Raw genomic sequence first — 72,089 nt, 5'->3', positions numbered from 1 at the left:
TAAATAATTAGCAAATAAAACTGAACCACAACCTTAATAAGACAAGTACGGACAACCTTTTCTTCAAGTTTCAAATAGAAGAACATAGTACTGATGATTGGAAACAGGAAGAACTCTAGTTGTTTTATATTACTTTCATTACCCAAAATACCCACTCACCACCTAACCATGCCCCCACCCATGTAGGTATATATGTGTATAAAATTAAAATACATGTATTGTGTAAGTTTACATGTATGTATATATTTATTTATGAGCATAGCATATTATTTGTACATTCAGTTTATTCTTATATGAAATTCTGTCAGTGTGAGCTTTTGCTCATATTGCCAAGCCTAAATAAAGGAGAAGGATTGTAGTAGGTTGGCAGCTGGCATAAAACTTGTTAAATCATGATGAATCCTCTTGATGATAACGTGAGTTGAGCGTAAATGAAATAGCGAGGATTTATATAGTCAATCTCAACTTATTTGAGACTGAACCGTTATTGTTTATTTTATTGTTATACGAGTCTTAATCTATTCATATTCATCAAGTTGATGAAACTACCGTAAAACCCTCTGTTGAGTGAATATACTCTCTATGTCACATTGTTAGAATGTCTAGCTCTGACGGAGAAAATGAATTTATCATCTTATTACATGATTTTAAACAATATTCACTTCATGAGCTATTTTGTTGCGGTTAAGTTAGGCCCTACATTCATTTTCTTAACCTATATAGTATCAAAACTAGACCCGTCTTTATTTTCTGTTTATCCAATATTAAGCCCATGTTATATTTCCCGTGCCCATTTGTCAAGGAATGTTATGATTGTGCATTGAAAATGAACTTCAGTATTAAGTTTATAATTGGAGACAATTGCACTTTTTTTTTTTTTTTTAATATTTGACGGGTACTCGTATAGGAGAATAATACTACATCTTGTTTTGAGCGGATGTGGTAAAACATAAGAGTAGCTTCAGAATTTAGATGCTGTGGGCTATAAATGAGTCAATTTATATATATATATATATATATATATATATATATATATATATATATATATATATATATTTGACGAGTACTCGTATAGGAGAATAAAAATAATACTACATCTTGTTTTGAGTGGGTGTGGTAAAACATAAGAGTAGCTTCAGAATTTAGATGTTGTGGGCTATGAATGAGTCAATTTTATTAGTATTTACTAAGCTTGTCTGTCGTAAATATATACTATTTTCTATCTCAAAACGTTGAATTCTGTTGAACTAGCGAATCCATTGTTTGATCCGCTCTGGCATCGACGTGTGGAGGAGGGAGAAAAAGTTTAAAGCGAATGTATGGTTTGGAAGGACTCCAGGAGGACTTGTCATGTATCATGACAACAAAGTAAAAATGAATATACAATGACCAACTGACTGACTGACACTACCCTTACATATAGTGATTGAAAGCGAATTTTCATACACAAATGAGAATGATATGGGTTGGTATAAATAAAGAATTGATGTAATAGGAATTGTTTCTTAAGTGGACTTTTTGAAGTGCACGTATGCTTCTATATACAGTGCCAACAGGGTGATGTCTGATAAAATAACAAAGTGACCATACAATTAATAGACTCTATATAGAGGCGGTGTTTGGATTTACAGATTACGGGTTCTAAACTTGTCACCGAAATTATAATTCATTTTAGTTATCGGATTCACAATTAAATATTTATATATATTTAATAAATTTTCTAATATAAATACAGAATCTATGTCAAAAGTTACCTAGCAAGTTTGGCCTTACCTAATATTATAGCTTCATCCCTGACCACACGAGGAGTACTTCAATAATTATTCAACATATGACCAAAATGATAAGGGAACAGTTCTCCCATTTGGGACAAGAGCTGGTTGATTATGCGATATTTTCTAATAGGCTGACATTAACATCCATAGACCATGTTTAAAAAGAATTTGAAATAGGAATAAACATAAGACAAATAAAGCCATTAGTAATCATAAAGAACAGATGGGAAAAAAATCTAAGATGATAGTAAGTGGATTGATGCAGTGTATTGAAACTCAAGAACAACTTGCCTAGGACATATGGCTACAATAAGAATATTCTCCTATAATCATTTTAATTTGCTTTATGGGTCACAGGAAAAATAGTTTTCTATTCATGGATTTCATCATCCAATATGAGGCAAATGACTCTTGATTTGCACTTAAGCAAATTCATGTGTAAATGTGAACATCTAATCATATTTAGTGACTTTCATATGGAATATGTTCCCTTTCTCTCTTCAAAAATTGTTAAAGATGGTATAGAAAAGAAGAAAAAGAAAGGGAAAAAAGACCACCAAGAGATGTTTTGAATGGCGAAGGATAAAAAAAAGCCCCAAAGGCTTTGGTTCAGTGGTAAGAGCCAACTCATGAAGTGTAGCTTAGGTGTACATCATGAGTTCAAACTTTGTCAAAAATAAAAAAAAAACTAATATTTCGAGAAGGATAGAGAGGTAGCCCACTAATCACTTATTTTTAACCGTGCACCAGGCCTTCGGGTTTTCTCGGTTATAAAAGAAAGAGGGTGTACAAAACAAACCGATAAACCGCACCAAACCGATAATTCGAACTAAACCGAGAAAAAAATTTGACTAGTGATTTGGTTTGACTTGGTTTGGTTTTAAAAAGAAAAACCCGAACACTATTGGTTTGGTTTGGTTTTAACTAAAAAAAATCAAACCGAATCAAACCAACCTGATATTACATTTATAAAATTTCAAACACATTTTATACAAAGAAATATTTATTTATAATGTAATTTATAAATGTTTCTTTAACTTTTTCATAATTTTTTGTCTTTTAACATATTATTTCAAGCTTGGAATTAGACTTTTGAATGGTTTAATAAGTTTTATAGCCCAATGATATTAGTAACTCAAATAAAACTCAACAAAAATCAAATTAATACTAATGCTAACAAAAGAAATTCATATCTAGCACTGGAATGACAATAATTTTGATATCTATTCTTTAGTTTTATATTAGTTTAGAAAGTGAAAATGCATAACTTAATTTTATTTTTTTCTTTAATATTTAGTCATGTAATTAATACTTAGTAGTCGTACTTATTTTAGCATGACTTAGTACTTTTAGATTATGATCATTTTTTACATGCCTTATAAATTAGTTGTATTTATTGTAGCATGACTTAGTACTTTTAGATTATGATAATTTTATTTTATGCAATTTCATTAATTTTTTTCGTTGAATATTTTAGTACAATGTCATCTCTCATCACGTTTTGTGTTATTTTCTTAATAAATATCTTAATTAGATCGTTGTATCTTACTAGGACTAAAGAAATATTTGAAGTATAGTTATATGTTTTGTATGAAGGCTTTACCGGAAAAAACCCGAAAAACCCGAACAACCCGAAAAAACAGAGAAAACCCGAGATTGAAAAACCCAACTTTTGTTGGTTTGGTTTGGTTTATAGATTTAAAAACCCGATGCAATTGGTTTGGTTTGGTCTTTAAAAACCCCAGCCAACCCGGTCCATGTACACCCCTAATTGTAGTGTTAGAGTGGGTTAGAGTTTCACATTGGTTGGGAAATAAACGAATGATCTGCTTGTATGGACATGGACAATACTCCCCTTATGAGCTAGTTTTTGCGGTTCAATTAAGCCCAGGTGCCATTTCTTTACATGTACAAACACAACAAACAAGATTCCTACAGAAGGAAAAAAAATTAAGAAGATTATAGTGTGTTGAGATGCTTCAGTTCTTGAAAGGACCCTTTTGGTAAAAGAACAAACTTTGAGGTACAATATGATACTTTAAAGAGGTCATTTATATATGTAATCTATACTCTATAGCATTCAGCTAGTGTAAGTTCATCTCTTTTTTTTTTTTTTTTAAATTATGATGTCCGAGCTATTTTGCGCACATTTTAACTAAATACCTGCTATTTCCATCAACATGGCTACCATCAGGGGCGGAGCCACGTTAGCTCCAGGGGATTCATCCTAGGCGAAAAATTACAGTGCATTTTCAAAGTTAAAGTTATTTTATTATGTATATATAGTAAATGTTGAACCCCCTGACTTCTTCGTGTATTTACTTTTTAGAATTTTTAAACCCCCTAAATAAAAATTCTGACTTCGCCACTGACTACTTCCATTTTTGATAGCTTTTTGCTTATGAACAATAAATAATGATGACTTAGTTACAAAATCAATGAGAAAACAAGCCAAAAGTAAATACTAGAAAAGTTCACTGAATCTGTTAAACCAGTTGTCTTGTGGCAATTACTCAGCTAATGGCCAATTGATAAAAAAAAAAAAAAAAAAAAAAAAAAAAAGGTAAGACGCCATCATTTAGGTAGTAAGATGTTAAAAGTAAACAATATGGACAATTACAATTTGCTCTTATGGGACCCTTCAACCTCAATTCAAGTGGATTTTGACTCATCATTATTTAAAATAATCATAAATTAACATGCTTTTAAATAATTTCCAACTTTACAATTGACCTAGATTTCGTCATCCACCACTAGATTATTGTTCTAAAATTGGATAGCTTCTTCTAATATTGACTTTCAACTTATGTTGTTCGGGTTTTTCAGAAATGTTATCGGGTGCATTTTGGATTTTTCAAAAATAGTGCATTACAGGATAATTCAAGACGGATGAAGCAATATTTTTAAAGAGTCGTAACAACAATATAGCTTTCTTTCATATACCATATATGCATCACAAACTTATCTTCTTTATTAAACATTATTACATGTACCATTCAGCAATTATCCAAAACTGGATCATGTTAACGATTTCATGACATGCATGTACAAAATGGGAAACATTCACATATACATACATATATATATATATATATGCACTACCATGGAACCAATCAAATATACTGTATGACCACAAAGAAATAAAAAGCACATTATGTGGTATTCGTAATTTATGTTGCTCGGATCCTTTAAAACTGTAAGTAGTAGATTAATCCTTAGTCCCGCCTATCAGAATGGCCCCCAACCCATCTCTCTGACTTCAAGGCCTCAAAATAATGAGGTTCGGTGCACTCTTGGGTCGTGTCAGATTCTCCAAAGTGCAGACTTTTGGAGGATCAAACACAATGCACCAAACCTCATTATTGGAGGATCCGACACACACTCAGCGTTAATTTTGGAGGATCCGAGCAAAATAGTAGTAACACATGCCACTCATTGCGCATGCATACAAGACATTTTTTTTTTTTTTTTGGGATGTGCTTCCTAATTTGATGTTCTGATTTCTGCTTATGTAAGCTCCCCTGCTACAGTTTTTTGTTGTTGAATCTGGCCCACTCTCCTCCTATAAAACCCCCTGATTACCCAACTGCTCTCCCACAATCTCATCTTTACCTCCAAACTGAAGTTTCTTCAAAGTAATACATATTCTAATATCACTTATCACCTTTCATATACAATTAGTTAACTATGATTCCATCAGAGGCTGTAGCAACTCACTACTTTGCGTCTGAAAATCCTTCACCTCTTCCTCTTGATTTTAACTTCATGCAAAACAGTTTACCATCGCCCCAGTTCAGCAGATATTTAACCAATATTCAACCAAATTATCCAACCTCTCTTCCTGTTCATGACTTCAATAATCTGCCACCATCTTACATCAGTGGTAACTCACCATCTTACATCAGTGGTAACTCTACCTCTGATGAAGCGGACGAGCAGCAAATTAAGGTCATCGACGAGAGAAAGCAGAGAAGAATGATATCTAACCGGGAATCAGCTAGAAGATCAAGGATGAGGAAACAAAAACACCTTGATGAACTATGGTCCCAAGTTCTTCGTCTTAGGACTGAAAATCACAATTTGATCGATAAATTGAACCATGTCTCGGAATGTCATGAAAAAGTCCTTCAAGAAAACTCACAGTTAAAGGAAGAGGCTTCCAACCTTCGTCACATGCTTACTGATCTACAATTTAATTGTTCTTTTCCTGATTTATGCGACCTCGAAGATTTTCCATGCACCACTGCTCATCTCAAAGCTGAATCATCCAACCTATCGATCACTTCTTCCGCAAATCTGCTTCACTGAAAATAGAGAGAGATGTATTTTCAGTTTACTTTTTCTTCATGTTGTTTAATTTACATGAATGTCAAATGAGTCTTTATTTCATGTCTGAATGTCCAGTAACATCTTGAGTTAAGCCATTAATGTTTTGATGCGTCGTTTAATCCTCGCATAATTCTATAGCTATGTTAGGATAAGATTATTTACATATGAAATCAACAGTAGTCCATGATGAAACAAAATCAGAGTTTCCATGATTGTTTCACTTCAGTGACCAGTTTGAGAACCCCACTAGGATCAGCATTAGAACAATCACACCTGATGTGATCAGCAAAGTCTTAACAGGAAGGGAAACTAGAAATAATTGAGTGGGGGAGGGAGGAGAGAAAATAAAAGTACCACTATGAACATTTACTTTTTTTATCATTTCCACATTAAAGAAAAAAGTATATGCAGCGAGTGGCCTCAGTAAATTGAGCTCAGCAAAAGGCAGGCCCCATGAACAGACCTGTTTTGCACAAATTACCACAATATATGAGACAAATAGAAGTGGAGGGTGCTGGTGATAGTGGTTTATTACTATAAGAAGCAAAAACACTGGAAAAGGAAACCCCACTATGACAAACTTACTGTTTTTAACTTTTCTGAGGACACAGGTTAGATTACTACCTGCTTCTACAGAAGAGGTTTACTTTGTGCCGATAGATCTATCCAAACGTGCAGTTCATACAGGGCGTTTTTGACTTTTATATTGACATACATATGCATTTGCAACTAATATATTCCAGTCATATGTTTCATAAACGCCCTCACTATCTCTGTCTCTCTATTCCCGTTTTCATGTGTGGAAAAAACAAAAGGACTCCCCTTTCTATTACATCATCTCCAAGAATTCTACGGATTAAGGTCCTCTCACGTAGATTTCTAGAAAATTAAAAGTGCCTCGCAGATTTATTGATCCTTTCTAGCATCAATATAACAAGTAATACTAGCAGTTATAATCCTTGTCTTACCATGACAGTTTAGATAATTCATTTCCTTATCCGAAAGCCAGTGGAAAGAAAAAATCTCTGATTTATCCCCCTTGTGTTTACTAAGGTTTCAGAAGCCAGAGAAAATATAAGTTTCAACTCATTATACCTCCATTTTGAGTAGGTTCATCAGTAAAGGATGATCACATCATCAAAAATGACACATCAGAAATCTTTAACAAGCCAAGGTTACATATTATTTACTGACCTTGTCTCATTAATTGTATGTATGACATGATACCAATAAACCAGCATATCACAGCATATTCCTACCAAATACCTTCTTTTATCACAGCAAAGGCCTTGAGAAGGATTACAATACTCAAAGGAGAAGCTAAACACAAACCTTTTTGAAGCAACAATAAAAATACTAATGAAGTGGCTGAGAAAATGCATGGTTCAGAGGTACCTGATCCTCCAAAAATTGTGCATTTTTTGAGGATCCGCACACGAGGGCGGCAGCAACATAGGTCCTGAGTGAGTGTATCTCCCCTTGACCTTGATAATCCAGCGATCAGCTGGCGGTATTAGGTACATCTCCCAATAGTGGATTCAAAATTACATTTCAATTCTTACATCTTACCCAGTTAAACTAACAATAGTTCTGTCATTTTAAGTCAAAATTGTAACTTTCACAACCCTAACGAACGTCAGGATCATCACAAAATGTTCACACGGCTTAGCCTCACTGTTACTTTATTTTACAAGCTGACTGTGCTTATGTACATTCCAGAAAAATGATTTTCTTCATAAAGCCTCCCTTTTTAACCATGAAACTCCAAGATTCCCCCCTTGTGAGTACCCCTTAGGATCTAAGTTGCTTTCATGCTACCATAGATTGTGCTCGAGTCTGCTTGCACGCACTATTATTAATCCATCAGGCTACATATTCAGGCCATATGCAACAATTCTAAGGTAATATTCCCAACCAAGGCTGAAACAGATGACACTTTTTCTTGTTTAGTCGGTCTAAGAGAAAAAAAAAAAAAAGGACACGTTTCTATGTTTCGTTACAATTTAACTTTAAACTTCTCATTTTTACCTTAATGAGATAATTTATAGCCACACAAATATCTAAAACTTATTTTAGACCAAAAACTTCAAAAGTCTTCCTTTCATTCTTAAACTATGCGTCCGGTCAAACATCATTGCATAAATTGAAACAAAAGGAGTAGCTGAGATTTGAACCTGAGGTCTCCTAACAGTCACTCCCATGACTCAACTATTAGGTCATCCCCTTGGGACTTGTACCTACTTCTCCCCTTATGTGTTTAGCATCTAATATTTGTTTTTGGCATAAATTTGTACTTCACTCCATGTTGGTCGGACTCTTCAAAAGTGTCTATGAGTGCATGTTGGATCCTTCAAAAGCAATGTCTTTTTGGAGAATCTAACACGGTTTCGGCAGCATTTTTGAAAAATCCGAACAAGATAGACTTTACTGAATTGCAATTCTTTATATATTCGTTGCATTACAAATTCAATAACAACGTCTGGATCTCAAACTAATTTGTTCTATCCTGTTCCAAGGGTGCATCATATCTACACTATTTTTATATTGATTGTCAATGCAAGGCAATCCTCCATTACACAGCCATGCGATGAGCACAAAGCGAATTATTCTTTAGCCTTTTACTAAAGAATACCGTGTGCGCATTGCAAATAGTGGCATACTAAAAAAAAAAGAAGGCAATCCTCCATTATCCAAAAGGAAAAAAAAAAAAAAAAAAAGACAAAAGTCCAAATAATACAGCTTTAGCTCTATATATCTGTTCATTCTTTGACATAAAAACAAATCAACTTAAAAAGCACAATTAAGACCAAGTAAAATAAAATGAAACACTAAAAAGAACTGGAGAAAAGAAAAAAGAAAAAAAGAAGTTATCTTATCTTACATTGAAAAATGAAGGTATCTTACACGTAGATGAGAATATATGATAGAATGAAGATTGAAGAAGAAAACTACAATTAGAAGGAACCCCAAACGGGCCTTTTAACTTTCTTTATTTTGGGCCACAACATTACAGGCCCAATATTCCATTTTTCTGCTCATAATTTGAAGCTTCTAAAGGTGAATAGAGCCAGAAAAAAAAAAAAAAAACAGATTTTTTATTTGTGACAGATATTTTTCAGTTAATCTCTTTTCTTATCCCTGTAGTACTAGCCTTAAGCATAATTGAAACTTCAGCCACCAAAAAAAAAAAATGAGTTGTTCTTTGAATCCTTTACATGCAATTACTTTGAAAAATGGCTCAGTACACAGAATTTCTAAAAGAGTTTCTTGTTCTATGTTGAATACAAGAGCTATGGCTAAAGAATTGTACTTTAACCATGATGGTTCTACCACAAAGAAACTTTTGGTCATTATGGATTTCTTTTTTCTTTATTTTCTTGAACTATTACTCTCTCTGTTTCATTTTATGGTATGTTGCTCGGATTCTTTAAAAATATCGACGGTGTGTGTCGGATACTTTAAAAGTAGTGCATTTTTAGAGAATACGACACAGGTGCCGCAATAATTTCGGAGAGTTCGAGTAACATAGATTTTATGTCAGGGTGTTACTGTTTGGGGAGGCAAAAAGTTGTTTGTTTCTTTTATTACGATATTCTCAAACTTATAAAATATTTTGAATGAATTAGCTATGTTGATTTGTAGTACTTTTTTGTGTAGTGTCCAAATATGTGGATTTTATTTTAAATAATGTACTCGTAAAAATTAAGTATTTTGACCGTCGTAGTGTGAACCCATTCACATAAATTGGGACAGAGGGAGTACTATATTTTGTTGATTTTCAAGATTTTAACTTAGGTGATATTTTGTCCAGGCAGGTGTGGATTTGGTGGCAGAGCTTGTAGGTGTAACTTTGGGTCCAAAAGGAAGGAATGTAGTTCTTGCAAATAAGTATGGTCCTCCCAAGATTGTTAATGATGGTGAAACTGTTCTTAAAGAGGTACATTTACAAGCATTAACAGCATTTGTTATATGTTAAAAATTGAAGGGGGCTTCTAGTACTTGATGTTTCACAAAGAAAAATGGTTGGAAATTCATGTAACTTGGTAATTGGGATATGTAAATGAAAAGCAATTCCAAATGTTATCAAATTAGAGAAAGCCAAAAACGCTATGTGATTTCTTTCCATCTGTCTAAGTCTCGGTGGACAGAGTTATCCGGTGCTTGTGCTGGTAGGATGTATTTGGCAAATACCATGTAGAATAAGTAAGGTGCGTGCAAGTTGGCTCAGACGCTAGTTATAAAAAGAAGATGTTATCAAATTACAGATTTAAAGAACTTGAAAGAGATGACGTTTAGAGTGTCACCATTAAAGGAGAGCTTATGTTGAAAATGACAAGGAAACTAGAATAACATAGATACTCATTGGTGCCTGGAATCTTTTGACTATGTCCTTCTTCCATTATTCCAATTCTTGCGGTGATAAGGTGTGAGGTAAAGAGCAATAAAGAGAATGGGAGAAGTGGTTGGTAGGAGATGGAGTTCGCCGGAACGGTGGGCTTGAGAGTCCAGTTGGTGGAGGAGAAAATATGAGAGAGAAGGAAGATTTGGGTTATTTTAAGAAGCGGGTTGGGGCGCGTAGAATAGGAGAGTGGGTTATTTTTTGTGAAATCGCGTTATTTGAATCAATTTGAGATTTCCATCAAATGAAGGGTATCTTTGTTAACTTTCTTAACGGCGGGGGCATAAATGACCCAAAATTGTAACACAAGATAGTTTTGACCCTTTTCCCTCATTCTATTATGATTCTTTCTCAAAGTAGTTTAATTGTCGTTAATTTTATTTATTTCTTTAATTGTCGTTAATTTTATTTATTTCTTTCTTCTATTTTCTGGACAAAGGGTTACTTTTGATTTCTGAGGATAGAGAAGAAATAATAGGATTGTCCATATTCAGGGTTTCAATTGTCTCCAGATTTATGGAAATATAGAAGGTGTGCCACCTAAAAATCCACTTCATTCTGCATAGTGGAAGTTACTAGTGTTGTTACTTTTGTCATTTCTGGAACTTATTAGGGAAATTCTTAGTTATTTGTCCTCTTCTTTTACATTTTTTTTAATTAATATGATTCATACTTTAAACCTAATTGGATTACTATATAATCCAGGTATGTAAGCAAAAAATTGTAAACAGATTGTACCAAGTATATCCGTGTAGTAATTGTACATAGGTAGTATTAAAAGCTGATGGAAGATAGCTAAAGTGTTTTCATTTTTTCAATAGTAATGATATATCCTTCATGGACATGCTTCTTATCAAATTTAGCCTGTCAGATAATGTCGGGTTTTTGAGCTTCTCTAGTTCAACTTATTTTCGAGTTCAATGGACTAGTTGTGCTTCATTTTTCACTTTTCCACCTTACTATCATGCACTGAATATATGCATTGTTTTCAGCACAGATTCAGCTGGACGATCCCCTTGAACATGTCGGAGTAAAATTGGTTAGGGAAGCCGGTGCCAAGACTAATAATCTTGCTGGCGATGGTTGCACAACATCTATAGTGCTTGCTCGAGGTCTGATTGCTGAAGGTGTCAAGGTTTGAATAGAATTTAATACCCTAGACTGCTTTCATGTTTCAGTTATTTCTGGTATAAATGGTGATTCTTATTATCTTTCTCTAGGTTACTGCAATGGGTGCAAATGTTGTCCAAGTGTCTCGTGGAATTGAGAAAACTGCTAAAGCCCTCATTTCTGAGCTCAAGTTGATGTCCAGAGAGGTATAAGGAAGGACTAATTACTTTCCCTTTTTTCTGTAAACACACCTTGTTTGGTCAGGTATATGCTTAAAATCAGCTTTCTTATTCAAGATGTATGAGGCTGTACTCTCTTCATTTTGCAAGTTTCATACCTAAACTATTGGGTGTTCTTGTTACCCCTGAACTATAACTCCCTTTGGGATAACTTGCTGAGAGGGCGCGTGGGAGATGAAACTCGCAAAACAGTGATCGTTTAGGGGCTCACCTATTCACTCGTTGACAATCTGTTTGCAGGTTGAGGATCACGAGCTGGAAGATGTTGCTGCTGTTAGTGCTGGCAATGATTATGCCATCGGGAAGATGATTTCAGAAGCTCTTAGGCGGGTCGGGAAAAAAGGTGTTGTCACAATTGAGAAAGGGAACTATACTGAAACCAATCTAGAAGTTGTAGAAGGAATGCAGTTTGATCGTGGCTATTTGTCACCTTATTTTGTAACTGATCGACGAAAGAGGATTGTGGAGCTTCACGATTGTAAGGTAGTGACTTCTTCTGTTAATCACTAGTGCCTGTTGTATATCAGGTACTTATAGGGGCATAAAATTTTCTATGTTGCAGTTGCTATTGGTTGATAAAAAAATTTCAAACCCGAAGGAGTTGGTAAAAATTTTGGACAATGCAGTAAAGGAGAAATACCCGGTTTTGATAATCGCAGAGGGCATTGAGCAGGATGCGCTGGCTCCAGTAATTAGGAACAAACTCAGGGGTGTCCTAAAGGTAGCTGCAATAAAAGCTCCATCTTTCGGGGAGCGCAAGAGCCATTGCTTAGATGACATTGCTATCTTGACTGGAGGTAGTGATACATGCATAGTGAACAGAAATTGTTAGTTTCTTATATCTGCTACCTTGTTTCTTCTAGTCTCTCTAGAACCATCGGTCATTGAAGGCGGTGTAATGGTTTTCGAAAAGATGTTGTCACTCAAAGCTTCAGGCTTCTTCATGGATGAATCAACAGGACTATAAGCAAGGAGGATTTAGAAGCCCGATTACGGGTTCACATGAACCCAGTAGCTTTTGCCCACACTCTGTATATATGTTAAGAAATCTACTAAACATTTAAAAATATTTGACTGTGAACCCAGTTATTATTATAGTATTAACTTGAGGTCGTTGTAGGAACCCTTATACTTCAAATCCTGAATCCCCCTTGAAGCTGCTACTAATATGAATCTTTTGAATAATACTCATCTGTAAATTTCGACAACTCTATTCTTGAAATGGGGTACAATTCTGAAACCTTATTTATACCAGTCATAGCTATAATCATGTATAGTATTTTAGCCCTTTCTATGAGGAGTAGCCGCATTGTCAGTCTTATCCATAAACTAGAAATTCCCAAATGATACAGTGTCTAATTGAAATGATACAGTGTCTAATTGAAGTAATACACATAACAGCGGAAAATATAAAAAGAAAAGTATACATTTGAGAATCGAGGAACAGTTTCTTAAGCTTATGATTGCATAATTATGAATTTTACATTTTTTTTACTATCCCCATATTTAATTCGCCATGTCGCTGCAGGAACTGTGATCAGAGATGATATGGGCTTGACTCTTGAAAATGCTCACAAGGCCTTGTTGGGCAGTGCTTCAAAGGTGGTAATTACTAAGGACTCCACATTGATAGTTACTGATGGAAATACTCGAGCGGATGTTATGAAGAGGGTTTCTCTGATACAGAATCTTGTTGAGGTGTGTCATCTATGGTTATATCTACTAGACTCACAGGTTTTAAGGAAGATACAGAATCTTGTTGAGGTTTTATGGTTATATCTACTAGATTCACAAGTTTTAAGGACGGAGTTAGGAGTAGTGTCGGAGCTAATTCACACACATAAATATTAAATACCTCATCAATTTGCAAATATACAGTTTAATATGTTCTAGAAATTGAAACCATGCAAAACTTGCAGAATTTAGTAGAGTTAAACAGCTATTTTGTTGACTGTCATTTGATAATGCAGAACACAGAAGAAAATTTCCAAAAGAAAATCTTGAACGAAAGAATTGCAAGATTATCTGGTGGTATTGCCATCATTCAGGTAACAAAAGATCTATCTGCCTCAGCATCTTGTCAATCTATATTATAAAATATTTTAGAAACCCAAAGTATATTTGATTGTATTAGTTGAAATGTAGGTGGGGGCACAAACACAGGTTGAGTTGAAAGACAAACAATTAAGGATTGAGGATGCCCTTAATGCTGCAAGGGTAATTACATCTTCTCCCAATGATCTAAGGATTGATGTGATTTTTGCTTAAAACGCTTAAGATAAGATAGGATGTTGCCAAAAGTTTTTTTCCTATGATTTGTTCCACTCGAGTATCTCGGAAACAGCCATCCTATCTTGGTAGGAGTAAGGTCTGCGTACATTATACCCTCCCCAGACCCCAAGATGTGGGATTTCACTGGGTTGTTGTTGTTGTTGTTGTTGTTGAGTAGGATAAATTAAAAAAGTTTATTTTATATCTGATTCTGTTCTTGGGGGTGATATCAAATCACTCTTAAAGAGATAATTCTTCGAAGCAGTAAGTTTCTCTACTTTGCCTGTTCAGGCTGCTACAGAGGAAGGAGTAGTTGTGGGTGGTGGCTGTTGTCTTCTGAGACTATCATTAAAAGTGGATGCTATCAAAGAAAAGCTAGATAATGAAGATCAGAAGGTTCATAATCTAGATGGTTCTTATTCAGTTCCATGTTCTGAAAGCAATTTATTTCATTAAACTATCTGACTTCTCAGTTTCTTGAACTGCTTGCTTTTCATCAGGAGGATTAGATATTTATGTCTTCTCCAACTGCTGCTGCTTTTGCTAACCTGATCCCTAGACTGACATTTTCCTCGAATTATTCGCAGATAGGAGCTGATATTTTCAAAAGAGCACTATCCTATCCTGCAAAACAGATAGCAAAGAATGCTGGTGTAAATGGAAATATCATTGTAGAGAAGGTAGCTTTGAATCTTGTGTCATTTTTGTACAGTTTGCTTCAGCCAATAAAGTTAATAGACTCAAAATAGGAATACATTATCTGGCAGTTAACTTGAATTTTCCAACATATGTGCAGATTTTGTCAGTCGATAACATGAAATATGGATATAATGCTGCAAGAGACAGATATGAAGATCTGATGGCTGCCAAAATTTTGGATCCTACAAAGGTAAGATAATCAATTTTTGTCTGATGTGAAGGGGAAGAGTCCTTCACTTCCGCCTTCCTAGAAAACTATATCTCATAGTATGGTAGGTGAAGAAATGCTGAAAATAGGAACCGGTATTGAACTCTATCTGTGAGCTCACCTGCAGTCTGAGTCTTTTCCAATGAAGACCATTTCAGTTCTATAAAACTTAAGGAATCAAACATCGTAACTGATAATATAAAACACAACTCCGTTCATCAACACAATCCAGGACTCCTCTATTTATCAGTTTTAATAGATGGTAAACAAGCTTGATACTGTTAGTGCACTGTAGATTTCTTTAAAATCTTACTGACTAACGGAAACGGAGCTAGAATTTTGAGTTTATGGTTTCTTAACTCTATAAACTACAGCTTACTGGGTTCATAAACTAATTATACATACTAAGTGCTTAACAGAAATACATGATTCTGACCAAAGCTATTGGGTTCTACCGAACCCGTGGATTTTTCTCTAGCTCCGTCCCTGCTGACTAATGTGTGAAACAGGTTGTTAGATGTTGCCTAGAACATGCAGCAGCAGTTGCCAAGACCTTCCTGAAATCAGATGCCGTTGTTATTGACATCCCGGAACCAGTATCCAGAATAAGACGACCACCACCAATGCCAACTCCAGGTACTCCTAGTCCCACCAACAACTATAATAGGTATATTGTCTAAAACCCTCTCTCTGTGTCTCTCTGTGTGGTCTGATTTCAATATTTAACTCCCAAATTCAATGTTTTTAAAACATAAATGGCTTGTAGGTCCAAGGCTCACTGGTCTCACAGGTCTAGGGGCAAGTGGTCTTTCGTCCAGACATAAATGAGATATGACTAATTATTTTGCCAGTAGCAGAAGAAGGTACTAGCTTATCGTAATGATGCCAACTTCAAACAATTTCTGCCATGCTGACAAAAATTTCAGATGTGAAGGAAAAAATTGATGGTTTTTCCATCAAATGACACATTATATTCCAATTTCCGAAATCTCTAAAGAACACGTCACATCATCAGACAGGATTATGCCCGAGTAGCAATATGTACATGTTAGATGTCTTGCTTAAGCTCATTGCATGAAAAGGAAATGCATTTTGAGCAAATGCTTGCAAGTATCTTATATGTCTAACAATCAAAATTCTGAAAGAACTGATGGAAGAGCGATCCATGAAAGCAAATGTGGATTGTGTACGAGCAATTAGTTCTATAGCCGGATTAAAGTATATTTTTTTTCCCCACATATGTAGTTCTGCTCATATCACGAGAAACACATATTTTGTCACCAAACAAATTCAATATAGCATCACCAAGATCTGTTCTCCTGTCGAATTTGATATGCAAAAATGTACACTTTTTTTTGTTAATTTCATACGCAAAAGTATACAGAGTATTTGGAAATGATGATGCTTTTAAGTAATTTAGTCACATGAACAAGGCAAAAGCCATTTGGATTTTATATAGTACAAGTTATAGTATATGTTCTGCCACCTTATCACTAGGCATAATTAAGAATTTTGGCCATATTCCTGAAGTATAAGGCCCTTGTGAATATATTAGCCTATTGCTTTCCTGTTTTTATATACATTGCCAATGGCGATCAAATTCTCTTGAATCTTCTTACCGATGATATAATAGTCAGTCTTAATATGTTTAGTCCTTTCATGGTACATTAGATTTGAGGCAATTTGTAGAGTTACACGATCATCACACCAAATATTTTGCTAGTGACAAAGGTTTCAAACCAATTTTAGCTAAAAGGAAATACATCCACAGACCACAAGTAACGAAGTTGAAAGTTCAAATATATCTGCATTGATCACTCAAATATGTTTATTTTCAAACCAGTTAGAATAACTTTTATTGACAATAACTCTTTTGAATAATCTTTTTCGGCTGGCCTTAGCATTTTTATAATAAGAAAAGAGCTATTATTATATTATATTTTTAAAAAAAATATGGTGCGAATAAATATTTATCATGTGACAAATATAACCCTATGTAATGAAACATATGTACGCATTTGTAGAATTGGAGTTGAAATATCATTATATTCTTTACTCCATTGATACAAAATGTACAATTAATCATATTACTGATAAATTCATAAAATACAAAAACAAACAAAAAAAAAAATTATCCTTGTCACCTATTTTTTTTTCTTTTTTCTAGAATACACCATTCCTCGGATCCCATCTGGATCCGCAACAAAACCCAAGGGCCTATAAAACCCAAGAACTCGGGGCTCCGAATAAAGTGCAATATTCGTTATCCCTTTACGTAACAGCTCGGTGACTAATCTTTCCATCACAGCTTTACCTAAACCAATCCCTTGAAAATTTGGGTCCACCACAACATCCCAAATAATAGCATTAAAAACACCATCACCTGTAGCTCTAGCAAACGCTACTGGCCTTTTTGTTTTCTCGTATTCTATCCACATAAGTGTGTCCGTGTTCTCTAAGGCTACCTGAATTTTCGCCTTGTCACGTCTAGGGAATCCAACAGCTACGAAGACGGAGTTAAGGTGGTCGAGGTTGAGGTTTGTGATCGAACGATGGAGATTGAATCCTTTTGATTGGAGCGATTCATCGGAGATTGTGATGGGGATATTGGGTTGGAGTTGAGAGAAAACGGCGACGTTACGTTGGTGGTGGTGAGGGGTGGTGTGTTTGAGGGTGAGGGGGGTGTGGGTAGGGGGTAGGTGGGTGGAGATGGGGTTAAAGAGAAGCATTGTTCATGATGGAAGGAAGAAGGAAAAAGAGAGGTATAGTAGAACAAGTGAAGTGTGAGTGAGTATACGTAGATAGGCTTTTGTGGTTTTTGAAGTATGTGGTTCTCATGCAACGTTGTCTTTTTCATATTTACGTTTACTTTTCTTTTTCTTTTGAATATCAAGGCTCATGCAACGTCATCACTTTAGGCATTTATGTTTTTTCCTTCCAAATTATCAAAAACTCAGGCAATTGTGTTTCTTCCATTCTTAATTAGATATTCCAATTTTTAAGTTCGAGTTCTGAAAATAAAATCTCTTTTAGTAGCGAGTGCCGAAACAAGTGCATAGATATGAGCTTGAAGGACTGGTATTTAGGACATAGCCGAAAATTAACGTTTAGCCGTCTCAAAAACTTCAGACATTCAGGTGTGAAGTTAAGCTTGTAATGTACTTAATTCAGACCTGAATATATGAAGTTGGCATATCTCAAGTCTTAAGTTGGCATAACCATTGAAAATAAATGATTAATTTCTTACTTATTTTTTAGTATTGTTCGATAAGTAAGCTGAGAAAATTATGTTAAGAGTTTATATATAATTTAAGCAAGATCAAGAGGCCGGGGTACGTAGGGGTGGTACGGTTGAGGGGGTTGGGGTAGTGTTCAAGGGGTGAAGGGGTGAGAGTAGGGAGGTGGGTATAGGGGACGTGAGGTGACGATCATCATGAAATCACTACTAGAAACATGAAATTAGCTATGGAATATTGTCCGTCGCTAATTCTCTATTTTCTAGTAGTGACTGTTACTTGTAAAATTTGTTTTTCCTACCTTGATAGTCGAGAAAGTTATATCCTAATTTGCAAGAAACTTATCATGAAATTTCCAGAAAACTAATTATATTTGAATATGAATAGGAAGAAAAAAGTTTTGATTTGAACTTTTAAGTATTAAATTAAGCTAATCTTACGTATCAAAATCAATTAGAGACTTGGAACAAATCAGATGGTGTATTGAGGATTGAATTTCAACAAAATTACACAAGTACAGCCCGTGAAACCTTGAGATAACTTCCAAGACTATTTTTTCTTTCTTTTTCATTATCTAAGACTGCTTGAGAAAACAAAACTTTACTCATCATATACGTGAATAAAATTAAACACCAAAATTTTACATAAAAAAAATTAAAAAAAGAACCACAAATAAAAGATCTAGAGTGAAAGAAGAACATGAATATTTTTATTTAACTTAAGAAATTTTCATGAGTTAACCTTCTAATTTTCCACAATATACAAGTGGTTATGTGTAACACCTCGTACATCCGGGTTAAGATTTGTCTTATAAGATGGGGGTATAATGAACCCAATTTGAGTAGTGTATAAATGGTGTTTGAAACCCAATCAAGACATGAGAAGAGTCTTTGGGCAAAACAAAGTTGAAAACCACTCTACGGGGCATGTTTGCAAGTGAGTTTATAAAAGGTCTTACTTCCAACGACCATAACCCCATTATTAATTTGGAATTTGGAAAAACTTCCTTGATTAAAGTTGTAGCCCTTTGAAATATATTTCCAACGGTATATTATGGGGGTCAAACGGACATCTGTGCAAAGAGTTATGCCCATTTTACTGAAGACTGTTCGCTGGAAGTTCTGCCAGCGTAACGGTGACGTTACGGACCGTAACACGTGTTACGGACCGTAACAGTGGACCGTAACACACCAAAAATTTCCAGAACCTCACTGGAAATTTTCACCAAGGTACGGTACCAAGTTACGGTCCGTACTTCGTGTTACGGGACCGTAACAGTGACCGTATCTTGGTCCGTAAGTACGTTTCGGGTCACCTGACTTCGGGAGGCCATAAACCTATCATAAATTGGGAATTTGGGAAAACTCAAAGAACGAAAGTTGTAGATAATTGAAATACCTTTCCAACCATAGGTTGTGGATTCACAGGTGACATCGGGATAGGGAGATATGGACGTTTTAAGACAGAAAGGTCCCAACCCGTTTTCAAGTTGGGTCAAACCCATTTCCCCTTGGTATTTAAGGGAAATGCTAACCCTAGCAGCCCATTTTTCCCATAATTTCAGATCTTAGAGAGAGAAAGTGAGAGAGAGGAGAGTTAGAGAGATAAAGTAGAGAATCAACCAAGTTTAAGGCCCCGAATCCCGAGGCTCGTGAAGGATAAAGTGTAGTACAAGTTGTTGCCGTCATTCTAAGCTAAAGATCGAACTTGGGGATGTTGATTTCGTGGTGACTACTCATAAAAGGTAATGTTTCTACTCCCTAATCATTTATAGTTGTGAATTGATGAATTCTTGGAAGAAAAATAAATGGGTTTGATAGAGAGAATTATATGAACTATGCTAGAGTTGTTGGATTGTTGACTTGGGATTGTTGTATTCATATGGGTGATGAAGAATGATGTTAATTACATCTAATTGAGATTGTAGAAGTAGTTAGAAGTAATAGAATGGGGATTGGGTGAAGAAAACACCATTAATGAGGGTTATAGAGCTTCATACCCACCAAGTGTTTGATAAAATGCTTAGATGAACAAAGCATGGATATTGTTGCTAATATAGAATCCCTATGACCTGTATTGCTATAGATTGAAGTTGAAGGGATTGAAGGACATTGTGATACGCTCAAAAGCGGGAAGTTAAGGTATGTATAACTTTCATCCACATGTGGGAATCTCTACGTTCTTCCCCATGATCCGTTTCGTAAAATCCATGAAGTTCGAATCCTAGGGCATTAAACCCAACATATTGGTAGCCCGAAATTATGTATGTATGTACGTGAATTTTGTATCTATGTTCGTTATTGTATTCCTACTCTTCCATTACGGTTATTAGGAATTCTAGCTTAATCCATGAATCATGAATTCTTCCTCATGTGTTCTCATTATGTTCATATGAAACTTATGATTTTATTTTGCAAGTTACAACCATGTTTTCAAGTCAATTACACATATATGATTATGAACTATTGTTATTACTCATGAATCAAGAATATGTTTACAAGCTATTTCATGAAACCATGTTTATAAGTTATTTCGTGAAATCATTATTACAAGATAAGTACAAGTTAATTCACGAAAATCATGGGCTTCTTAGCCAACTATATTATGTTAATGTTTTTGGGAGTTGCACGAATTACCTAGAAGGCTCAGATAGCCTGAAACTATGTAGCCACCATAGGACAAGGATCGCTCCGCCTAGTTAGGACGATACCTTAATTTTACACTGAATGGATCCATCAGGTACGTTACCACCTTATACCCTGGCAAGGTATAGGGGCTCTGCTGGTCCGGCGAGGTACCAGACTCCACGTATCCACGTGGTGATATCATGTGTCGGTTTATAAAATGCTCTCCCTACTTATCATGTTTTTACTTATGTTATATATATACGTATGTACACATGCTCATGTTCATGTCCAGGTTTTCAGTTTCAGTTCTTATCATGTTATTCCATGTTCCATGTTGTTTCTTTCGGTTACTTTACCTACCAGTACATTCAATGTGCTGACGTCCCCTTTTATTGCCCGGGGGCCTGCATTTCACGATGCAGGTACGGATTTACAGGACGACGCTTCTGCTCATTAAGATTTGCACGTACCAGCTTATTGGTGAGCCCCATCTCATTCGGGGTTTAGACATTGTATTTCTTTATTTAGTTTTGCATGTAAAGGTATGCTGGGGGCCTTGTCCCAGTAAGTATGTTTTCCAGTCAGACTCATGATAGAGGTTTCATAGACTAGACAAGTCAGTTATGTCATGTCAGACATTTGGAGTCGTATAGCCATTTTGGCTCTCTCATGTTTAAACGAGTATTTTATTAAGTATTATGACTTACCATGTTTTATAAAGGCTCATCATGCATTCACGTTATATTCCGCTTATGTTATGTATCATGATGATTTAGCAAGCCATGTGGTTCGCTCGGTCACATGCAGTCAGGCACCGAATGCCGTGTTACGTCCAGGCCATGGTTCGGGGCGTGACATTATGTCTAGACAAAATTAACTTGAGAATTGACTATCCTTTAAAAGAAAAAATAATATTTTTTGGTCACCCAACCTTGTGGATGTTAAAATTGACCGTTTGAGTATTTTCTGACTAACCTACCCAACCACAAGCAATGAAGGGTCCGTTTCTGAGGGTCCGGGACCAAAATGCCCCCAAAAAAATCATTTTGAACCAAAATACTCCAACAAAAAAAAAGTTACAAAAGTACCTTTAACGCAGTAAAATATTGCGCTAAAGCACTTAACCGTAACGGCCCCGTTAAGTGCTTTTAGCGCAGTATTTTACCGCGCTATAGGAATTTTTCTCTCACCTATAGCGCAATAAAATACTGCGCTATAGGACTCAACTTAAACCCATCGGTTCCACCACTGGTCCCTCCAGTGGCAAAAAAAAAAATGAAAACGCCATTGGAGGCGAAACCGAGGTGGTCCCCACATCCAAAAATGTTATTTTCTATTAAATTTCATCCGGAAAGTTTAGATTCTCGGTATATTCAAGTCAAGGAGCAAGATTCTAAGTTCTAATTTTGGGAAAAAGCGGCGTACAACTCGATTAAAATAACTCTACAAAAAATCTTCGATTAAGGTTTTCTACTATGAACTTTTGTTATATACATTATATTCTAAGCATGCTTAACATTTAATCCTTGCTATTTTCCATAAAAAAAAATCAATGTTTTTTTTTGTTCTTGTTCGGACTGGGCAATGGCTTTTGCCATTGTTCCGATTTTTTTTTTGTTTAATTCATTTTTTTATTAAATGTTTATGAATTGTTAATTTGTTAAATGTTTATGAATTGTTAATTTGTTATATGTTTATGAGTTGTTAATTTGTTAATTATTTATGAATTGTTAATGAATTATTATTTTGTTAATTGATTATTTGTTAAATATTGATTATGATTTTATTAGTTGTTAAATATTGTTTATGAATTGAAAGAAGTTGATTGGTAATGAATTATTATTTTGTTAACACTTTGTTTGGATGATTGTTATGTATTGTTTCATAATGTATCGTATTGTGTTGTATTGTATAGGACCAAATCAGTGGTTACATAAAATAGGACCTTCCGTCGTTACATAACAATAAAATTAAAGTAACAATCAAAGCAAACATTGTATTTAAACTAACAACATAATATAATACAATAGGTAACAACCATCCAAACAAGTTGTAAATGATTATGAATTGTTAATCTATATTATTTTAAAAGCATGAATATATATATGTTAAATAAAAAAAGATTATCTAAAAAAGAATAGTTAAAGTTCTTCTTTTCATAAATACATAAGTTAACGAAAAAAATGTAAAGTTTGTAGGAAAATATGTGGTCGACGAATATACTCTTTTAGTCTAATTTTATTGTAGTTGTGTTGGCTATTTGGTCAACTAAAAATATATCACATATTCAAAATAGAGTTCTAAACAAATATTACTGCTGAATTTCGATTCCCAAACTACTTAACTTAAAAGTCTTTGACATCACATAATTCAAAAGTAATTAACTTAAAAGTCTTTGTCATCACATATGTGTCCTTACTATCACATATTAAATTTACTGCATATCCTATGTTAATTATTCACAAGATATAATACTACATAATTCACATATTCCTTACAAATTATTAATTAGTTAATATAATTTATCTCTCATTTCAAGAATAATGACTAATTTAGTTTGTACAGACCGGACTCTTTCATGGATCCGAATGTTCCCCCTGGGCCCGATGTTCCCCTGGGGCCCGATGATCACCCCGAGCCAGCTGTTCACCCGGGGCCCGCTGATAGATCAGTATTGTCTTTGCAAGGCAATCATAGGTCTGAGTTATTATGGGTCGGTACTATAGGGATATCTACTAGGCTCCGTCCCCGTAGGCTGCAGAGAGCGTGGACTCTTTTATGCGAGCACCCCCTACACCCTCGCATCTTGGAGATATTATTTCGGGGCGGCATCTACCGTTGCGTGTCCATTGGTCGGGTACAGCATGATTGGGTGCTCATCACGGCCATGGTTGAGCAGTGGAGGCCAGAGACACATACCTTCCATCTTCGCACTGGTGAGGCCACGATTACACTTCAAGATGTGGAGGTCCTCTTTGGATTGCGGGTAGATGAAGAGCCACTATACACTCAGTACGAGTCTCCTCCTGGTTAGACGTGGGCGACAGAATTGACTAGGCTCACCCACTTTGTGCCTGATGCCGAGGGCCAGATTTCAGGACAGAGTCGGGTTCAGATTAGTGCACTCTGCACTTATTTGGAGGGTCTAGATCCAGTTGTGGACGGCACCCCGCAGCACGATGTTGATCGTCATGCCCGTTTGTACCTGCTTATTATATTCGGGGGCATCTTGTTCCCAAACTCATCAGATGCCTTTGTCAGTTTACGTTATTTGGTTTTCTTGGAGCATTTGGACCGCTTGGGAGACTACAGCTGGGGCGGTGCTGTTTTGAGAATCTTTACAAATGCCTGTGCCGAGCGTCTATTGGTGTTGTCAGAGATGTGTGTGGATTTTTTTCTCTTCTCCAGGTAATATTTTAAGTGTGCGTACCTTTAATATAGACAACCCTCTTGAAACGATGACTTAAAAATCGTATTTTCTAATATCGCTTACAGTTATGGGTGTGGGAGAGGATGCTGCCTTTTCAGCCCGTACCTAGGCATCACCTTGAGATTGACATACCTTATGCGAGGAGGTGGACAGCGGGTTTTGACCGGGATGTGGATACGCACTAAAGTATTCTTCCATTCCGGGACCAGCTTGATCACATGACGGACGATGGCGATAAAACTATTTAACTTTACATTATTAATTTAATTAAACATCTTTTCTACTTGGTGATCACTGATTTGTATTTATATGTTATGCAGCTATTTATATGGATGTCGTACGCTACTATATTAGATAGTTTGCCGGCTTTTTGCAGGGCATGTCAGGGGGTTTGGAGGTCGCGGTGTCCATTGATACACCTGGATATCGTAGAGGACCACATGCCCGAGCGTGTCTTACGACAGTTAGGGCATACACAGAGTATACCCCCTGACGTCCGTCATGAGCTCCGACACTACCAGCGGGACGATCGGGCTGCTGTTGATGATGATTTTCTGGCTTTCATGGATGTCCAGCTCCACTGTTGGGAGAACAGGTTGGGCACTTTAGCGGTGGCCGGCCATTTGACTCTCATTGAGGATTACATATGCTAGTATCATCAGATCAGACGCCGATTGATCGGCAACCCATCTTTGCGTCCCCCTAGGGATGTAGGATACTCAGCACTCGCGGGGCAGTACGAGGCATTGGTAAGTTTATCGTATTTAGATTTATTTAATTGCATTAATTGTTACGTTTTAAAAAATAATTTTTTTTAATTTACTGTTGAACACAAATGCAGCTGGTGGCCATACAGCGTTTACGCATCTTGGGGTTAGAGCATATGCCTTACCCTGGGCTTGCGGGGCTTGCGTCGGAGATGGTACGGATATCCGAGGATGGTATCCGGCAGGCAGGAGAGATTAGGCGCAGGGAGGAGCATATTCCGGAGGCTGAGTATCAGGCAGCGCCAGGAGGAGGACCGGGTGCTCCCAGAGGAGGAGGCTGTGCTGGCAGAGGACGCCGTGCTGCCGAAGGACGCCGTGCTGCCGAAGGACGCCGTGCACGTAGAGGACGCGGTGCTGCTGCTAGAGGACCTGGTGGTGGAGGACACCATCTGGTAGATGAGGCGGATGAGGCCGATCCCATTCCAAAGGGCGTTCACGGTCTAGTCCATCTGCAGCCGTTCCAGGCCGGTGGCAGCTCACCTGGGGACTCACTTACGTTTACGCCGGCGCTCTTACTTGCTGAGATACCTGGGTCTTCATCACAACCGAGCCAGAATGCATACATGGAGGAGCGTGATAACGTTGATTGGGCGGCGTTACGCGTTTCATTAGCTGATAAGCGGCCTGTGAGGAATTTAGAGGGAGCCAGGATTCTTGACTTCGATGAGCTTTTGATCCCGGTTAGTATTTAAAATACTTATTTGTTCATTTAAATTATTTATTTTAAATATATATATGTTACTCATTATTTAGTAATATTTTATATTTTAGGATTCGGCGCCAGCGGGTCCACCAGAGCCACCGACTCAGGCATTTTCTCACGGGTCTGCCAAACCAGCGGTGTCTTCCCATGTGATTGTCGAGCCACAGGTAAGTTTTTTATTAAAATTTGTTTTATTCAATATAAGGTCAATATTTAATATACATATTTGATTATTTAAAGTACTTATTTTAAATATGTATGTTACTTATTATTTCGTTTTTTTCATATTTTAGGATTCGGCGCCAGTGGGTCCACAATAGCGACCCATTCAAGAGCATTCTCATCAGCCTGCCGAGGCAGAAGTTGTTGACACCCAATTTTGTCCCGCCTTCCTCCAAAATATTTATTTACGCTTCTAATATTTTTGGCAACTTAAGAAATAATTATTTATACTTTACTACAATTATTAGCTTTTATTAATACCGGCGTTTCATTATCCTATTGTAGTCACTAGTTGTTATTACTTATTACCGTTACTACTACCACTATTATCATTATTATTATTATTATTATTATTATTATTATTATTATTATTATTATTATTATTATTAGTAGTAGTAGTAGTAGTAGTAGTAGTAGTATAATTCGCATTATTTCAGCATTTTCTACCATCCTATGCACACGCATCGCATTTATTTTCGCGCAATTAAATAATAGCGTTTATTTACTATTGAACTTTAAAAAATATTATTGCACGGCTATTACGACGTCATATAATTTTATTTTTTATCTGAGCACTAATAATTACATATTTTTATATTAGGTAATATTTTAGCACACGTTCGTATATAGTTAATTAAAATAGGTCTCTCATTTAAATTTAGAAGCCCAAATTTTTTCTTTCATTCAGCCAATATTAGCCCAAATCCGAGCCCAATCAATCCATATTATTTTTCGGACCAGTCCATAAAATCAGCCCATAAATATTTTCGGATCAATCCAGTCCACCATTCATTTAAATGACCCAGTCCATTAACCGTGTCAACCTACCCGACCCGGCCCAATTATTTTTTTTGTTCATCTTCTACCCTAGGAGATTCATTCGCCGCTCTTTCTCTTCGTTCCTCTCTCTCTCTCTCTCTCTCCTTTCTCTCTCTCCCTCAACGAAAGCGGTAAATCCGCAGAACCCTTTCCACTCTCACAGGCCATGCATGGCCATCTTAGGAAAGGGAAATTAATAATCCCGTCCTTCGCCTGCAGAGTTCCATCCCGTTGACGAGTTTGGTCTTTGTTTGCTTCCCCTCTCACTGCTTTCAACCTGAAATCATCCTTAATGAGTTTTGTCCATTCATGAGTTGAAATCTTTTCTTTATCAGTTTCTTTCATTTTCGGGTACAAGGTTTTTGTCCACTTCTTTCTTTTCTGACCAAGCGTTTGAACTATCAAAAAATCCGAACGTTTTGGATCGGAAGTGGAGCGTTTTTGACTTAAAATCCCGCCCAATTTTTGAACCCCCAAAAACCCTAGAGATTCTCCTATAAATAATCGCATCCTAAATCATTTGAGGGAGTTCTTTCAGCCGCCCAAATTCCCCTAAACATATTAGTTTTCAGCAGTCATAATATTTCTTGATATTGAGTCAAAAAATACTAAATCATTTCCTGTTCTCTTTTGCCCTTGGTATTGCTTCGAATCCGAGCACACGCGAGCTCGGATTTGGTAGTGTTCGAGTGTAGATCGGAGATTAAAACCCCACTTCGCTGCACCCGAAGAAGGTGTGTTAATTCCCCTTTGCTTTTTCATTTTTGCATTTTTTAGCTTCTTAGTTATTATGTGTTAGCATTAGTTTATTGTTTGTATGATTTAGCACATTATTGTGTTAGTTCAGTTTGTGGTTTTGTGAAGCATGTTATATGCTGGTGTGATTAGATGAAATGCCTATGTCTTAATTTTGCTTAGTGGTTAAACATGTTTTAGTATGTTAGGTTAGTTTAGTATAGTATATCTTATGTGTTATAGCCTATTATGTTAAGCGTGACTGGTTGTTATTCTGGTCTGTTTTAATTTAAGCATGTCTTTGAGCATTGTCTGAGTATGATTTGTCCAGGTTAAACATGTGTCCTGTGTTAATATACTGCCATAGTGAGACTAGTTAGTTGATTATTACGTAGTAAGGTTCAGACATGATTTGATTCTGCTTGGTTAAGCATGATAGTGCAATCAGCCAGCCTTTATCTTGTTGCTTATCTGAGTAAAATGGATTAAAGGACACGAGAAATAAATCTGAGTTTAGAAGAATATTGTTGGAGTTTACGCTTCAGAACTTATTATGATCATTGAGAATAGATTTGAATAATTTGTCACTGTAAAAAATGGAATTGGTGAAGTATAATGATATTTGTTTCTTGTCCAGCTTCAATATGAGTATCTGTTTGGCCAGTAGATATCTAAACTAATCAGTTCATTAGTCATGATTGGGAATTAGGTGGATTTTGGTAAACTAAAGAGTCCATATGTGTGCTTCACTTTGTTTTCAATGGAAATAACAACCTGTAGTTATACTGTTTGAATTTATCTAGACACAAACTTACATTTAGCATGGTTTAGGTGGCTAATAACTTTAAATGATGAAGGATGTCCAATCTGGCCTAATATGGTGTTCTCAGTGTTTCTGTGTTAATTCATAAACTGTTCCTGAAAATTTCTTTTTTTGGTATTGGTATGAGTTTACCTTGTTCAGTTAATTTCCAGCATGAATAAAGTGAGGATTAAATGGTGTTAATGAGTCATGTAGTTTGTGTGAATATCTGTCAAAAGGATCTAAAATCTTGCCTTGTCTATCTGTCTGTATGCAGTTCATGTGAGTATACTGAATGCTCATGCCTTTGTATAATTGAACATTTATATAGTATTGCATTTCTGTTCTTCTTTAATCTTGTTGAGTATCTATAATACCATGGGATCTTCTTTGACCTCTGAAGGCATAAAGGGAATACTAAATAGGCAGGTTGAACAAAATAGGTCTTAGTTTGATTTTCTCTCTCCCTCTTTTTCTCATCTTGTGACTGCCTTTGCTTAAAACATGTAGAGTTGGAGATTATTATCTTGACCTATTCAAGATAAGTAACACGGTCTGTATATGATTGTCGATACTGTGTTTTTAATCATCCTTGCCTATTTTCAAGCCTAGTTGCTATGTGTTGGATATTGTTGATTCAATTATGAGAAAATGTTTGGATATAGATGTATTGTATGCATATATGTATGCACCTGTATGTTGATATTTGAAGAACATGTCGTGTCCTGTCACTCTTGATAATCAGTTTTCTCTTATCAGCATTTGTTCATTTTTTTAGTTTGCTTGAACTGCTATATGGTTATACATGAATCTCCCTTCTCATGCCCTATCCCTCTAAATCTTATATGTCGGAAACTACTTTTGAAAAACTAAGAAATAAGTGATATGACCTACTTGCTATTTAAACAAATGCTTCCCAACCTGTGTGCATCACTCTGCCCAACTAAGATTGCTCAGTCAATTCTTGCTGAATTTTGTTTTGAGACTTAGTGTTTGTTTATGCTAATGGATGTGGTGATAAATTATACAAGTTCCACTGAATTGAAGATCATAAGATCAGATCTGTAAGGCATGTCACGTTACTGCCTATGCAATTATTGTGATTCTTATATCGACAAGTATACCATGTTTGATTATGTATATATGTGTATATGACCAGTATACCCTAGTTAATACATTTATGGGGAGATTAGTGAGTCATTATGGATTAAGCTTGAACCCCCCCCCCCCCCCCGGTGTTAGCCATGCCTGGGATTCATGAAATCCCTTAGAACTTGTGCAACATCGGGAAGACGGGGGCAAAAGCTTTCCAATATTAACCCTCTAAGTCTCCTTATGAATGTGTATATATATGGAGTATACTCAAATATACATAGTATATATACAAGTCACTGATCTTTTTTTGAATTTACATTATATATGTTTAGCCTTATTTATTGATTATGTATTAATTCTTTCTCTTTCATTTTTATGCATAACCATCGCATACGAGTCCAAGGGACTCGTCTTCTTTCGTATTCGGTGTTGGGCTAAAGCCCAACATGATTTCTCTTGAGTCAGCCCCTATCCGCAGCATAAAAAAAGATTCTGGGCCGAGGCCCATATAGCAGAAGCGGATTGCAGCAGCATGAAATGGGCTGGACCCATTTGATTATATTTTTTCCGCTATTTTACTTTTCTTGTGTATTTGATTGCTTGACTAATATTTTGTCTTATTTTTGTTTTCTCCGTTTAGATGAATCTTAGTGGATTTAGTGGGGCTATTTTAGTGATAATAAGTAGTTAGAGTTTGAATTTGCTTTCGAAATAACGTATTTAAAGGTTTAATATTTTATCCCAATAACGGATTCAATTGTTTCTCGCTTCGGAAATGGACGTTATTCCGACATAGTAGCGGAAATGTTTTAATTCAATTTTTTACGAAGTATTAATGTATATCTTTGAAAGAAAATGGGCATTATTTTTATATGATAATGAAAGTATTTTGGTATGTCTTTAAAAAAGAAAATAAGTTTTCAATGTTTCGAAGTCTTTATTTTCGCCAAGTCTCTAATTTAACCATAGAAAAGAATCTGATTATAGAATTATTTTTCTTTTAAATTCACATTAGCTATTTATTTATCTGGTCTATACTCCTAAACCGCAGAAATCAATTAATACCTCGCCATTTGAGTTATTTTAAATATTTATAAAAAACACTGCACAAACCCGCACTTTCTTATAACTAAAGTGTTCTTTTATGCAAATTATTATATTTTCTACAAGTCTTATTTTAAATAGAATTATTATATTTTCATTTAAAGTCTTAGCAACGTTCATAAGCAATTTTCTTAAAAATTTAAAAATGTTATATTTGCATCAATAGCCTTAATTAATTAACATAAGTTTAGTCGGTAACCGTAATTAACGGATTCTAAAGGATGCCTAACCTCTTCCCTTTAGGATAATCAAGAACCCTTACCTAGAATCACATTAGTTAAGCGGACCATTAACAGAGGTTTAGCTTAGTTTTGCCTTAGTTAATACCTAGGTGTCCTAATTCACCAATAAATTAATTAGGTGGCGACTCCTTAAAAATAAACAAATAGGAATCACCAATATGTTGTACTTCGATTTGACCCGTTTAAAATGGGGTATAACAGCTTGGCGACTCTGCTGGGGACATTTGGTTCTAACCATAACAGACTTAGGTTAATAAATAATTTGTTGGATGTTTTGTTTGTTTTCTTTATTTTTGCCTTTATTGTTGCTTTTTCCCTTACGTGCTTTTAAGTGCTTTTATTATTGTTTTATTCCTTATGAGAATTTTCTATGTAATATGAATGTTATTGCTTTTCTTAAATTGTCATTTCGTTCATACTCCCTTCACTCTTGGAAAATTCACACAAATTCACACACTTAAAGCGGTTTCGCGGTTCGCGGCCGTGCACTACTAAATCACCCTTTAGTTGGATCGATCTTGTGGATTTAGTCTATCGGCGGTGCAGTCGACAGCCACAGACTTTCCACTCCCAAGTTGTCCACTTGGGGGGGCCTTGCGTCATAGGAAATCAACTCCTAGTCAGCCTAAGATAGAGCTAAACCAAAACCCTCTTTAAGGACATGCATCACGCAAACTTAGGAGGCTTAATACCCAAGGTGTATTAAGTCCATTTGTCAACCTCGTCCAAATGTCCGAGTGGGTCTATGACCCCAAGCGACGGTTATCACGTTATGTGCATTGGTTTGAAGGATAAACATGTGTGTTATGTGGACCATGTTCTATTTAAAAGGGTAATAGGTAGAACTAACCATTTGTGAACGCAGGTAGCCATGAGTCAGTACAATGCTTACCCGAGGTTTAGCATGGTCTTGAGTGTTACTCCTCAACTAAAGGCATGGTGGATTGATTTAGGGGACTACGGACAGCGGGTGGTACGTGGAGCTAGGACACTTACCGTCATTAATAGATATCCAGCCATGTAGGGACATCATCGAGGCCGCAACCATGTTTTGGGATGAAAAGCGGGTCGTGTTTAGATTCGGCAACAATGAAATGACTCCGTTGTTAGAGGAAATAGGTGGCTATGTGGAAAATGCAGCATTATTACATAAGAAGAAAAAATGACAAAGTTGCGGCATGATTATTCCAAAGGAACCTTTACCAAAAGAATTTGTTGACAGTTTCGGATTCATGAAGGGTAAAGGCGTAGAATGTTTACAAGGGTCTGCGATACCATTTAACTACTTGTATCATAGATTTGGCTATCAACAAAGTTTCACCAATCATCAGGATGAATTTTTCTCGTATGACTCTTGGAAACAAAAACGATGCTTCGCTTTCGCAGTGTGTTTTTTCTGGGAACTATGGTGTTCCCTAAAGGGACAACAAGAGATATTCACACCCGACTCATTACTGTAACAGAAGCTCTATTTGGTGGCATTGACGGGAAATACTACACTGTGGTCCCCATGGTCGTGGCAGATATCTATCGAGCGTTAGGACGTTGCAAGCACGGGTACAAGCATTTGAGGGATGCAACTTGCTTTTATAAATTTGGCTGATGGAACATCTTCAAAAGGTCAACAGAGGCCTAGCATTTCGAAAGCCGACGGGTGAAAATCACATTCTTGGACCTATTCCAGGTGCTATTTTGACTAATAGATCATTTGAAAAGTCAAATTGTGTAGAAGGGTGGGTAAGACTTCTTAGCCGCTTGAACGATGATTCAATTCAGTGGATGTTCGGTTGGTTTCCATCCGAGGGTTTGGTGTTTCGTACGAAGATCGTACCATTTTTGGTTTTAATGGGACTTCGAGGCTTGCAACCTTATGCCCCACTGAGAGTTCTAAGATAATCTGGAAGAAAGCAAAACGTACCCTTAGTGGCAGACATGGATCATTATCGAGCCGACTACAAAGAAGGAAAAATTCCTTTTGCAAAAGAAGTTATAAGCATGTGGAAATCGAGGGAAACCATGAAAACAGAGTCAATTGAGCCAAACAGATACCAAGCTGGATATAAAGATAACTATTTGGAGTGGCTGACCGCAAATTTGGAAGGATCAATCAAACCCGGCGTTAGCCTGAGGGGACGAATTAAGGATGGAGAAGCAGAAGCACACTTATTACTCCGGCAACTGCGTAAGAAAAATCTTGTCTCTGAAGCCGAGCACCATGCACAGCTCGAGGGAAAAGAAAGGGAGGCAGAGAAATGGAAGCAGCAGGCACTTAGTTACGAGTAAAGCATGCAAGAATTAGATACACTTCTAGCTGAGCAAGGAGACACTTGCATCAAAGAAGGCATCAAAACGGGAGGAGTTCTGGCTATGTCATACATTATCCAAAATCGTCGGAAGATCGTTCAATCAATCCAAGCAACCAAGAGGCTCAAGAGCGACGAAGGGCCTTCCTCATGTTAATTAGCTTATGAAAATCAAGTAGTAGTTGTAATAATTTCTTTTGTACCAGGATTTTAAATTTTCAAACATTGTATGTTTTGGGGGGTTTTTCAATTAATAGCACATTGGGATGACATATAACTACATGTTTTATCCATTAGATCCGCGTTAGGCCTACCTCTGGCACAAAAGAGGTCCCGAGCATAATAGGTCGCGTTATGATTGCTATATTTCTCTTTTGCTATGTGATTTGTTCGCTATGCAATATGTGTTTATTTCAACGTTATTTGCCCAATGTTCGCATTATTTTATTTAAAGCAGCAACCATTCGCACTATACTAACACAGTTTTCTTCATTTTTTGAAGGTTTTCTTTTATTTTGATTATTCCCCCAAAAGGTTGATTCGTGTTGACTGCGAACTGGCGGATCACCCGTATTTCACAAGGTCAAAAGCACGAGCATCCAACGATATGAATGATTCAGGGGCATTCGAACAGACTGGCTTGGGACTTGTCACCGTTCCAAGAAACGAACCTGAGGCTTCGGGAGGAGAGAATGATGAACTCATCGCCCAATTGATGCAGCAAATGGCCAATATGCAAAGTGAAATTGAGCGACTGCGAAATCTCACCAACCTATCCATTACCCTCAACACTCCTCACCATGAAAAAAGAACAAATGCGGCGATCCCACCATCCTTTTCGCCTGTTGACTCGCCTACCTCTCAGCCTTTTCCCTCAAACCCTCCGCTTCACACAATCAATCCAAGCATTACCAATTCACCCCCCATTCCACAGAAAACTAGCCTGCAACAAACCATTTTACAACAATCAAATCCGCAACAAGCCATCCCACCACAGATCAACTCACAACAAACCATCCCTCAACAAACTAACCCACAGCAAAGCATCCCGCAACAAAATGACCCGCAACAATCCAACCCACAACAAGTTAACTTCCAACAATCCAATCCGCCACCTTTCACCACTCCCTATATTCCTCAGCCTTCAGTTATCCAAACTACCCCACTTACCCAAAACTACCAAGCAACTCAACACATACCATTGGCACACACCGCTAACCATAACACGCAGTATGTGCCACCGGTATATGTAGCAGAAGCTCAACCTTTCACTACCCAATTGCAGGTCATGCAGCATCCAGAGGTTGACCCTTTGTCACACCCCAGTTCCGCTAGGGTGTGATGGGCACCCGGCCCCATATCTGGAGCCGAGCGAACCCACAAACCTATAGGGCACACATAATCTTAATAGACTTTTTAAATTGAATTAAGATAAAATACATAATAGACTCTCGACATATTCTTTTCGATGCTTTCCAAATCAAACAGAATCTGTGATCATATAGAATTTAACACATAATACAGAATGACATATCGGCTGATGAAGCCGCTTACACAACTGACATACTATACCCACGACTCTGTCTGCAAAGTCTCTAACATCGATCCAGAGAAAACATACACACAAACTCTGACTCGGCAGCACTCCTGGAGTAAATGGAGCTTGCTAGCTCTGCTGGAACATCCTCTATAATAACTCCACAACATCTGGGTGTACCTGCTCGGCATGAAACGCAGCCCTCGAAGAAAGGGGGTTAGTACGAAATATGTACTGAGTATGTAAAGCATGAAGTACAATAACAGAATCAAAATCTGAGCAGGGAGTACAGAAAATAAATGCAATGCCAGAAGTATCAAAATGCTTACTCGTAAAACATAGATAATGCAACTCAGAACATATGCCATATCCGGCCCCATTATGGGACACGGTGGATAGAACGTGGTCGCCACCCCGTCACTGGCGCCACAACACAGCATAACTTCAGAGTAGGGAATATCTCCATAACATATCATAACATATCAGATGGCCGTATCATATCAAATATCAGAGTGTGCACATATCATATCATATCATCAAATGTCAGAATATATGTACATGGCACAGCATAACTCCAGAACCCATGTACATGTCATACCTGCCCCCTCACATCGAGGCACGGCGAACAATGCAGTGGAATACGCGTGATAACATATCCTTGCCCGGGCTCAGTGAAGGAAACATTGAGGCATCCACGAGTGGAGTAGTGAGAAACTAATGCAATATAAAATATAACACATTTACGGAGACTCGATAGCATAACTCAGATAACAACACATATAACAGAAATTGAGCGGTAATCATAGTGTATGCCTTTCGGATGTCATGATGATTTATGTCAAAATAAATTTTTTGAAATCGTTTTCATGTTTCAAAATACATTATGGGACTAACGAAATAATTCAAACAACTATCGTATAGTAGTTAGAAGAGTAGCCAAGAGTTTCCTTTGGATTCTACTCCAAAATAAGTCAAACGGAACAATAAAGAAAAATCCGGAAAGAGCGGGCCCACCTCGGGTCAAATGAGGTGGCGTACACAATTTACGTACGTTACATTTCATGACGTCACTTGTGAGAGTTTTAAGGTAGTCGGATCCTATTTGTGCAAGTTCTAGATGTTTAGGCAATTTTTCCAACTATTCATAACATATTCAATTCAATTCTACTAAATGAAAAAGGGGCAAATTTAGGCGCGGATTCCTAAGAGTAGAGTCGTCCCCAAGGCTCGTATCCAAGCCTATCACATCTAAGACATGCCAAGAGAAGGAAAGGTAAAGCTTTACATACCTTATTTGCCTTTTACGCTTATCCAAATTCGAATCCCATTTCCTCCAAAATCTACAATTGGTCACATTTGCCAAATATTAATCATAAAACGTTAAGAATTCAATCTTAACCAATACTTGTCTACAAAAATTTGGGCAGCATCTCCCCTATAAATTCAACATCCCCGAGATTTTAACTCGGCCAAAATAACCAACAACAACACCCACAACAACACTAACAATCACTACAAAACACATTCTAGCATAAATAGTCTTCTTTCCAACATAGTGCGACAACTCCCAATCTAACTTCGCACTTCCAAACTAATATCAATGTTTTCATATCTATTTACTATTCAAGATCATTCCAATACAATTCGGAAGCATTTTATATTATTCTACAAAATATTTACAAAATATACAAAAATTCCACCAAAACCATAATTCATCCGAAACTTCTAATTTTCGACATAAATATTCATAACACATTTTCATCTTCCAATTTCATTAACAATAATCATAATTCGCACCTTAACAATTTCATTTTCATAATCACATAAATCTACCATAAAATCACGAAACTTCCCATAACAACTTAACAACCAACCTTTCATGCTAATATGGACTTACATCCCTCCAAATCCACCAACTAACATAATAATTCACATTTAGACTTCACTTCCATAATTACATAAAAACTACATTAAAATCACATAATTTCCTATAATCATTTTCAACAATTTTCCATACCAACTTGAACTATTTCCTTCCATTTCCATTACAAAATACATATCTACAACAATCAAATTACTACATAGAAATTGTCCCATCCTTCCTACACATAACATATACACACGGCCCATATGCATATACACACCACCATAAAAACTTCCATATTTTCTTAATTTCTATCCATTTCTACATACTACAACATAAATGAACCCTTCATAACATATAAAAAGGGATTAAATCTTACCTTTTCTTCCTAACTTCTTCACTTGACCAAGGTGCAAAAACGACGAAACGAGCGACTTATCTTCCGAAATAACTACACCACGTTATAGAGGACCCTTGAATTAGCGGGAACACTAGAAGAAAATAATTTTTGGGACAAAATTTCAAGGGGTCAAATTCCCATGGTTATGGCCGAATGGCCCCTTATTGTTGCTCTTCTTTCTTTTGTTTTTCTCCTTCTCTAATTTCTTGAAAGTTGTAGGTGTTTCATGATAATTAAGTGGCCCTTTTATTTATTCATCACATGGATGAATTTGCATGGGCTTGGGTCCTTATTTGGACCATGGCCGGCCACCCTATTGGTTTGGGCCTCTCTTGTTCTCTTTTTGTTTTTGTCATGGGCCTAACCCGGTTGGCCCCGAGTTGAGCCTAGCCCACTGACCTTTCGACCTTAAAACGTTCATATCTCCTTGTACCGACGTCACCTGCGAACCCACGACCTATGGTTGGAAAGATAATTCAATTATCTACAACTTCTATTTCTTGGTATTTTTCCAAATTCCAAACTTATAATACCGTTTTTTCCCCTCAAAGTCAGGTCACCCGAAAACGTTTTCTTAAAAATATTCGTTTGGAGGGCTTCCACTTTGATTTGGCCCAAGGGTCCTTCATGAGTTGTGTTTAACTTTACATATGTGATTCATATAACTTGTCACATGTTCCAAAAAAAAAAATTGACGTGTGGGCCCCACCTCAGCTTACAAATAATCCGACGTTCAAAAATACGGGATACAACACTATCAACGTGAGTTTAAATTATGTAGCAAAAACATGATTGTCAATTTTTTGAGAAAGCACGTGTCACGCTCATGCTCTGAAAATGAGGGATATAACACCCTTATGAGGAGATGGAAAGGGAAGTCAGGGCAAAAGCAGACGAGAATGTAGCAAAGGAGATTCGCAGTCTGAAAGAAGCATTTAGAAGCATCCAAATCCACAAGGGATGCGAAGGACTAGAGTACGAGGATTTATGTATTCATCCCGACATTGAGTTGTCTGCTGGATATAAGGTGCCAAAATTTGATATGTTTGATGGAAAAGGAAATCCTCGGAATCACTTGAGATCGTACTGTGATAAGCTTGTTGGAGTGGGAAAGGATCAAGCTATTAGGATGAAACTGTTCATAAGGAGTTTGACAGGAGAAGCACTTGATTGGTACACATGCCAAGATCCGCAAAAATGGCATAGTTGGGGAGAGATGGCGCAAGAATTCATGGATAGGTTCAGGTTTAACACTGAGACTGTCCCAGATAGATTCTACTTGATGAAGCTGGAAAAGAAGTGTTACACCCCAGAAAATTTCGTGTTACTAGGGCTACAGACGGCTTAATGTTAGCTCGAGGAGGAGCAAATATCACAAGTATAAAGAATGAAATTCTACTGTAGTAGCATGAGTATGATATTTGGAATTCGTACAATATGATTGGAATAATACGTTAAAAGATATATAGCCCTCGTAACCGTAAGCTGAGGTGGGGCCCACATGATGGGATTTTTATAAAGGACATATGATAAGTTATATGGACAATATATATGAAGTTAAACACAACTCAAGAACGACCCTTGAGCCAAATCCAAGTGTAAGCCCTCCAAAAAGATGTTTTTAAGTTATGTTTTCAGGTGATCTGACTTCGGGAGGCCATAACCCCATCATTATTTGGGAATTTGTGAAAAATCCTAAAATGAAAGTTGTAGATAATTGAAATACCTTTCCAACCATAGGTCTTGGGCCTGTATGTGACATCGGGATAAAGAGTTATGGACGTTTTAAGGCAGAAAGGTCTAGCTGGGCAGTGAAATGGGCCAACCCGATTCCAATCCGGGTCAGGCCCATTTCCCTTGTTATTTAAGGGACGTTTCAGCCTTCTCCTCCTTATTTTAAGACCAAAAGACCCAGAAATTCTAGAGAGAGAGAGGGAGGAAAGCCTTAGAGATAAAAACCAAGTGTTGATCAAAATCCGAACCCCGAATCCCGAAGCTCATGAAGAGAAAAGTGTTGTACGTTGCGTTGCCTTCAATTTGAGCTAAAAATCAGCCAAGAAGAAGAGTGTTGACGTGGTTGCTGCATACTTAAGGTAAGATTAAGGTCCCTTTTTCATTGTTAATAATTTATTTAGAGTTTTAACGGATTAGAACGGAGAAAATAGCGTTATAAATTTGTTTGTTGTTTTATTGAGATTTATGGATCGGGGGCTGTTTTAGTTGGACTAAATGGATGAAATTAGTTGAGTTATGATGTGCAATAATTGTTGATGTTGTTGACAAGTTTCTGTTCTTGAATTTGGGAGAATAAAGTGTATGAAGATATCATATACAAAGCGTATACCGGGTTGTTTTTATATGATTTTCATGGCTGTTTTGTGACAATATTTTGGGGCTGTTTGGTGGTTGTTATGAATGGTTTTGTGGGGTGAAATATCGTGGGATTGGTTGTAGTTGTTGTTGTTGTTGTGTTTGTTGTTATACTATAGATATACGAAAATAAAGAAGTGTATACAAGCATTGGTATACGAATGTATATTGGGCTATTTTGGAAGTGATTTAAGAATGGATTTAATTCTAGTTTGATATGAAATTGTTGGTGTTGTTGTTGTTGGTATTTTGATTGATGTTTGGCTAAATTGGAATCTCGAGAATTGTTAAGTTTTCAGGGGAAATGCTGCCCGAATTTCGTTAAGTTTCATTCGTACTTGGATTGGTTAGTAAGTGATATGGATGATCTAACTGTGGCTTATGTTATCTTAATTTTAGACCTACGAGCTCGAGAAGTAGACGTTGGACATTTAAATAAGCGTTAAAGGTATGTAAGGCTAACCCTTCTTTCTTTTTGGCATGATCTTTATGAAACAAACAGACGACGTATATATATGACTCCAAAGAAACTCCTATTCTTAGAGTCACTAAGATGGCTAATGTTCTTGACTTCCAGAAGCTATTTCATTATGTCTTGATACGTGTATATGATTCCAGAAGTTCTATTTTAATATAATCCGTAGTGACATTCGAAAGGTACTTGATATGACTATCGTCTAAATTTTCAAATGATGGTTCATTTTGATTATCTTATTGAGTTTCAGATATGATTTAATTTGCATATGGTTGCTCACTACTCTACTCGTGCATGCCTCAATACATCTTTTACTGAGTCCCGGGCCAGGATACGTTCTCGTGCATAGTTTCACTGCATTGTTCACCGAGTCCCTCACTAGAGGGCCGGGATACGGTATAAATACATATATATATGATGATGTGATGGTGTGATGATGTAATGATGTGATGATATGATGATGTGATTATGGCGCCAAGGATGGTATGTGGCGACCTTATTCACCGAGTCCCATAATGGGCCGGATATGATATATGATATTGATATGCATGATTTTCATTTCATAACGCAAGTGTATTGATATTTTAAAAGTCATACTTGTTTCCGGTAATCTCTATTTCAGTTATGATCCTCTTTATTGTATTTCATGTTTTATATACTCAGTACATATCTCGTACTGACCCCCTTTCTTCGGGGGGCTGCATTTCATGCCCGCAGGTACAGATAGTCGGTTTGGTGACCCTTCAGCATAGGACTTCCACTCAGCTGTCTTAGAGAGCTCTGTTGTTTCGGAGCCTAGACTTTTGGTACAGATCTTATGATGTATGTATATGTTTGGTCAGGGGTACGGCGTGGCCCTGTCCCGTCATATTTCGCTATCGATACTCTTAGAGGTTTGTAGACATATGTGTGGGTTGTGTATAAGTTTGTTCAGCTGTGTCTATACGATGTGCTATGGATATGTTCGTATGTAATGGCAGCCTTGTCGGCTTGCGCATGATATTGATATGTAGTGGCAGCCTTGCCGGCTTGCGTATCATCTTATGATTTGATCAGTTATGACTCCTCAAGAGACAGTTATCTAGACATATATATATATATATATATATATATGATGACGTTATGAACCTTCGGAGTTCTTTTGCAAGTTTCCATATTGTTCATAGTTTCAATTTGGCTATATCTAACAAGTACGTATATGAGTGTCCAGCTCGGGCACTAGTCATGGCCCATGGGGTTGGGTCGTGACAGGAAGTCAACAGAAACTTTTCGAGAGTATGCTATGCGCTGGAGAGCAGAAGCCGCGAAAGTCCAGCCCCCGATGGCGGAGAGTGAGATGACGACGCTTTTTGTACAGTCTTTAAAAGATGCAACATACTATGAAAGACTGATAAGTGTCATCGGATAAAAGTTTTCTGAAGTTATTAGAATGGGAGATTTCATAGAAGAAGGTATCAAGACAGGAAGAATCACAAATCTTGCAGCCTTGCAAGCAATAAGTAAGGCAATTCAATTAGATTCAGCTAAGAAGAAGAGGGACGGAGTGTCCGCGGTCATGACCATCCAGGAACGAAGACCAAACCAGATGTTAACCTACCAATACCCTTCATCCCAGCCTTCATACTACAGCCAATACACCCAAGCCCCTTAGTCTTATTACCAACCTCCACCCACTCCCCATCCTGTTTACCATACCCAACCAGCATATTACCCACCTCGAGCACCTGCCCACCAAAGCCCATCACAATACCAGCCAACCTATTCACCTCAACCCCAATACAAATCACCAAACCGTCCACAAAATGCACCCAGACCTCGCCCAAACTTTGAAAGAAATCCAACCAAAACTTACACACCGTTAGCCGAACCCTTAGCCCAATTGTATGAAAGGTTGAGAACCGCAGGGATACTCCAACCAATTCAAGGAAGAGTTCCTAATCCCCTTCCTGGATGGTATGACGGGACAAAACATTGTGCGTATCACTCAGGAGTTACCGGACATGATACTAAAAATTGCCTTACTCTCAAAGATAAAATCGAGGCATTAATCAAAGAAGGAGTCATCCAGTTCAAAGGGGCTCCCCCAAATATAAACAACAATCCTCTACCCAATCATGGTGATGCAAATGTGAACATGATTACCATTAATGAGGATTGTAATCTGGAAGGGACTATCGTGCCGGTTAAAAAAGAGGAAAAGGTTGAATTATCAGCCTTCGTTGCTCCAGTAATCACGGTCCAAATGAGGGCCCCAATTGAAGTGGAAATGCTCACTCGAAGGCCTAGGATCACGGCCTTAGTTGCTCAGGCACCTTCTGTCAACACCAAACAGTCCCTTGGAATTATCAGTCTGATGAAAGGAACAGAACAAAGGGAAAATTGGTTGTAGAAACTGTTGCTGCTGGATTGACTAGATCTGGGTGGTGTTATGCCCCCGAGGAGGTAGCACGAGGAGCACCAAGCAAAGAAAATGGCCAAAAGAAGGTTGTGACTAAGGCTGAAGTTGAAGAATTCTAGAGAAAAATGCCAACTAAAGAATATTCTGTCGTAGAACAACTAAAGAAAACACAAGCCCAAATTTCTTTATTGGCATTATTGATGAGTTCTGAGGCTCATAAGAACGCTTTAGCAAAGATACTGAATGAAGCTTATGTTCCGGCTGAGACTTCCAGCGAGAAATTTTCAGCCATGGTTGGAGAAGTCCTTGAAGCCCACAAAGTTTCTTTTCATAATGATGAATTTCCACCTGAAGGTTTGGGGCACAACAAGTCATTGAACATTACAGTCAAGTGCAGGGACAAGTTTATTTCTAAGGTGTTGATTGATGGGGGTTCAGCTGTGAACTTATGTCCTGTCACTACTGTCCGTGCTTTAGGAATTGATATCGGGAAACTTCGCGAAAGTCAGGTGAGAGTCAAAGGTTTTGATGGAGCTCAAAGAGGTGTCATGGGAAAGATTGATTTAGCCTTGGAAATCGGACCTGTGGATTTTACGGTGGAATTCCAAGTAATGGATATATCCGCTAGCTACAATCTGCTGATATGAAGGCCATGGATCCACATGGCTGGTGCAGTCCCCTCTACCCTGCATCAAAGTTTGAAATTTGTCTGAAATCATCAAGAAATTTTGATCCATGGAGAAGGCAGCAATTCGATCTATCCCGAAAGCTCAATTCCTGTTATTGAAAGTGTAGAAAGGCTGGATGGATCTGTCTTCCATGTCAAAGAAACCATGTGTGCTACTCAAGCTGAAAGGGTAAAATTGCCACGTGTGCTTATAATGGTGGCATGGGAAATGTTGAAGAATGGTTTCAAGTCTGGTCAGGGTCTCGGAGTGAACTTGGATGGAATAGTGGAACCAATTCAGTTACCAGGTCAGAAGGATACTTTCGGTCTTGGATACGAACCCACTTTTGAAGAACCCTCATTGGCTAGTCTCAAACGAAGAAGTGATATTCTCTTGCCAAAGCCTGTTCCTTTCCTGAATCAGTCATTCTTCAAGGTATCCGTCACCTAAGCATCAGAGGAAGCTGCTGAAGACAACCTCGTGGAAGGACTCAAGAATTTATTCATTGCCGAGGAGGAAGCTGAATGCAACGTGATTCAGGATGATTGCCCTGAAACTCCAACCATTTGGGATGCTGAGCCTGGAGATATTTTGAACAATTGGACTTGTACCCCGCCCCCGGTTCTCCGGGAGTCTTGGTAGACAATTTGTATTAGTATTTGATGAAACAACACGATTCAAAATTGAGGCCTGAATCGTGTTTATGCTTTTGTTGTGTTTTACCTCCAAACTTTTGAAAGCTCAAATGCCAAATTCAAGCTATGCTTTTTATTTATTCTTCCGTCTTTATTTAATTAATTTTATTTTTATTTTTCAGCAATCAAACTAATAAATCTGTTGATACTGTGAATGTGACACGTAATGAAACAAGCGAGCCCATAGTAAATGCCGAGCAAGACTCTGAAGAATATGAAGAAGACATGCAACCTGAAGAGTTAACTAAGGATTTTGAACATTTTGAGAATAAGCCAAAACCATATTTGGATGAAACAGAAACCATAAACTTGGGAGATTTAGAAACAGTGAAGGAAATAAGAATTAGCGTCCATTTAACTCCGTCACAAAGGGAAGAATTGATCAACCTTTTGAGACAATATATAGACGTGTTCGCATGGTCTTATGATGATATGCCGGGTCTAAGCACAGACATTGTTTCGCATAAGTTGCCCATTGATCCGTCTTGTCCTCCGGTGAAACAAAATAAGAGAAACATTAAACCGGATTTGAGTTTAAAAATCAAGGAAGAAGTCTCCAAGCAATTTTATGCAAAGGTCATTCGAGCTGCAAGGTACCCCACTTGGCTAGCCAATATCGTGCCTGTACCAAAGAAGGATGGCAAAGTCAGGGTGTGCGTGGACTATCGGGATCTCAATAAGGCTAGTCCGAAAGATGACTTTCCCCTCCCAAATATTCACATACTTATTGACAACTGTGCGAAGCATGAGCTACATTCATTCGTTGATTGCTACGCAGGATATCACCAAATTCTAATGGATGAAGAAGATGCTGAGAAAACTGCATTCATCACACCTTGGGGAGTATGCTATTATCGAGTGATGCCTTTTGGGCTCAAGAACGCAGGTGCCATCTATATGAGAGCCATGACTACCATTTTTCATGATATGATCCATAAGGAGATTGAAGTCTATGTGGACGATATCATCATCAAGTCACGAAAGAGCTCAGATCACTTGACGGATTTGAAGAAGTTCTTTGACAGGTTGAGGCGATACAATTTGAAATTAAATCCCGCAAAGTGTGCATTTGGTGTTCCTGCTGGGAAGCTGTTGGGTTTTATTGTGAATAGGAGGGGCATAGAATTGGATCCTTCGAAGATAAAGGCTATTCAAGACTTGCCTGCCCCAAAGAGTCGAAAGGACGTGATGAGCTTCCTCGGTCGTCTCAACTACATTAGTCGGTTCATAGCACAATCGACGGTGATATGTGAGCCAATAATCAAGTTGTTGAGGAAAGATGCTGCTACCAAATGGACAGAAGATTGCCAAAAAGCTTTCGATAGAATCAAAGAGTATTTGTCTAATCCGCCTGTTTTGGATATGATTAGGAATGAAGGAGGTCACTCCGACCTTGTCCCTTATGTCTTCATTCCTAATCATATCTATCCTAGTAAGACCACACATCCATCTGAGCATCCGGATCTCCACTACAATTACCTTAAACATATCTAATTAAATCACCTTAAATTTTACAATTATATACTAGCTTTTTAAGTGTAATAATAACTGTAAATTTTCAATCAAACAAATAGTGTATATAGAATCCATCCATCATTTCAATCAAGTTTATGTTATTTTGTTATCAAAAAAGGCTTATTATTGTTATTATTACTATCATTATTTTATGGGAAAAGGCATATTATTTACTTATATAAATACAGTACGCATCGGTTACATTTTTTTTTGAGCCGAGTGTCTATCGAAAAATCTCTCTGCTTCCACAAAGATAGAAATAAGGCCTGGATACATCCTATACTCCCAAACCCCACTTATGAGCTTATACTGGATATGTTGTTATTAATTGTTGTAAATATAGTACCTTGCGATCATCTTCTGAAATACTCTAGCCATTGGTTACTACTTGCTAGTACTTTGCCTAAATAAGCACTAAATCGCCCAAAAAAAAAAAAATCTTTGAAGTGACTATCACAAAAATCCAAAAAAATATTATTTCCTCCGTTCTATATTAGTTGGTCACTTTCTCTTTTACATGTCCTTTAAGATATCATAAATGAATGTGTATTTTTACTATATTACCTTTTTCTCTCTCCAATAAATTATACATCAATATTACTTTGAAAAACATTTAATGTTAAGGATAAAATAGGAAAAAAATAATTAATTGTATGTTGATTTTGTAAATGAACAAGTATTTTGGGACAAATATTTTTAATAATGTGGTCAACTAATATGGGACGGAGGAAGTAATAATCTTGATTTGCAACCTCTAATTATAAGTTATCAAATCATTTAGGGCCTGTTTGGAAAGTCACCCAGCTAATTGGAATTGGGTGTAATTATACAGTTTGACCTGTTTGTTTGATTAAGTAATTACACAGTTACCTGGGAATTAGGTGTAATTACACTCCCTAATTCTCAAGTGGGGTTGAGAATTGGTGTAATTACAGGGTTACTTTTTTTTTTTCAATTTCTTTTTTTTTTAATTTATTTTTTATTTCTATTATTTTAATTTTTTATTTTAAATTTATTTTTTATTCCTATTATTTTAATTTCTTTTTTACGTTACTCTTAATTATTTTTGTTTTTTAAAATGTATTTTTCTTTTTTATATTATTTATTTTTCATTTCCTTTCTTCTCATTCCAACCTTTACTTTTTGTGGTTCTATGTAATTGCTCGTATTTTTTTTATTTTATTCATTTAGCATAACTGTGTTATTATTCTAATTTTTGAAACTATACCTCGTAATATTGGAAAGAATGAGTCATTAACAACTTGGCATATAACGAGTGACGTTATTAAAATAGAATTTCGTTGTGAATGAGGTTACAGACTTATATTTTCCGTTTCTTTTGAATTATTTACTTAAGTTACGTTGGAACTTACTTATGTAATGTTGGAATTTGAAAAAAGAGTATTATGTTAACTTTTTCTTTTGGATTTTGAATTTAGGTTATATTTTCAATTTTAAGTTATTTGCTTTCACATTGCATGTTGTTCATTTTTCACTTACATTTGATGGATTTTTTGCATTTGAATAAATATATGACATTATATTTACAAATATTACTTTTTTGTTAAACATTTAATTCATGATGTTCTCACAAAAAAAGTTTTTTTTTTAAGAGTGTAAGGAGGAAAGAAAAAAAAAAAGGTTTGCTCAAATGATATATTATATATTTATTTTTCTATAAAAACAAGAATATTCAGAGGAAAAAATAGCCATAAAAGAGCAATCTTGGAAACTCAGAATTGTATAGTACTTTGACTGCAACACTTAAGAGAAAAGGACAAAAATGATCTCTTAACTATGACTGTAGGTTCAAAATAGTCTCTTAACTATGCACTTAACGGTTTTAGTCCTTTAAGTTTGTTACAAGTTAACAAAAACGGTCTCTTAACTATGAGAGTAGGTTCAAAATAGTCCCTTAACTATGCACTTAACGGTTTTGGTCCTTTAAGTTTGCCATAAGTTGACAGTTTTAGTCTCGACAAAATATTCATCGAACTCTGTTTGTTAGATTTGACGAGAACTATGAAAAAAAGGGAAAAATTAGTGAGAACTCTAGATCGGTCAAATAACTCGGGACAAAACCGACGGACGTTAGTCGGTCATGGGATGGACTTCTGCGCATTTTTCCTCAAAAATAACCAATGGACTTCCATTGGTTTTCGTAAAAAACAATAAAAATTAAAAAAAAAAAATAGTGTCCCTCGATTTTATCCATCGGTTTCCGTCCATCATTTTTTTCGCTTATTTTTTGTAGTGACAACTTTTTTAGTTTCTGCTATTTCTAATTTATTTCTAAAGTCTAGTGTATTTTATTTAGTCGATGGATTCCCTCAGTTTTAATCGATAGAGTCCGTCGGTCTTTGTGTTTCAAGACATCATTTTCTGACACTATCAAACCGTTAAGTGCATACTTAAGGGACTATTTTTAACCAACCCTCATAGTTAAGGGACCATTTTGTCAACTTATGGAAAACTTAAAGGACCAAAACCGTTAAGTGCATAGTTAAGGGACAATTTTGAACCTACTCTCATAGTTAAGGGACCATTTTTGTTAACTTGTAACAAACTTAAAGGACTAAAATCGTTAAGTGCATAGTTAAGGGACTATTTTGAACCTACTATCATAATTAAGGGACCATTTTTGTCCTTTTCTCCAACACTTAAACTGTACAAGGAAAATATTACACCCAAAGTCTGTTTTTCTCTAAATTTTCAAAGGTTCACTTTTTGGTAGGTGAGTTCACGCATTTAAACTTATTTCTTTATGCATTCACTATATATAAATATATCTAGATCTTAACAACCCCAGATCATAAATTTACCTTTTTCTTCATTCTTGGGAGGATTCTTTGCTTAATTCTTTGTGACTTCTTTGAGGTAATTATACTAGTTTTTCTTAGTTTAATTTGTTTAATCTGTGAAAGTTCTGATTTTATTTTAGGATTTAGTATTTGATTCAAGGAGTTAGCTTTAATTCTTGAATTCTGGTTTTTGTTTAATATGTTAAAGTTCTGATTTTTATTTTGTGATTTGGTGTTTGGTTAAAGAAAATAGCTTTAATTCTTGATTGCTGATATGGGTTTTTTTCCATTGCTTCATTTGGTTGGTTTTTGTTTAATTTCTTAAAGTTCTGATTTTTATGTTGTGATTTAGTGTTTGGTTAAAGAAGTTAGCTTTAATTCTTGAATTCTGATTTGGGTTTTTTCCATTGCTTCATTTGGGTGGTTTTTGTTTAATTTGTTAAAGTTCTGATTTTTATGTTGTGATTTAGTGTTTGATTAAAGAAGTTAGCTTTAATTCTTGATTCTGATATGGGGTTTTCTCAATGCTTCATTTGGTTGTCTTATGGTAGCTTTGGAAAAAAAAACAATTGAGAGGATTTTATGGTACCTATGGTTCTGAATTCTTGGATCACTTAGTTAGAATTCTTGAAAGTTTGTTTTTTGTTTTTTCTCTTTTCTGTGTAGCTTGCTTTTTGCCAAAATTTTTGCCCTTTTTCTTTTTATATGTCTTCCAGATCTGATCAATGATGTATTTGTTTTTTTAGTTTACAAAGTTGTCCTTTTCTTGGCACTTTTTTCTATTGTTATGTTATCTGATGCTGTTTGTCACGACCCAGCTCCGTGGGCCGCGACTGATGTCCTATTTGGACATCCCAAACAGACTTACATACTGACTCGTCATATTTTTATCTAACTCAGACTTTCATATTAATCATCTCAAACAGATTGAAAGCAAATATTATCTTAAGCGGTCGTACGTGCAAAAATTTTCATATCATAATCAGAAGGGGCGGCGGAATACACATCGCCGAATATATACACACATATAGGCCGCATCAAAATCTGATAGATTGGCGGAATGTACATCGCCAGATCTGTCTCAGACACATTTCAAACACAACCATATATGTACATATATATCAGAAGCCGACTAGGCTATCAAATGGCACAACGGCCCAAAACATATACAAATGCACGCCGACGAGGCTGCCATGGCGAGTGGGATCATACAAACACACCTGAACAGAAGTAGGCACAACCCACATATACGTCTACAGACCTCAAAATAGTTGATTTGTACCAAGGAAATAATTTTGGAACGGCTCAATTTGGATTTGGTTTTTCTATGGTTTGGCCGAGAGCCATGGGTTTTGTTTCTCCAACTTCTTGATTTTTTTGTTGGCTAAGTGTATAATGAAGAAAGATGACTTGAAAGTCATCTTTTAAGTCCCACAAAATATCTCCACTTGTTTATGGCCCACACATGTGTTGGACCAATTAAAATTGGCCACAACAATGTGTGGGACCATTCAAGTCCACACGGCCAAGTGCCCCTTTTTGCAAGATTTTTAATTCCAATTTTATGAATTGTGGTCCCAATTTTTCCTAATTGTTCAATGCCCACAATTTCATATATAACTTATGTCTCAAAATAAAATCAAGGGTCAAAAGTCCCGATTTCAAATCCCGGAATAATCTTGGCCTTAATTTATCATAGTTAATCCAGGTTGTCCCAATGTATAAAAATACGGGACGTAACATCCTCCCCCTTTAGAACATTCGTCCTCGAATGTTAAATTAGCCTTATAGGGTCTCACAAACATTTCGGGGGAGTTTCTTTTTGAATAGCATATATCAATTTCTTACCAAACAATGTAACGAATTTAGAAAATCAAATCACCTGTAACCACACCTGGTGGCGCCTCCTGGTCCTGTCGGCTGGCCAACGCATATATGCGGTTCGAAGGACCGCTAGAATCTGAAACACCGCCACGGCCCGCCGGTGCCGGCATACCCCGCCCTGCAGGGCGCACAGCTGAGGGAGTAGAAGATGAACCTGCGGCTGATCCCGTCGGCTGAACTGTACTACCAGAACCACTCGCCATCGGACAATCACGCATCATATGGCCCTGACGGCCGCAAGAAAAGCAGGCTCCTGTAGCACTCCCCTGGGTGCGATCTCCCACAATAAGAACAACGGGGCCTGGACTGGCTGGGACCCCTGGTCGTCTGCGAACCTGATGCTCTGGAACTCTGGCCTGCTCCTGAGTATCTGACACTATCAAATCCCTCCCCGATAGACTGCGGGAGTGCACTCTGCGCCGGCTGTGAAGACTGTCTAACATACTGTTGAGGCTGCCCGCTTTGGGACTCCCCAGAATACCCAGCTGACCTGGCCCGCTTGGGCGGTCTCCTATCACGATCTCTGCCCGACTAATCCTCTCTGGCCGGTCCTCCATACCCTGCGCGTAAGCCTGTAACCGGGCGATGTCCATATCAGTCTGCGATGCCACCGCCAACTAAATAACGGTCCAGCCCTATCACGTACCGGTGCATCCGGTCAGCCACTATAGCAGGCGCATATCGAGCCAAAGAATCAAACTCCAAATTATACTCACGAACACTCCTGCAGCTGTAAAAATCTATCGACCCGCGCCCGTCGTAACTCCGGGGGTGAAAAGTGGCGGAGAAAAGTAGTCACAAACTCATCCCAAGTGGCTGGGGAAGCACCCTCACCCCTGGATAGCTCCCAAGACTCATACCAATTGGCAACAACATCTCGTAATCTGTGCGAGGCCAACTCAACGGACTCGGTCTCTGAAGCCCTGACCAAATCTAATGAACGCCGCATCCCCCGAATAAAATCATGGGGGTCCTCCTCGGGCTTAGACCCGAAAAACTCTGGGGGACTGCAAGTCAGAAAGTCACGAACTCTCAGGCTATCTCGCCTGTCATCATCATCATCAGCTCTCAGCCCGCGTCTGCGAGCCTGTCCCGCTACCAAAGTAGTCAATAGCTGTACGGCCTCCCTCAACGTCCTATCCTCCGCCCCTGGCTGAGGAGCTGGAGGCTCGGGCGCTGGAGCCTCTGGAGCTGATAGTGAAGCCGCCCCCTGATCCATAGTGGCAGCGGCTGGTGCTCCAGACTCCTTCGATGAAGAAGACGTAGCAGAGTCTGTTGGCTGAGGCGCAATATCACGCATCATCTGAGCAAGGGTCCGAGTACCCTTCCGAGCCCGGCTAGTCTCTTCTACCACCGCCTTTTTCTTCTGGGCAGCCGTTGCCTTTTTCGGAGGCATCACTGAAAGAAAAACACAACAACTGATCAGAACAGAGTCATCCTAATAGCACAGCTCTATCGCACGATCTAAGATTCAAAGAAAGGAAACACCCTAAATGTCCTGTAGCTTCCTGTTTATAGATGTGGTGCACAACACACCGATAAACAAGACTCTACTAGACACGGTCTGTAGACATTCCGAGGACAAACCGCTCTGATACCACTTCTTCATCGGAGGAGTCTGGAGCACCAGCCGCTGCCACTATGGATCAGGGGGCGGCTTCACTATCAGCTCCAGAGGCTCCAGCGCCCGAGCCTCCAGCTCCTCAGCCAGGGGCGGAGGATAGGACGTTGAGGGAGGCCGTACAGCTATTGACTACTTTGGTAGCGGGACAGGCTCGCAGACGCGGGCTGAGAGCTGATGATGAAGATGACAGGCGAGATAGCCTGAGAGTTCGTGACTTTCTGACTTGCGGTCCCCCAGAGTTTTTCGGGTTTAAGCCCGAGGAGGACCCCCATGATTTTATTCGGGGGATGCGGCGTTCATTAGATTTGGTCAGGGCTTCAGAGACCGAGTCCGTTGAGTTGGCCTCGCACAGATTACGAGATGTTGCTGCCAATTGGCATGAGTCTTGGGAGCTATCCAGGGGTGAGGGTGCTTCCCCAGCCACTTGGGATGAGTTTGTGACTGCTTTTCTCCGCCACTTTTTGCCCTCGGAGTTACGACGGGCGCGGGTCGATAGATTTTTACAGCTGCAGGAGTGTTCGTGAGTATAATTTGGAGTTTGATTCTTTGGCTCGATATGCGCCTGCTATAGTGGCTGACCGGATGCACCGGTACGTGATAGGGCTGGACCGTTATTTAGTTGGCGGTGGCATCGCAGACTGATATGGACATCGCCCGGTTATAGGCTTACGCGCAGGGTATGGAGGACCGGCCAGAGAGGATTAGTTGGGCAGAGATCGTGATAGGACCAAGCGGGCCAGGTCAGCTGGGTATTCTGGGGAGTCCCAAAGCGGGCAGCCTCAACAGTATGTTAGACAGTCTTCACAGCCGGCGCAGAGTGCACTCCCGCAGTCTATCGGGGAGGGATTTGATAGTGTCAGATACTCAGGAGAGTTCCAGAGCATCAGGTTCGCAGACAACCAGGGGTCCCAGCCAGTCCAGGCCCCGTTGTTCTTATTGTGGGAGATCGCACCCAGGGGAGTGCTACAGGAGCCTGCTTTTCTTGCGGCCGTCAGGGCCATATGATGCGTGATTGTCCGGTGGCGAGTGGTTCTGGTAGTACAGTTCAGCCGACGGGATCAGTCGCAGGTTCATCTTCTACTCCCTCAGCTGTGCGCCCTGCAGGGCGGGGTATGCCGGCACCGGCGGGCCGTGGCGGTGTTTCAGATTCTAGCGGTCCTTCGAACCGCATATATGCGTTGGCCAGCCGACAGGACCAGGAGGCGCCACCAGGTGTGGTTACAGGTGATTTGAATTTCTAAATTCGTTACATTGTTTGGTAAGAAATTGATATATGCTATTCAAAAAGAAACTCCCCCGAAATGTTTGTGAGACCCTATAAGGCTAATTTAACATTCGAGGACGAATGTTCTAAAGGGGGAGGATGTTACGTCCCGTATTTTTATACATTGGGACAACCCGGATTAACTATGATAAATTAAGGCCAAGACTATTCCGGGATTTGAAGTCGGGACTTTTGACCCTTGATTTTATTTTGAGACATAAGTTATATATGAAATTGTGGGCATTGAACAATTAGGAAAAATTGGGACCACAATTCATAAAATTGGAATTAAAAATCTTGCAAAAAGGGGCACTTGGCCGTGTGGACTTGAATGGTCCCACACATTGTTGTGGCCAATTTTAATTGGTCCAACACATGTGTGGGCCATAAACTAGTGGAGATATTTTGTGGGACTTAAAAGATGACTTTCAAGTCATCTTTCTTCATTATACACTTAGCCAACAAAAAAATCAAGAAGTTGGAGAAACAAAACCCATGGCTCTCGGCCAAACCATAGAAAATCCAAATTGAGCCGTTCCAAAATTATTTCCTTGGTACAAATCAACTATTTTGAGGTCTGTAGACGTATATGTGGGTTGTGCCTACTTCTGTTCAGGTGTGTTTGTATGATCCCACTCGCCATGGCAGCCTCGTCGGCGTGCATTTGTATATGTTTTGGGCCGTTGTGCCATTTGATAGCCTAGTCGGCTTCTGATATATATGGTTGTGTTTGAAATGTGTCTGAGACAGATCTGGCGATGTACATTCCGCCAATCTATCAGATTTTGATGTGGCCTATATGTGTGTATATATTCGGCGATGTGTATTCCGCCGCCCCTTCTGATTATGATATGAAAATTTTTGCACGTACGACCGCTTAAGATAATATTTGCTTTCAATCTGTTTGAGATGATTAATATGAAAGTCTGAGTTAGATAAAAATATGACGAGTCAGTATGTAAGTCTGTTTGGGGTGTCCAAATAGGACATCAGTCACGGCCCAACCCCGTAGGCCGTGACTGGCGCCCTAGTTGGGCACCCTGACGTACTTATTCAATCGAATCACACACACAAATAGCATATACGGCCATAAATACTATATGCCGTCTAAAACCATATCAAACTGTTCAAAACCGTATGCGGATATATATATATGTCAAAAAGCCGGCAAGGCTATCAAAAGCCGACAAGGCTATCAAATGGCACAACGGCCCAAAACATATACAAATGCACGCCGACGAGGCTGCCATGGCGAGTGGGATCATACAAACAGAAGTAGGAACAACCCACATATACGTCTACAGACCTCAAAATAGTTGATTTGTACCAAAGAAATAATTTTGAAACGGCTCAATTTGGATTTGGCCGAGAGCCATGGGTTTTGTTTCTCCAACTTCTTGATTTTTTTGTTGGCTAAGTGTATAATGAAGAAAGATGACTTGAAAGTCACAAAATATCTCCACTTGTTTATGGCCCACACATGTGTTGGACCAATTAAAATTGGCCACAACAATGTGTGGGACCATTCAAGTGCCCCTTTTTGCAAGATTTTTAATTCCAATTTTATGAATTGTGGTCCCAATTTTTCCTAATTGTTCGATGCCCACAATTTCATATATAACTTATGTCTCAAAATAAAATCAAGGGTCAAAAGTCCCGACTTCAAATCCCGGAATAGTCTTGGCCTTAATTTATCATAGTTAATCCGGGTTGTCCCAATGTATAAAAATACGGGACGTAACACTGTTTTTCCTTCCTGTAGTTGGGTAGAGCAATTTGGATACAATTTTTTCATGTTTGCTTCTTTGGATTGGTTTTATAAATTGTTTATATACCCTTTTAGTTTAATGTATCCAAATAGCCATTTCCTTGATTCTGTTATTGGTTTGATAAGCAAGAAAAATAGTGAATGACAGAAAATATAGTTGAATCTATGTCTAACATGACCATTTCTTGCTCGTGGTGTGTCTTTACAAAACGGAATAGTCAAATTATTCTTTTCTTACTCGTGGTATGTCTTTACAAAACGGAATAGTCAAATTATTCCCTTTCTTGAGCAGCTTTTACCGAATTGAAAATGTGACTGAGTGAAATACAGTTGGAATCATGATTTTTGGTTCTTTTATTAGCTTAATCCTAGAAAACCCATACGGGAAGTGATAATGAGAGTCGTCGCTGGCAGAAATGTCCGCGCAAAAATTGTTCTCATTGTTGCTTATAGGCTATTGCTGCTTGTACTTTTTATGCTTTCAGTTTCATCCTAAAGGATTAATTTCCATTCCTCTTTGTAACAGGTATATAACATGGCTACCCCAACAAGAATCGGTCTTGCTGGCCTTGCTGTTATGGGCCAAAATCTTGCTCTTAATATTGCTGAGAAAGGATTCCCTATATCTGTTTACAACCGAACCACTTCAAAAGTTGACGAGACTGTTGAACGAGCTAAAAAGGAAGGAAACCTTCCCCTCTATGGCTTTCATGACCCCGAGTCCTTTGTCCTCTCTATCCAAAAGCCTCGCGTCATAATCATTCTTGTCAAGGCTGGAGCACCCGTTGATCAGACCATCAAAACCCTGTCTTCTTACATGGAGAAAGGTGACTGTATCATTGACGGTGGCAACGAATGGTACGAAAATACGGAAAGGAGAGAACAAGAAATGGCCGAGTTAGGTCTTCTTTATTTAGGTATGGGAGTTTCAGGCGGTGAAGAAGGTGCTCGAAATGGACCGTCACTTATGCCTGGAGGCTCTTTTGAAGCCTACAAGTACATAGAAGATATCTTACTAAAAGTCGCTGCTCAAGTTCCTGATAGCGGACCTTGTGTCACGTACATCGGTAAAGGCGGTTCTGGAAATTTTGTTAAGATGGTTCACAATGGAATCGAATATGGGGATATGCAGCTGATTGCCGAGGCTTACGATGTTCTGAAGTCTGTCGGGAAGCTCTCTAACGATGAATTGCATCAAGCCTTCTCGGAGTGGAACAAAGGGGAGCTTCTGAGCTTCTTGATTGAAATTACAGCCGATATATTCGGAATCAAGGATGACAAAGCAGATGGATATTTGGTAGACAAGGTTTTGGACAAGACTGGAATGAAAGGTACTGGAAAATGGACCGTTCAGCAAGCTGCTGAGCTGTCCGTTGCTGCTCCTACAATAGCCTCGTCTTTAGATTCAAGATTCCTTAGTGGATTGAAGGATGAAAGGGTGCAAGCAGCCAAAGTTTTCAAGTCCATTGGGGTCAGCGACATCCTTGTTGAACAATCCGTGGATAAGAAGCAATTGATTGACGATGTTAGAAAAGCACTCTATGCATCGAAAGTATGTAGCTATGCTCAGGGAATGAATTTGATAAGGGCAAAGAGTGCTGAGAAAGGATGGGGCTTGAAACTAGGAGAGCTTGCTAGGATTTGGAAAGGTGGTTGCATTATTCGTGCTATATTTTTGGACCGTATTAAGCAAGCTTATGACAGAAACGCGGATCTCGCTAACCTGCTTGTGGATGAAGAGTTTGCAAAGGAGGTAGTTGAACGACAATCTGCCTGGAGAAGAGTGGTCTGCTTAGCTGTAAACTCGGGTATTAGCACACCTGGTATGTCTTCAAGTCTTGCTTACTTCGACTCGTACAGGAGGGAAAGGCTTCCTGCAAATTTAGTCCAAGCTCAAAGGGATTACTTTGGTGCTCATACTTATGAGAGGACTGATATGTCAGGCTCATTTCATACTGAGTGGTTCAAGATTGCCAAGCAGTCGAAGATCTGAGTTCTGCTGGTTACATTCTTGTCATTGACCTAATTGAATAATGTTTGTTGTGGTTCAAGTATTGAAGTTTTTATATGTTTGTTGTGGAGCCTATTTGTACCTATAGGCCTTGGCGGCTTTTCTCTCATATTATGTCTTTCAAGTTACTGGAACTTGTCGTTCAATCAAAGAAAGTATTATTCCTTATTTTAGATATGCCTCTTTGATCTTCGTTAGCCATTAATTTTGCTCTATGGTGATTTGCATTCTCATTTTCCTTGACCATTTAACCATTTAATGCATTTATCTTCTTCTTCACTCTACATTGTTCAGGTGTTTTACACGATATTGTCTGATTCATTTGAAATATCTGTGCTAATATACTGGATAAAAATAATGTCTCTGCTAGGATTAACTACTGTTGGGGAAGATCTGGTCCTGAATATTTCATTGTTGGGATATTTAGAGTAGTATTGGAAAAAAAAAATGTGCCCGAATAGAGCGGAATGACAGAGGATTCACATCCAGCCCCAAGTAATTTGTGATTGAAGGCGTAGTTAATTGATTGATTAGTAATAGTAAGAGGACATTTACTGTAAATATCAAACATCCATTCTGCTTCTACGTGTATCAGTGCCAATTATAAGGATGCTGAGTGCTAATATTTCACATTTGCTGGATACAAGAAGAGCCCTGGAATTTTTTCCTGTTTAATATCAGAGTACACGAACAGGGCAAGTCTCCTCATTAATTTAGGGATGATAGATATCTGCTATGAACTTTTGGACTGATCAATTATTATCTCTTCCCTTATTCCCAAAAAAAAAAAAAAAAAAAAAAAACGCTTTCCATTTGTCTGTTGAGCCCAAGTTGAGTTGCTTGCTAAGGAGCAAGTTAGGGTGAGACCCTATTATCAGCAGAGGTGTAGCTAACATATAATATACGAGTTTTCCCAGATCATGTATATGTATTAAAAAATCCACTTAGTATCTATTAATATTTGACCGTGAACCCAGTTATTATTGTATATTAACTTGAAGTTGTTGTGGGAACCATGACCTTCAAGAGCTGTATCCGCCTCTAATTATCAGTGCGTTTTCTGAGGTTTAAACCCATTCTAGGAACTAGAGTTCCCTTAACCTTTATCATCAAGTTCCATCTGGGACACAAACACTCGCAAACTTTGTCCATCAACTACTTTATGACCATCAAAAAAATAATTTCCTCCCGTATGTATATTCTTGCTCATCAGGTCCTCTTTCCCTTTGATTTTACTTGGAGAAAAATGAGGAATGTGTTGTGGCACTACAATCTCTCTTTTCTCCCACATGTAAAACTTGGTAGCACATGTGGAAATATCTGCCTTTAATTTCTCATGAGCAAATTTTCAGTAAAGCAGTTGGCCTTACTGAGACTTCTTGTCCATGCCTAGCTTATCCTACAGGGATCCTACTTTTAGAAAATCTTTTGTTTGTTAGTTTTTTATATCTAATTGAGTCACTAAAAATTTGGCTCTGCATGAGTTAATTTGCTAGCTATTGTTATAGACAACTTATTTTTACACCTTCAAATTATTGCAACATGAGACGTGGCTTTAACATCATCTTAGGATATCTGTTAACCTGAACTCAAAATGTTAGCAAGCTTGTGACAGATCTTTGGATTGTCAATTCTGCAAGCCTTTTCGCACATGGCCGGTTGGTCCATCAAAATTTTAGCTATATTGTCTTGCTACGTCTAGTTTATAGTCTCACTAAAAGTGACAAAACGAGATGTCATTTTCACTCTGTTGTGAGAATCCTGATTATGAGGTTTTGCAAGTGAATAAAGGCCATGTCCTAGTTAATGGTTATGACACTGCAGAGAATCCTGCTTCAATTAAATACAGCATGTTGAGAACTTTCCAATTGTTTACGTACTGTTGTGTTTTCGAATTTGAAACATGATTTGTTTTGCAATTCATGTGTGCTTAGCAGATGTAGAGAATGCAATTAAATTATGAATGTGCACCCAAGGGTGTGATTTAACGGTCAATCAAGTTGATGAAACTTTGTAAAAACAATAAAGCTAGGTGAATTCTTTTCATCGGCCTAAACCTTTGGTAGGTAGAGTTACGCTTGTGTTGGTGGGAGGCAGCAATACCTGTAGGAATAGTTGAGGTGCTTGCAAGCTGGCTTGAATACCATCCTTGTAAAAACAAAGTACCCAAATGGATAGGTTAAGCGCATGTCACGGGTTCAAACTCTGTTGCAGACAAAAGTCTGGTGTTTAGGTGAAGGACCCATATCCACCAATTTGAACTGTGTGCTACTGACTCTCGGTGATTTTTCGGCTCTAAAAAAACAAAAACAAAAAAAGTGCCCCAAAATAGGCTGAATGATGGGGAAAAAAAATCAGTTAACTTTTGTTTGTTTTGGGGCTTGTAGGGGGAGGGGTGTTAAGGTGCCTTCTTTTTTGCATAGCTTTATTATTATGCAAACTTTCTGGGCTTTCCTTGCCAGTCATGGTATAATTTCCTTTAGGAAGCAGATTAACATTCTTAAAGGACATTAAGCTTTTGAGGCTGCGTCCCTTTTGAACTACTTTGGACTTAATATGCCAGTGTCTCTAACTAGAAGTAGTCAAAGTTCTTTATTATTAGCTCATTTTGATTAGGCTTAGATTTTATCCGCTATTTTTTGCTGGTGTTTTCAAAGAACAGACCAGTTAGGTACCTCATCCCTTCCCTTTCTTTGATTCTTTTAGACATAAATAATAATTTACTTTTCTTGCTACATTTATGTAACACTTCTTCTTATAAGGTAAGTTACTAGACAACCAGCTTAGAATATCTAAAAACAAGAAACTCAAAAAACTAACTCTTATATGAACAAAAAAGTGAAAGACTATAAGAACCTTCCACAATTTCCTGCTTCTTTTATTGGAATTCCGATAGTCATCACAGGGTGGCCTGATTGAGATATATCGGTCAAGAAGAAAGAGATGAAAACTTGACATTAGAAAATATGCAAATTTACCTCATGGATGAGACTCTTAAATCTTGACATTATACGATATATGATGCATTACATTTGTTGTTCATGAGCTGAGTAGGTTGGCCAATCTTTTACAGGATCTCTTCTTCACCATTATAATCAAAGTGAAAAAAAGTGAAATACTCTCTTCAAGATTTTAACCTAAATCTGATATCAGAAGAATCAAAGCAGAAGGATTTACAGTGGATTGTGGTGTTTCAGTTTGGCCCTTAATGCTTTCCCCCTGTTGTTGATCTGCAATAACCATAACCTTTGCCACTCTTTGCTTTATGGGAATCTTCTTTTGCTGCTTTTATATTCTTTTCGGACAATTTCTTCTTCACCTGTCTTTGTTGTTCCTTGCTTGAGATCTTCCTAGTGTCTTTTTCTGCATGCTTCCCATAACTTTGCTCTATGTTTGTGCATACTCCTTGATGACTTGGAACAGATGAAGCATCTGAAGTCATAGAATCATCGCTCCCACCATCTTCAATATGATCATCAACATTCTTGTATCCCTTCTTTGGAATTCCTTCTTCTTCTTCTTCATCATCATCGTCGTCGTTGTCGTTGTCATAGTCACGATAAGGTGAACCGATATACATCGTCCAACCAGACTCATTACTGCTGCATTCTTCTGTTCCTCCAGGGTGTTTAGGATACTCCATTACCCACACTGGAAACTGAAAGTCACTTAAAGAAAGAAGAAAAAAGACTAACCTTTACTCTTATCCTCCATGCATGTTTATATCATGATTCAGTAAGAAACTCTTCTTTCCTTCACTTGTTATACTTTATCTGTCACACCTGAAATACCGTCCTTTTTACTCACAGTGTCTTATCTCATAAATAGAGAAATAGTTTCTGAAATGGCAATACAAGGAGGGTGCCCCACACCAGAAATAGGGATGTGTAACCCCCAATGTTCTTGAGTAGATAGAAGAGGCCCTGTCACAGTACTATTTTAGATATAAGAACCTTTAAATTTTTTGCCGGTCTCATCCACCAAGATCAGGCTTTTATGTCAGATATATGCACTGAATCCAACTGTCTTTTGGCTTCTTGTATGAGGTTAAAAAAATTAGTATAATGTAAAACTCCCAACTGTTAAATGTTTTTTGTACTTCTGTTTTGTCTTTCCTCTGCTCTTATCTTTTACCTCATAAAGCAAGCACTTGTCTTTTGTGTTCTTTGAGGTAAAACATGAAACTCACAGTAAACTTTATAAAATATTATGGACTTTTGACATTAGCAAATGAGTCAGCTATGTGATTATAGTTTCTTTGTGACTAGACCTAAAGTTCTGGTCTTTTTAAACTTTACTCAACTATATCTTTGATCTTTTGCTATTATACCATGATGGGCTGCTTGAGTTGTTTGTCAAATAAGTCTGACCATTCAAGAAAAGGTAGAACTTTGCTCTGATTGTTTATTTCTTAATCAATCCTCTTGGTAGTAGTCTAAACTTATAAGGAGTCTTCCCCACTTATATTCTTGTTTTTGGCCTATGATCTATTGAGATTAGACAGCAAATGTCACTTTGCATGTTTTCCAGGCCTATATATAGTGTGGCTATATTCTTTAATAGAATCTTGAAAAAATTTCCCTCACTTTCTGGGCTCCATATGCGGGGATAGTTTTTTGGAAGTTTTTGGAAGTTTTTGAAATAATGGGACAACATTTCCTTAGCTGGGGATTTTGATTCAACAGCTTGTTTGCTTCCATCATGTGTTTTCAAAACTTAAATTGTGGAAATCCAGGCCTCATGTGCAATTACATTTGATGCTTTTTGGATTGCAATCATATGCATGTGTGTCATCAATTTTATGTGGAAGTCATTTTTACACATCACCAAATTCCTATTCATAATCATTTCTTAAATCTTGGTAATTAGGCACTTCCTATTCAAAATTATTTCTTAAATATTGGTAGTTAGGCACTCTCTAACAGCTCAAAGACAGATAATGTGATATTTATAAAGCACTTAGTGATCTGGCAGTATTAAGTCCTAACTAAGTTTTGTCTGGCTTTTAGTTTCATTGGCTAAGGAAGTATAATTAATATTAGTATGTTCAAATGTTCTCGTCTTTATGGCTTGCAAAAATTGTTCTTTTTCAGTGCACCAAACGGCGTGGCCTTGTGGTCAATCAAGTGAATTGAGAACTATGATGTCTCGGGTTCAAATCCCAACAGAGCTAAAATGCTTGGTGATTTCTTCCCATACCTAGGTACCTATGCTGGTGGAAGATAGCAGATACCCTGTGAAATTAGTTGAGGTGTGTGTAGGCTGATTTGGACACTACAATTATTAAATTATTGTTATATTTTAGTTGGACTAATATGAATCTTTAAAACTCTATTCCTCAATGTGACAGGTGAGGTCCATGCATTTTAATCTGGCATTATTAGGCTTAATCATTCATTTATAAGTTCCATCATTCTCGCTTTTATTTCACCAAATAGAAATATTCCCTATTACAAGTGACCAACCAATGGAATGGCGACACAAAGAGCAAAGAGCCATGGCCAGTCTGTTTCTTTAAGTATCTTTCATTTGATCCACTTCATTAGTGTTGGAATTGAACATGGTAAGATGAATTAGAACATGGGATAAGTTATTTCTTCTTGTATTTTTAAATTCCCTTCTTTTAATTGGTTCTTGGGTGGTTACCATTTAGGGGTACTATTAATCAATCAATACTATTATTAAAGTTTGAAGCTTCAATCCGAAATATTGATAGACTTTTTTACTTTTTAAAATAGATTTCACATTTGATAAAATTATTACTTAATTATTTTTTAATATTTTGGACTTTGAAAATAACTAAATGTTAAAGCAAAATGGCAGGCCTGTAAAACTTTATCCTAGCCCCCTTTTTCATGAAATCTTAGCCTTATTAATTAGATTTTCTAATTAATGTGCAATAGACTATTAAGATTCTATTATTTAAACATTCTACTTTTGCAGATTAATAAATTAAATCATGATATAGTATATAAGTATAAAAGCTAATGAAAGAAACTTTCATAAGGCAGTTACTTATTTCATTAAGCTAAGCTAAATAGAATCCAACATTCATCATTTTTTTTGGGTAAAAAAGAATGACTAATAATAATATTTTTGAAAAAAAAAAAAAACTAAGTAATAAGTGAAGAAACACAAGTAATTGGTAAAGGAATCACGCTGAGGATTCAAACTTAAGGTTAGAAAAAAAAAACAAATTTCTTAATGTTTATGAATCATCCTTTTCATTAGATTGCTCAAGTTGAATATATTAAATATAGTATTTATTTAGACTTGTCTAGTTGCCAGCACAACTTTGCTATCTACATATCTCCACTTGGTAATACTATTTAGTTACCAAAAAAAATTAAAAAAAAATATTGTACAGTTTAATTTATCTTAAGAACAAATGACTATTATTAGCAAAGCAGAAATTTATATCAGATTTATATTTTCTTAAGGAGGACAAAATGTGATCCCTTAATTTTTCTTGTCAGTTCCTAGTAGAAGGACCTACATGTATAGTAGGAATAAGACAATACTCTCTCTAAACTTGACAGCTCTTTTCCATTTTGTACGATAGTTCTTTCTCTTGATCTATCGAATATATGACGATCAAAATTTATCCCGTTCCGGAATTTATACCATCCCCAAAGGATTTTAACGACTGAATTCCAATTCAAATTCAGTCGTCAATTTTTAACGTCGGGGCTTTTAATAATCGGTGGCAACTACATTTTTTCGATTGTTGTTGACTTACAACAACCAGATTTGAACTTTTAACAATCGAATTTCCTCACTAAATGCCTATTTTTGTAGTGTGACTTAAAAAAAAGCTCGTTGAACAGCTTATAGGGGATATTTGGTTCCTTTCTTACTGGAGGTTAATTGTATAGAATTTTAAACTACCGTATGTAGATAACAACATGAACATAGACCATATATTGTTACACCATATTTGAGAAATAATTGTTCGTTTGTAACCATAAACACTAAATATTATGTACACACATTGCAACCTATGTGAACATGTTTTTTGCCCATCCGGTGTTAAATGTCATTTTGAAGAGGCTAAACATGTAGCGAAAACAGTAACATTATCAAACACTAATATTCATTGAATTTGAGTTACATACACAAAAAGAATTACAGAACTATATAATTTGACCTGTTATAGCTAGCAGGTTATTTGCTCTATTTTTCATTTTAGCAAATCATGTGCATATAGATAACTTCATGGTGTAAAAATATTATATGCGATAAGTGCATAAAACTTGAACTCGTAACGATTTATCTCCAATCTCATATGTGCATATAAACCGAGCTTTTGTTTTAATTTTGTAAAATTTGTCTAAACGAAATATATAAAACAATATGCTTTCAATGATATTCCCTAAAATAATTTGAGCTTATAATTAACTCATTATTTTGATGTGATTGAAAGATATGGGGTATAAGCTTAAGCATGACATGTTATGCAAGGACCTAATAGCTCCAATTATTAAATCTCATTTCTACATTCGATAAGTCTGATTTGGTTGTTCCATCAAAAGCTGTCATTCAAGGAAGAATATATTTAGAAAAATCCATTCCATGAGTTTGCTTTCTTTTATGGAGAAACATTAATTCTACTGCTGAACGTATAAAATAATCATATAGCCAAATTATTTGATATGATTAATCATAGTTGTCCATGAGTTAATCTCAACATGTAGTGTTGCTATTTGATTAGTTATAAGCCTAAAACCTAATTATATAAACTAATTCATGATTAATCATATAGTTGTCCATGAGTTAATCTCAACATGTAGTGTTGCTATTTAATTTGTTATAAGCCTAAAACCTAATTATATAAACTAATTCATGATTGTTGTTGTTCTCCATACGTCTTTGTAATCATGTAATTGTTGCTTCTGTGATGATAACGCATATCTGATATCTTACCATAATATATCTTAGCATCAAATATTCATAATTATTTCTTCAAAATAATAATTAGTAATCTCAACATGTAGTGTTGCTATTTGATTTGCACACCTATAACTTTACTATATAGACATATTCATGATTATTTTTGTTCGTTCGACGTCGTTATAATTATACAAATGTTACTCCAACAATGATAACACATATCTACCTACAGTATCCAAACATCAAAATTCATAATAGTTTCTTCAAACTAATGATTGGTAATCTCAACATGTGTAGTCTTGCGATTTTGAACGTCTAAATCTTAATTATACAAACTAAATAGGGTAAATTTCACAGATGGTCACTTAACTATCACTTTTTTTCCACAAAAATCACTTAACTATCGTTTCTAACACAAAACTCACTTAACTTTGAGTATACTAACACAAAAGTCACTAAACCACTTTACGGTGGATAACTCATTTTTTATTCTCTTTTTTTTAAAAAAAACTAATAAATAAAGAAATTAATTAAAAAGGTTCAACCCGAACCCTCCGTCCCAATTTATGTGGCACCTTAGATTTCAAGATTCAAACAAGTGTTTCTTTGATCGTAATTTTTTCATATATCTTTTAAATTTTCAAAAAACTTAAAGATTACATGCCTAAATTCACAGTCAAAATTAAACTGTTTTGATTCTCGAAATCTGAACTGTGCCACATAAATTGGGACAGAGGGAGTAAAAATTAATTTGGGTCGCGTCTAGTTGAACCTTTTTAATTAATTTTTTATTTATTAGATTTTTAAAAAGACAAAAGAGTAAAAGATGAGTTATTCATCGTAAAGTGGTTTAGTGATACCGAAAAGTGGTTTAGTGACTATTGTGTGAGTATACCCAAAATTAAGTGACTTTTGTGTTAGAAACGATAGTTAAGTGACTTTTATGAAAAAAATTGATATTTAAATGACCATCCGTGAAATTTACCCAAACTAAATCATAGTCATTTCACTACAAAAAACATGAGTAATTTGCGGAGGTTGAAAGTTGCAATTCGCGGAGGTTTTAGCCTCCGCTAGTTGCTAGAGGAAGCTAAAACCTCCACGAATTGCAACTTTCAACCTCCGCAAATTATCTTTTTTTTTTTTTTTGTATTGTATCTGTACGTTCCACCTCTTTATGCTCGTGCAACTACTCCCCTGATAATAATGCATATTTACCTTAAATATATCTAAGTCAAGTATCCATAAGAATTTCTTCAAATCTTTTGGAGATAGGATGATTTTGGTAGTTCCTCGTGCAGTTGCAGGTTTTGGGCAGACATGGAAGGAAACATATTCTAGAACAATTTCTAACCTTGATGATGTAATTCTGAATGCATCTGTTAGACATTCCCAGAGCAATACTCCGGAGGAACCTGTAATTGCTAATGCTTCTTTTGGACATGCCCAGAACAATGTTCTGGATGCTGCACTAAATTAACTGTGGAATGAAAATCGTTGATTTACCCCAACAAAAAATGAAAAAATGTAGTGTTGCTATTTTGAAAGCTTAAGACCTAATTATACAAAAAAAAAAAATCATGATTATTTGTACGGTCCACGTCTTTAAGCTAGTGCAACTACTCCCCGGATAATAATACATATCTACCTTAATTATATCCAACTCTGACTTTTTGTTCGTTAGACGTCATTATGATTATACAACTGTTACTCCTATGATGATAACACACTTCTACCTATAGTATATCCAAACATCATATATTCATAATAGTTTCTTCAACTAATGCTTAGTAATCTCAGCATGTTGTCTTGCGGTTTTGAACGCCTAAAACTTAATAATATAAATTAAATCATGATTATTCGTACGTTCCACGCCTTTATGCTCATGCAACTGCTCTCCTGATAATAATGCATATCTACCTTAATTATATCTAAGTCAAATATCCATAAAAATTTCTTCATATTACTTATTAGTAGTCTCAACATGTAGTGTTGCTATTTCAAAAGCCTAAGACCTAATTATACAAACAAAATCATGATTATGTGTACGTTCCACGTCTGTATGCTCCTACAACTGTTCCCTTGATAATAACACATATCTACCTTAATTATATCTAAGTCAAATATCCATAAAAATTTCTTCATATTACTTATTAGTAGTCTCAACATGTAGTGTTGCTATTTCAAAAGCCTAAGACCTAATTATACAAACAAAATCATGATCATGTGTACGTTCCACGTCTGTATGCTCCTACAACTGTTCCCTTGATAATAACACATATCTACCTTAATTATATCTAACTCAAATATACGCAAGAATTTCTTCAAATTAATGATATGCTAAATGCTTTGCTAGCCATGTTGCATGATTAAAGGAGAACTTTTTCTCTTCCCCTGTCTTAAGGATCAAAAGGCACTGACTAATTACTTGCTTGATTAACCCTCTATTTATATCATCTTCTTTCATATCTAATGATTAAAGTAGCTGTTATAGAGAGGTGTTATAGAGAGGTGTTGTTATATACGGATGCTATTATAGAGATGTCTGACCGTATATGTTTATGTTTAGTCATTAGTGATGTGGTGAATTTAATTGAAGGTGCATGAGACTACATAGCAACCACGTCAATGGAAATTCTACTTATAGTAGACAATTATCAAAATATATGGCATATATCATATCCGATTATATGCCTAATATTAGAACCAGACAACAAGAATTATTATATTCATTTTAACTTATGGCCCAAAGAAACTCATCTAAGAGTTTTATAAGTAAATTTAAAATTTTAAAAAAAAAAAATCCGTACTGTGAATGCATATCTTTTATGTTCTCTTCTAGCAAAGGAACATTATAGGGCCTACATATAATGTTCTTTAATTTTAACTTGACAATTTTAAAAGTTTCTCTGAGAGTCAAGTGCAAAGTACAAAATTTGTATTAGTACTTAAAAACCAAAAAAGGGGATTAGGACTAAGGTTTGGAAGGTAAAACTTGCTCGGCGTTTATATCAAAACCAATAAATGTATAGCATGTAGTTGCATATGGACTTACATCATTTAACTATGATGTAGTAATATTTCTTACTTATATTAAATCACTTAACTAAGATAAGTTGACATAATTTGGTGAAACGTCCTGAATTAGCATGGGCCAAGATGGGAAGGCCCAAGTAGTAGAGAAGATCTGCAGTGCTCATAGACAACAGATTTGGGCCTGAATCAATAGCCCAGCAATTTCTTATATGGGAAAATGACTTAATAATACTACTTAACACTCTATATTACAAAATATAAAGATATTTTTTGAATTTACAAAATATACCAACAAAATTACAAAATATACCAAATTCTGGCTTAATGAGATACTCACGATTTTGGGCTTTTTTTAGGAAAAGAATCTGACTTTTAAATGTGGGCTTAATTTTAGCATAGTTACCAATCAACTTCTTCTTCTTTTCAAAAAGATTTCTCTCTCTCTCTCTCTCTCTCTCTCTCCAGCTATTGATAGACACCATTCCAAGACCTAAAATTCATCTTCTCTCCTAGTATAATACGATTTCAGCTTCATCGACGAACAATTCTCCACCAATTTTAACGTTTTTTGCCTGATAGCAATTCTCTGTATTTTCAACTCACGATGTTCAAACCAATTTGTCACCATTGTTACTGTTCATCGTTATTTTTGTATATTAACACTGTTTTCGGGTCCTACATTGTTAGACTTTAATTATGCTTCGGCTTTTGTTTGTGGGAAATAGTGAATGGAAAATCTTATGAATTTAAGCAGCGGGATACAGGGAGTGATGATATATTTAATGCAAAAAAAAAAACTTTAATGCAACATGTAAAAAAGTTGAAAACTTGAAATGTGTGTTGTAATTGTGTGTATGAAATGTGTATAAATTATTTATACATTAATAATAGAAAGATTTTTATTACTGACCTGCGTATTAATTGTATATAAAAATTGGTTTGTATCGTTTTAAGATATACGTGATCACTATGTGTTTCAAATATGTATAAATTATATATACTGTAGTTTTTAAAAATGTTGAAACTCATATATGTATGAAATGTGTATGGAATCTGCTATATATCATTTTTGAGATATATGCGGCACAGTGTGTATGAAATGCGAATAAATTCGATATGAATTAGTTTTAAAAATGTTGAAAATTGTTATGTGTATGGAATATAGTCTGTATCAATTAGAAAATTTATTATACATATATACTTTTTCATAATCTATACATTCTTTGATCAGGTTTTATACAATTTATATGTACTTTATCATAATCAAAATATACATATAACTTTTATACATATTTCATACATAAAAATTATAACGAATTTATATTGTTATATATATTGCATACAAAAATTTATACATATCTATTTTCTGGTGTATGAACTTTGTATGGAACTAATTTGTATTAATTTCAGATTTATTATACATATTCTCCCAAAATTTATACATACTTTGGCTTAATGGGATACCACGATTTTGGGCTTATTTTGAATATGGAGAGAAAAGTGGATGAAATAAGGGAGCAAAAGTTAAAGAAAATCAGGGAACAATATCTCTTAATTTTGAATGGGGAGAGAAAAGTGAATAAAATAAGGGAAGCAACTTCCTTATCTTATTTACTGTGTTTTATTTGCTTCTTTTTAATTTACGTGGTTCATATAAATTTTGTAAGAAATCTATTGATATATTTTGTAAACTGAAAAGTATCATCATGTTCTGTAAATATACCATCTTACTATGTAAACATACGTTTTTTGCCCTTCTTATATTAAGCCTGCACCATTGCCCAAATTCCTTTTTTAGGGGAATTTTAAAAATATACAGCCCAAAATAAAATGGGCAATTTGCACGATTGCCCTTATTCGAATGTGGTCTTTAATTTTTGTCCTTCGCCTAAAATGCCCCGAGGTTCTGTGTTTGAACTCGGTCTTTAGTCAAAAATATAATAATTTGGCAAGGTAGAATCTAGCAAACTTAGGCCTATTCGGGCAAAAGTTAGGCCTTAAGGCCTAATTTTTGTAGAATTACAGCAGAGTAAAAAAAAAAATTGGCTTGCCTGCCTTATAAGGCAGAATTTTTGGGAAGCCTTGCAGTGCGATTTTTTTTTTTTACTGAGCGGGAGTTCGAACCCAAAACCTCGGGGTATTTTCGACCACTTGTTTAAGCGAAGGGAAAAAAAATTAAAGACCAGTAATTTGAGGGGCAAAATTAAAGACCAGTGCCTTTGAAAGGCAATCCGTGCAAAAAAAAAAATGAAAAACTATGCCCCGTAGCCATATTTTCATCTTATATAGTATGACACAACATTATACCAAGGGGAAAATATTCTACATAATACATCAACCTTGTATAATAGTGTATAAAAGGTGTTTATACACAAATATGGGCTAAATTGGCTAACAAAATCAAAATATGGGCTAAAGTGTGTAAATATTTTCTTCCAGTAGACATAGAGCGTAATTTTTCCTTTTGTTTTCGCCAATAATGGAAACAAGTGTTGAAAAAAAATCCTCACATACAGGGTGTGTTCAGTATGGAGGAAAACATTTTCCAGAAAATGTTTTTCACTTTTCTCATGTTTGTTGGTCAAAATTTTTGGAAATATTTTCTTTAGTAAAATAAGTTCCTAAAAAATGAGCCCTAAAGAAAATAGAGAAACAAGTCTCACAAGTAACATTCCACGTTGATTGTCTCCTCCCAACCCTCAAACTCACCCTATCTTCACCCCAACCCACCTCACCCATTCATATAAGATAGAGGTGTCATGAATCTGGATCCATAAAAGTATAACTTCCAACAAACACCAGTCCTTTAAACAAGATTCCTATTATATATGTTTTGGAAAGTGGCCAAAGCCAAGTTTCAATAAATAGCGAACAGATTATACGTCAATGTCCACCACTTGTGCAAAGCATTTCCAGACATATTGAGATGGAATATTAAATTAAACTCTTTATAGTTACAATTGGGATATTATTAAAAATGGATTCCTCCTTTTTTTTCTCTCTCTCTCTATTACAAGTATTCTGATAAATCAATAGATGGATAAATTATATTATAAATGATTTACATAGTCTTTTTATCAATTGGCTATAGTTCATTAAATTCAAGGCTAATGTTCTTTTTAGAGTAAAATGATCCAGGTTTGGCACAAATATGATTGCTTTAGAATGTTTCTTGGTCCCTTGCTTCTCACTACAGTGTTTTTTGGTCATAACTACCCTGATTAAATATTTTATATTATATGGTTCGATAGGTCATGCACATGATACTATCGTATTAAATGATTGCACATGTACTCATGACTTTCCACCCAAATTATATAGAAATAAGTATTTTTTTAACTCTCTCTCTCTCATGTTACACAATATTTCCCGACTCTAAAAATTAGTCATTTTAACAAATTAACTTGCTTCAAAATACAGTATTTAACAATATAGGAAAACAATAATTTCCGAATTCACCCTTATCGCTCCAGTTGGTATAGTGTTAGTTAAGTGAGATATTTAAGTTAAAGAAATAACAAATAATTTGATTAAAATAGAGAAATGACAAAAAAGATCCCTCATGTTTGGGGATAGATTCAAAGTATACTGTTGGACAATTATGGTTCTTTAAGTTGCCAAAAAGCGAGCACTTTTAGTGTCTGTAGAATATTTTAACAAATTTTATTTGTTAGATTTGAGGAGAAATGTGAAATTTTGTAATCAAAAACATCAAGAGATTGCTATTATATCTTAGAAACTGCAATACACAAGAATACATCATAAAGTAGTCTAAAAATAAATTGCACTAAATTCTAGAAAATGTATTTAAAAAAATAGCAAATATTGTAAACATTTGCACCTCGAAGTGTAAGTTCCCGTTAAATTCTTTTTCTCTTCACAGTTCCCATCAAATATAACATGCAGAGTTAACAAATATTTAATAGAGACCAAATACACTCACTTCTAGTAAACTTAAAAGGACCAAAGTTACTCGGGACTATATTCATAAGGGATTACTTCAAACCAATTCATACACAACCGACGATTTTCATTTTTTTCCCCATTAAATACACTTAAAATTAAATAGGCGTCTCGATATGCGATTTGAAACCATAGTTTAAAACCATGAGATGAAATAAGCGTTTGGACATGCGATTTCATCTCATGATTTCATGTCATAAGATGAAATTCCAAATCATCCAAAAAGACATGATTTGGGATTTCAAACCATAGTTTCAAACCATGTCCAAACTAGGGCTGGGCATAAATACCGAAAATCGAAAAATCGGATCGAACCGAACCGAACTTCAAAAAACCGAAACCGAAAGAATCGAACTAAACTAGTTGGGTTAGTGTTCGGTGTCCACCTTCAAAAAACTGAAACCGAAATAGCCGAACCGAAGTTTGATAAAACCGAACCGAAGAACCGAACACCCACCGAAATTTAATACATTACCCAAAAAAATAAAATAGTCCAGGCCCTTCTTTTGGGGTGGTCTTTAAATTTTTCACTTCATATTTGCGGTCTTTAAATTTTGCCCCTCATATTTGTGGTCTTTAAGTTTTGCCCTTAGCTTGGATACCTGAGGTTCTGGGTTCGAACCCCCACTCAGGCATAAAATAAAAAAATAATTTCGCAAGGCAGGGCTAGAGGGAGTGTATGCCGGATCCGGCATAAAATCCTTAAGGAAAAACTAAAGTTATGCCGGAGGGGGCATAACTTTTCCTCAAGGCATAGTTTAGTTATGCCTTATGGGGCAAAACTTTTCCTTAAGGAACTATGCCTTATGAG

At 36.7% G+C, this 72,089-nt stretch overlaps 5 protein-coding genes and 1 pseudogene across 8 annotated transcripts; 4 read left to right on the top strand and 2 right to left on the bottom strand.

Annotated features, from left to right (window-relative positions):
• Positions 1-5,195: 5,195 nt before the first annotated feature.
• On the top strand, positions 5,196-6,274 carry LOC132641896 (basic leucine zipper 43-like). The gene has a single exon (XM_060359002.1). The coding sequence runs from the start codon at positions 5,463-5,465 to the stop codon at positions 6,081-6,083; it is 621 nt and encodes a 206-aa protein (XP_060214985.1). The 5' UTR covers positions 5,196-5,462; the 3' UTR covers positions 6,084-6,274.
• A 2,408-nt stretch (positions 6,275-8,682) lies between these two features.
• Positions 8,683-8,771, top strand: LOC132642949 (U5 spliceosomal RNA; annotated as a pseudogene).
• Positions 8,772-9,209: 438 nt separating this feature from the next.
• Positions 9,210-16,357, top strand: LOC132641895 (ruBisCO large subunit-binding protein subunit beta, chloroplastic). 3 transcript variants are annotated; one of them, XM_060359000.1, is made up of 14 exons: positions 9,210-9,513; positions 9,916-10,041; positions 11,501-11,638; positions 11,724-11,819; positions 12,093-12,335; positions 12,415-12,649; positions 13,381-13,550; positions 13,823-13,900; positions 13,998-14,069; positions 14,415-14,519; positions 14,711-14,803; positions 14,920-15,012; positions 15,540-15,666; positions 15,797-16,357. In XM_060359000.1, exons 1-14 carry the CDS (start codon positions 9,295-9,297, stop codon positions 15,856-15,858), a joined length of 1,857 nt encoding a protein of 618 aa, XP_060214983.1. In that variant the 5' UTR covers positions 9,210-9,294; the 3' UTR covers positions 15,859-16,357. The 3 variants fall into 3 exon arrangements, with proteins under 3 accessions (XP_060214983.1, XP_060214982.1, XP_060214984.1); XM_060358999.1 differs by having other exon boundaries at positions 15,540-15,697; XM_060359001.1 differs by having other exon boundaries at positions 9,211-9,450; positions 15,540-15,697.
• A 690-nt stretch (positions 16,358-17,047) lies between these two features.
• LOC132642828 (GCN5-related N-acetyltransferase 1, chloroplastic) lies at positions 17,048-17,804 on the bottom strand. The gene has a single exon (XM_060359854.1). The coding sequence runs from the start codon at positions 17,757-17,759 to the stop codon at positions 17,175-17,177; it is 585 nt and encodes a 194-aa protein (XP_060215837.1). The 5' UTR covers positions 17,760-17,804; the 3' UTR covers positions 17,048-17,174.
• A 29,868-nt stretch (positions 17,805-47,672) lies between these two features.
• On the top strand, positions 47,673-56,562 carry LOC132641894 (6-phosphogluconate dehydrogenase, decarboxylating 2). 2 transcript variants are annotated; one of them, XM_060358998.1, is made up of 2 exons: positions 47,673-47,771; positions 54,905-56,562. In XM_060358998.1, the coding sequence occupies exon 2, from the start codon at positions 54,914-54,916 to the stop codon at positions 56,369-56,371; it is 1,458 nt and encodes a 485-aa protein (XP_060214981.1). In that variant the 5' UTR covers positions 47,673-47,771; positions 54,905-54,913; the 3' UTR covers positions 56,372-56,562. The 2 variants fall into 2 exon arrangements, with proteins under 2 accessions (XP_060214981.1, XP_060214980.1); XM_060358997.1 differs by lacking the exon at positions 47,673-47,771 and adding an exon at positions 47,778-47,914.
• A 2,684-nt stretch (positions 56,563-59,246) lies between these two features.
• LOC132642827 (protein SOB FIVE-LIKE 1) lies at positions 59,247-60,361 on the bottom strand. The gene is made up of 2 exons (XM_060359852.1): positions 60,085-60,361; positions 59,247-60,001 (listed from the first exon to the last, which is right to left on the bottom strand). The coding sequence occupies exons 1-2, from the start codon at positions 60,101-60,103 to the stop codon at positions 59,595-59,597; spliced, it is 426 nt and encodes a 141-aa protein (XP_060215835.1). The 5' UTR covers positions 60,104-60,361; the 3' UTR covers positions 59,247-59,594.
• Between the last annotated feature and the right edge of the window lie 11,728 nt (positions 60,362-72,089).

Source organism: Lycium barbarum, chromosome 5, assembly GCF_019175385.1.
Source record: "Lycium barbarum isolate Lr01 chromosome 5, ASM1917538v2, whole genome shotgun sequence".
NCBI lineage: Eukaryota > Viridiplantae > Streptophyta > Magnoliopsida > Solanales > Solanaceae > Lycium > Lycium barbarum.
This window is presented reverse-complemented; position numbering and strand designations above follow the sequence as displayed.

Bases quoted from the DNA above. Each gene is read 5' to 3' on its own strand.
- LOC132641896 (XM_060359002.1), top strand. From the start codon at position 5,463: ATGATTCCATCAGAGGCTGTAGCAACTCACTACTTTGCGTCTGAAAAT.
- LOC132641895 (XM_060358999.1), top strand. From the start codon at position 9,295: ATGAGTTGTTCTTTGAATCCTTTACATGCAATTACTTTGAAAAATGGC. The intron at 11,820-12,092 runs GTATAAGGAAGG...ATCTGTTTGCAG, and splicing joins TCAAGTTGATGTCCAGAGAG to GTTGAGGATCACGAGCTGGA. The intron at 15,013-15,539 runs GTAAGATAATCA...TGTGTGAAACAG, and splicing joins AAATTTTGGATCCTACAAAG to GTTGTTAGATGTTGCCTAGA.
- LOC132642828 (XM_060359854.1), bottom strand. From the start codon at position 17,759: ATGCTTCTCTTTAACCCCATCTCCACCCACCTACCCCCTACCCACACC.
- LOC132641894 (XM_060358998.1), top strand. From the start codon at position 54,914: ATGGCTACCCCAACAAGAATCGGTCTTGCTGGCCTTGCTGTTATGGGC.